We start from the raw sequence: 72,089 nt of genomic DNA on the forward strand, positions 1-72,089 counted from the left end.
CAAAATGATAAGACGTCTTTGACATAAAATGGGAATTTGATAAGCTTTACAAGATGGGCTCATTACAACAGTTGGACAAATGGGGCTCCAACAGAAAGATTGTGCTTACTACTGCACATGGCAGTTCTTTCACACTTGTTGATGCACTTTATGTACATGGGATCAGGAAGAATCTTTTGTCTATATCTACACTTGCAAGACTTGGACTTGTAGTCAAATTTGTGGCTGACAGATGTACAGTTCATGATCTCAGTTTTGGTGATGAAATCATTGCATCTGGGCTTTTGTGCCGTGGGTTGTATAAGATCACTTTGTATGACAAGTGTGGAAAAATTTTTGCAAATGCAGTTGCAGATTCAAGGGCTATTTCAGATGCAAAACTTTGGCATGCACATTTTGGTCAACTAAATTTTGCCAGTTTGTTGCGTTTGTAGAAATCTGATATGGTTGCTTCTTTGCCGCCTCTTGAAGCACTTGTCAAACATGTTTGTGAAGGCTGCATTTTGGGTAAAGTGCAGCGTTCTAAGTTTCCAAAGGATGGTTCAATTAGGGCCACATGCAGGTTGCAGCTTGTGCATAGTGATGTTTATAGGCCCATACAAACTCTGTCCTTGGGAAATTACCTTTATTTCGTGACTTTCATTGATGATTACTCCAGGCATGCATGGGTATTTTTGCTTAAAGCGAAGTCCAAATTTTTTATGTGCTTCAAGGCTACGGATGAAAATGTATCGAGATGTACTATGGGCACCCTCCATTCCGATCGAGGGGGGAGTATATGTCTCATGAATTTAATGCATTTCGGGCTAGTCGTGGGATAAAACACCAAAGTACCGTGCTTTATACACCTCAGCAAAATGGTGTTGCTGAGAGGAAAAACAAGTCACTTACGGAAATGACACAATGTTTGGTCGAAAGTCAAGCTTTGCCGCATTTGTTTTGGCTTGATTCCATCATGTGTGCCACTTATGTACTAAACAGGTGTCCTACAAAAGCTCTACAGTCTATTACTCCATATGAAGCATGGCATGATAAAGCCTTCTATTGAGCACATACGTGTTTTTGGTTGTTTGGCATATGCTTTGGTGCCACAAACACAGTGCAAAAAATTGGATGATAAGACTATTAAATATATTTTTGTTGGTTATAGTGTTGAAAGCAAAGGTTACAAGTTGTATCATCCGCAAACAAAACGTATTCTGGTTTCATAGAGACAATAATGTAAGCTCACAAGACATTTATGACACTTTGCTGCCTCTTTTTAGTGGTGGAAATACAAATGTAAATTCCAATGAGGCAAATGTACAGCCTATGGGGGTTTCTGAAAATGTTATAGATCAGCATATTACGATGTAGATGTACATGGTGTACTTGATGAGGAAAGGGCTAAAAATGAGCAAGCTAGAGGTATGCCAAAATGGTTGGTGCATACATTGCGTGATAGTAAATTGGATGCACCTTTGTCTAGTCGTACTCGTTCAGGCTCTCACCATGCATCTTATGCATTAGATTGTTATGCTTTGGTTGTGTCTAGCTTACATGATGTTGAGGAGCCTCTGTCTTTTGATGAAGCACCGAATTTAGAAAATTGGATGGCTGCCATGCAATCAAAATATGATGCACTTATAGAAAATGACACACGGACTTTATGTGATTTTCCTCCTGGCAAAAAGGCCATTGGTACAAAGTGGGTTTACAAGTTCAAATGCAAGCCGGATGGTGAGATCGGTCGCCATAAGGCTCAACTTGTTGCAAAGGTTTATGCATAGCAAAAAGGCATAGGTTATGAAGAGACTTTTTCTCCCACTTGTCGTATGACTACTGTGCGTTTTCTATGTGCATTGGCAGCTCATTTTGATTGGGATGTACATCAATCAGACATTGTTACTACTTCCTTGAATGGTGACATATTTGAGGAAGTTTATGTAATGCAGCCTCGCGGTTTTGTCATGAAAGGACAACAAGACAAAGTGTATAGATGTAAGAAGGCTTTGTTTGGGTTGAAGCAATCTCCTTGTGCTTGGTATGAGAAAGCTGACACTCACTTGGTAAAATGAGGCTTTATAACAGTCCAACAGAAAGCACATTGTATGTAAAGCGTGAGGGTGATGTACTTCTCATCATTTTATGTAGATGATTTGTTGATCACTGGACCAAATGAGAGACATATTGCTGAATTTAAGGCTGATTTGAATGCTACTTGAAGATGAAAGATTTGGGGATGTTGCATCATTACTTGGGTATATAGTTTAAGCAGTGTGATGGTGATATTGCCTTGTGTCAGAAAAGTTACATAGAGACATTGCTATGTAAGTTTGGACTTGAGGATTACAAACCTATTGCCACTCCCATGGAAACAGGTTTGAAATTGAGTCTTCATGACTTTGGTGATCCTGTTGATGTCACTCTTTACCAAACTGCTATTGGGTGCCTCATTGGGCCGGATGTTCAGTTTGCAGTCTCACAGGTTAGCAGATTTATGCATAGCCCAGGGTCTAAGCATTGGCAGGTTGTCAAGAGGAGTTTTTGCTACCTTAGTGGAACTTTACATCTTGGCTTGTTTTATCCCAAAGGGGGATCGTTTCCTCCAGACTTACATGGTTTTTTGGACTCAGATTGGGCTGGTTGTTTTGACACGCGAGTGCCCACAAGTGGTTTTTGTTTCATGCTTGGCAGATTTCATGTATATCATGGTTGAGCAAGAAGCAACCTACTGTGGCCACTTCGAGTTGTGAGTTTGAGTACAAGACAGTCTTCACAGCTACAGTTGAGTGTGTATGGCTCAGACGCCTTATGGCTAATTTGGGTGTTCGACGGGACACTGCCAACACTATCTACACTGACAGTCAGAGCGCATTGGCAGTTGTGATAAGCCCTGTTTTTCATGCTCGCACAAAGCACATCGAGGTGCATTATCACTATGTCAGGGAGAGGCTCTCAGCATGAGAATCATGTCCTCAGGGCATGGAACTTCCCTTTACTCATGTGTCACCTCTCGTTCACTGCATCACTCCAAGGGGGTTTTGTTACCATATACATGTGGTAGTGATGGGTGTGAACACACTAGGACTGCTGGGGAAGTTTTTCCCTCTTTAGGAGGGTTTTTCCCCCGTGCATTGTATATGCGCCCATCACTCTAGGGCTATCTATCTTTCCATTGCACACTAAGTAACACACTCTCTATTGTGTGCCTTGAGCTTCCTTCGTCTTCTCCAAGGTGTGTGCGTTTCTCTGCAACCCTAATTCCAACAAGCTTCTCAAAGCTGTGTGCATTTCTCTGCAACCCTAATTCCAACAAGTGTGTTCTCGTCTATGGAATAATGATTTTTTGTGCGTTCTGACACATATGTTGGTTGAGTGTATTTGACCACTACTCTACCTTCATTCAGAAGAGGTGGTTGTTTCCCTATCATACATTGCGGTCTTAACTGAGTATTAGATCATGGGGTGGAGTGATCCCCTCCACATATGTCACATCTTCCCGTGGATTGTTGACATTCATTCAGGTCCTACCTATAGCCTTGCTTTATTCTTCTAATCAAATACTCAATCACTTGATCAATGCTCATACCTATAGGAATTTGAACATCTCACTTGGTTGTGGATTTGCTTGTTGTAGAAGCGGCACTACTAGTCACATTGTTTGCATAGTCGTCACCTCTCTATAGGCCTTGCAATTGTCAACTAGATAAAGAGCTTCTCTAATGACTTGCTCAAACTTTTTGTATCCTTTCAATTGTAGCTCCTTTTTTAGAGTCTCATTCCTCAAGGCCTGTAACATTTAATGGCCTAATAACTTATGTGTAGCGGAAATTAGCATGAACATAGTGGGCATTTCATTAGAATAGATTACTAATGAGAATTACAAGAGTGCTTGGGTGGAGAGAGAAACAAAAAATCATAACACCTAGTTAGATAGCATCAACAATACTTTCAAAAGAGAGAGAAATTAAGCTATTGACAACAGTTGAGGACCGGATTTTCATGGAGCCGGTCCCCCCTCCAAAAGACTTTGTATTATGGTTTCTCCCATCAAGAGAGACATTGTACAATACAATTCTTTGTGTTCCTTCAAGACTAGCTAGTGCAATGAAGATGGAAACTTCATGCACTAAGAAAAACACTTAACAAACACAACTTGAATTATCCCCGTTCTCAGACCCAAGACCTTACACACCTTCGAAGATGGTGAGAGCTAGCAGGGTATGAGAGTAGATTGAGTGGAAGAAGGAGTATCTTACGAGAAATATGTACATCTCCTCACATAATCACTCATATTAGCATAGCTTAGCTTAGTAATTATCTTGGTAGAGAAGATGAGCATGCATTGAAGCTTGGCTCTTGGTTGGATTTGCATCCACATGCCAAGAGAGTGTTGATGTAGGCTTCTATCTCACAAGCTTGGAGTAGGTGATGAGCTCTCCATTAAAGGTTGGGAGGAGATAGAGTATTCTTTCTTCACACATGAGCTTGTGTGAGTGTGTGTGTGATAATCCAAGCAAAAATCAGCCCCCTCTCTCTCTTGGGCGAGCCCTTCCTGCTAAATTGGTCTGGCTTTTGCCTCATTGGACCTCCCCAAGTCAAGCCAATGGGTGTTAAGCAGCATAAGTGATAGCCTTCTGACATGTGTCCCCCTTTCCCCTTTTGTGAGAGCTTTAGGTAATTAAATAATTAAACCAAACTCTCATTGGACCCCTTTGCCTCCTGGCCAATAGGAATCAGGCAAGCCATTGGGCTCCTGAATGCTCATTGGACCCCTTGGGAGACTGCCCAATAGTCTTCTAGGAGACTTAATTCTCATTGGTTTCTTTTATTAAATGTTTTTAAATTAATTAAACTAGAATTACTCTAGCTTAATTCTCATTGGTCCACTTCAAGGGTCTTCCAATAGGAATTGGGCACACCTTGTGGGCATCTGGCCTAGGGAGCTGACATGTGTCCCTAATTCCCTTTGTGTAAAGGGAGCCTGTGTGTGTGTTTGTGGATTTCTCTCTCATCCCCTACTAAATGGGCTCGCCCCCTCCTTTGTAGGCTTTGAAGAAGACTTTTGTACACACACTAAGCATCCAATTTTCCCTAGGGTTGACCTTTTGGGCACAACCTTTGAATTTTGGAACCTTAGCATTATGGAAGTCTTAATGGGCTGAACCTTAGGGTCTTTTTAGCCCATTGTTGCACATGGCTCTTTTGCAGATGGCCCCCCCTTTGGATTCCTATTTTCCCTCCTTTGGATCCCTACTGTGGCCGGTCTGCTAGCTTAACCAATATTCTAGCTTTTTCTCCCCTGGCACTTCCCCACATTAAATGATCAGTTTAATATGAGAAAATCATTTAAGAGAATCATTACCTCTCTCTTTAAATCATAGTCGTCCTCGACTATGGTGTAGAGAAGATAAAGCATATTCATGAGTCCTTTTCTTAGTGGGTAGAGGATCCCTATGTTACCCTACGACATCATTCCATAATGGATGACTAGTCCATTTGGCGCTTGAGAGCCTGAGGCTGCCGCAAGCATGTCTGCACATCAGTCCTATCAGTCTTCCGTAGTAGAGTGACAAGCTCTACTTGGTGTTTGGGAGACGTCGTCTCCACAAACTTGATCTAAGCATGCATACTACTTCATTTTTGTGCACAAATAAAAAAAAAGAGAGTCTTATAAGACAAAAACTTTGTTCATTTAAAAAAAAAAAAACATTTTGTACATTTGCTTACTCTTGGGAAGCATTGTAAGCATTGACAAGGTTTAGGTTATCCTTTAATTGTATGCCTTGCATCCATCTAGCATCTTCAAAAGGATAATTCTTAAACTTAATAAGATATCGTCGGATAGTCTTACCGCCTCTTAGTACCTTGTCTTCATGTCGGAGAATGGACTCGGGCTGCAGCACCTCTTCTTGGTCCTCGATCTCCAGTGGGTCTTCAATAGTTGGTTCTTGAGGTGGCTCTCCTTTGTGAGGCTTTAATAGGCTCACATGAAAAGCATTGTGTATGAGCCAATGATTGGGCAACTTAAGTTGATAGGCCATTTCATTGATTGGCCTAAGAATCTGGAAGGGACCATAGTACCTTTTTGCTAGTTTAGCATAGTACTTTTGGTGGCCCATAGGATTCTTGCCCGTCGTGTGCCTTAATCGAGCCTTGGGAAACTTTAACAAGACCCAATCGTTTTCTTTAAAGGCTTGGTCTCTTCTGTGCTTGTCAGCAGCAGCCTTTTGCCTTTGCTGTGAGATAGAGATAGCATCTTTAATCTTTTGAAAAGATTCTTGTAGGTCTCAGCTATACTCATCTGCAGCGAAGATCTTCCCATGTACCTGAAGTAGCAAGGGACTTTTTGATCTTCCCTCAATTACCTCGAAGGGTGCTTTTCCCATGGAAGTATGTACAGCGTTATTGTAAGCATACTCCACTAAGGGTAAGTACTTCTCCCATTGGGATCTTTGATCTACTTCCGTTACATAGGCTTTTAGTAGATCGAGAATTGTTAGGTTAGCTATTTCACTTTGGCCATCCGTTTGTGGATGATAGGCCGAAGAGAAATTTAGCCTTGTCCCTAAATTCTCAAAGAGACCCTTCCAGAAATTACTGGTCATTCTAGGATCTCTATCCGACACTATGGACATTGGCAAGCCATGGTATTTGAAAATTTGTGAAATGAAGAGGGTTGCCATTTGATGGGCTTTGATAGTCTTTTTGACAGGTATAAAATGAGCTTGTTTATTGAACCTGTCTACTATCGTCCATATTCCCGTATTCCCATGGATAGACTTAGGCAATCCAAAGATAAAATCCATGGATATGCTCTCCCATGGTGAATTAGGGATTGGTAAGGGTTGAAGCAATCCAGGTTGCTTCCCTCTATCAAATTTTGTCTTTTGACATACCACACATTTGGAAACATACTCTTGTATGTTCACTTTCATGGTAGGCCAATAGAAATATGTTTCAATTCACTTTAAGGTAGACTGAATCCCTCTATGCCCCGCATACGGGGGAGCATGAGATTCATACATTACTTTCTCACGCAGGGAGTTAGTAACGCATAGTCTATTGCCATAGAGAAGATAACCATCTTGTAAAGTAAATGGTTCTTCTTTCTTCCCTAATGCAAGGGCTGAAATCACATCTCTAAAATCGGGATCAATAGCATACTCATCTATCATTGAAGATATATCATTGTGAGTTGCTATGGAAACCGCATTCACTCTCGGTCGTCTTGAGAGTGCATCGGCTACTTGATTATGCTTGCCAGCAATGTGAGCAATATGAAAATGAAATTGTGAAAGGAAATTTTCCCACCTCATTTGTTTGTCGAAGAGCTTGGTCTGCGTCATGAAGTACTTAAGACTTTGGTGATCCGTTCGCAGAATGAAAGGAGTCCCTAATAAATAGTGCTTCCATGAGTCTAAGGCATGTAGAACTACAAGGAGTTCTTTTTCATATATGCCTAGAGCTTGCTCAATAGGGTCGAGCCTTCGACTCTCATAGCCTATGGCATGCCCTTCTTGGAGCAAAACAGCTCCAAGGCAATCACCACAAGCATCACATTGGACCTCAAATGGTTTTGAGAGATCTGGTAGTGTAAGCACAGATTGAGAGATAAGCTTTTCGAAAGCATTGTTCTCCTTAGCAGACCATGTATACCTAATGCTTTTCTTTGTTAGGTCATGTAATGGTCCCGCAATGTGTGAGAACTTTTCTATGAAGCGTCTATAGTATGCACACATACCTATAAAGCTTCTTAGTTCATGAAGATTCCTTGGTTTAGGCCATCCTTTTATTACCTCTAACTTGGATGGATCCATTTGGATGCCATCTTGAGAGATAATGTGACATAAATACTGAATCTCTTGCAAGAAAAATTCACTTTTCTTTCGATTAACATAAAGTTTATTCTCTCTTAAAACTTGAAATATTACCTGGAGATGTTGCTTGTGTTCCTCCAATGAATTAGAGTAGATGATAATATCATCAAAGAACACTCCAGTGAAGGTTCGATGAGGCCTGAACAGCTTCTCCATCAAGCGGTTGAATGTGGCTGGTGCATTGGTCAGGCCAAAAGGCATGACAATGTATTTGTAAAGACCAAATGTAGTACGAAATGCGGTCTTTACAATGTCTTGATCAACTATCCTTATTTGATGATACCCACTTTTTAGGTCAATCCTACTGAAGTAGGTCGATCCTTGTAGCTTATCAAATAGGTCTTCTACCCGTGGAACGGGAAACCTATTCTTGATAGTGATCCTATTTAGTGCTCTATAGTCGACACACATACGATATGTGCCGTCTTTCTTTTGCACTAATAGCACAGGTGAGCAAAATGGAGATGAGCTAGGCCTAACCATGCCCTTCTCAACTAACTCATGCACTTGCCGCATAATCTCCTCTTGTTGAGCTTGAGAAACTCTATAAGGAGGTTTGTTAGGCGGTGAACTTCCTGGAAGAAGTTCAATTGCATGGTCATCATTACCTCGTTTAGGAGGTAGCTCACAAGGGATGTCGTCAATAAAAACATCATTAAACCCCTTGAGAAAATTGGATAACTCTAATTCCTTTTGGTTGCTTTTATTTTCTTTTGTTAAAGCATTAGGTTCATTTTGAGAATCTTTAACAAAAATCCTATGTCCTATGTGCAGGTTGTGATGCCTAGTCATCAGTGGATTTCATATATATGCTTTGTGAGACACGGACATTGTATAGACATATATGGTTATGGTTATTGTTCAGATAGTTATTGTTTTCCTTATGGTTATGGTTATGGTTATTGTCATTGTCATTGTATAGACATGGTTATTTCTCCTATTCTTGTATAGACATTGGTTATGGTTCTTGTTTTGTTTATGGTTATGTTTAACTTTCTGGTTATGCTTATGGTTATTGTTAATTTTGTTTATGGTTATGGTTATCTGCACTATGGTTTTGATCAAAGTGGTTATGGCCGGTTATGGTTTTAATTTGGTTATGGTTTTGCACAAATTAAGTTCGTTATGGTTATGGTTTTAAGTTGGTACGGTTATGGTTTTGCACAAAGTTCATTTCATTTCTTTCATTGGCCTTAAATCTCATGTGAGATCCTACATGGATAGCATGTAGCAGGCGTATACATGATATGGTTTTTTTTGAAAAGTTTATGTAAAAACGAAGGGAACTCAGTCAAAATTTCTGCGGGAGCACGGTTGATTTTGGTGTCGCTCGCTTTCTTGGGCAGAGGACAGGTAGTCTGGCTGTGGCTGCGTCCATCTTTTCACTGGGCACAAGCCAGGCTGCCTGTCCTTTGTCCAAGAAAAAAAATTTCTGTTATGGTCATCGCTATGTGCGTCGCTAAGCCCGTCGAAATACGCGTCGATAATATTACCTTTCTACACGTATATCGATGCATATAGCGACGATTTTGTAGGGATGCGTATATCGACGGGCTTTTCGACGGGATGAGTCGAAACAGGCATCGAAGGTCCCCTTTTTTGTTGTAGTGTCAAAAGTCAATCCCCATGTTTGTTTTAGTTGTTTTTCACCTTCAACCCTTTTTAGCACTTTTGATGAGTTTTTTGGGCTTTTCTGAAAAATCTTTTTTGGGAAGTTTTGTTAACAATGGTCTCTGTTATACAGGCTGGTACTATTTCTATCTAAAAATTCACATGGGGCTCATAGATTGCGATCCATGTTCCATCACTTCTGGACTTGGGATTTGGTGAGCTGATAGACTATGATGCTTGTAGCTTGATCCCCAAAAAATTTTGAATTTGGATCAATTTTGACCAACCGAAGGTGAAATCTTTAGCCTGTTGTGGCAGTTTTGACAATGTTCTATTTTTTGCTCTTTTGACCACTTTTTACGACTTTTCTGTAAATGCTTCTTTAGGGAAAAGTGCTTGTCTATGTCTTAGCTACCTACTGGTCAAATCATAGCCAAAACTCTAATGGAAGACATGGATTGCGATCCATGTTCCATCAGATCTGGACACCAAATTTGACCTGTTGATTACTTGCAATATAAGTAGTCTAGTCCACCACTATCTTTTGGATCTGGACAACATTTTGTTAGTCACAATACAAGAGGTTCTTCATATTAGCGACGCTAGCAGTGTGATGCTCAAATGAATAAATCCATGGTGTTGCTATGATAGTCACTATAAGCATCGATATACTATTTGTTGCATAGTGACGCTCATAGCAATGATCATAGCGACGTCGCGACAGGGGTAAAAAATAAACCAAGAGTGCCAAAAACTCAGATCTCAGATCTGAGTTTCGGTGCTCTAGCAAAACAAGTTAACCCGCGCCTCTCCCTCTCTCTCTCTTCCCCCCTCCCACACACACACACACACACACACACACACATATGAGGAGAGGAAGGAGATCCAAGTATGCTCCTTCCCTCTCATGTTCTCTTCCCCTCTCTCTCTCTCTCTCTCTCTCTCTCTCTCTCTCTTTGAGAGAGAGAGAGAGAGAGAGAGAGAGAGAGAGAGAAGAGGAGAAAACAAAGAGAAATAGAAAGAGGAAGAGAGATAGAGAGAAAAAAAACAAAGAGAGAGAGGGGGGGAGAAGACGAAAAGAGAGAGGTAAGGGGAGAAAACAAAGAGAGAGAGAGAGAGAGAGAGAGAGATAGAAAAAAAAAGTAGAGAAAATATGAAATGAAATGTTATATTAAGATTTAGGGTTAAGCTAGATTTAAAATTACATTTAATATTAGGTTAGATCAAAGATCTAAGATTACGTTAGATTACATTTAACTTATATTTAAAATTTATGCTAAATTTAAAATTAAGTTAGACTTAAGATTAGGTTAAGATTTAAATTAGACTTAAGATTAGATTAAATTACATTTAAGTTAGATTACATTTAGGTTTAGTTAGATTTAAGATTAGATTAGATTTACATTTATGTTAGATTTAAGATTAGGGAAAGATTTAAGATTAGCTAGGTTAGATTTAAGATTAGATTAGATTTAGATTTAGGTTAGATTTTTGGGCATGTCAATGAAGGGGGAGTTCTAGCTAAGCTCATGGCTTTGCCCAAAGAGAAAACACTAGGTACACAACAATATGTATATTCTCATCAGAATCTGACACCTATTGACTCACCCACTAACCATGTTCAATTAGCTTAGAATCACCATATGTTCAATTAGGTTATATTTAAGATTAGATTTTGGATTTAGTTTTTGTATTAAAGTCTACCTTCGGGATTATGAAAAAAATTAGAGTTAGGCCAAAGGTGATCCCTCTCTTCCTCTCTATGGATGCGACCTTGCACATATTCAAGAATGTGGGTAATCTGTTGTGGGACCATCTAATCGCCAAGAAAGATACTTTGGGAGCCAAAGTTGACCTTAGAAATGTGGATCGTATGGAGAAATATTGGCCGCAGACAGCACCTGATGGATTGATAAAACTCTCAAAAGCACCATGGATTTTGACAGGAGCCCAAGAACGCAAAGTAAAAGAGACCATTCGATCTGTGCAGACCCCCACTGGCGTAATGCATTCGCTCCGAACGTGTTTCACTAAACAAGGAAATCTTACTGGTTTGAAGTCACACGACTGGCATAAAATGTGTCTGATATGTTTGAAGTGGAATATATCATACTGGGAATTGTGTAACAAATTCGTGTGTGGACTTTAATATCATTGCTAAACGTGTTTTGCTGTTTATTTTACCCGTATCCATTGAGGGATATTTGTCTCCTAATGTCCGCAATCTACAAACTTGCAAAGTTGGTGCAATGGATCTCACAAAAGGAGATCCATGTAGAATCCATACCATTCGCCAAACTAAACGCTGCGGAGGTTGTGTGCATGTTTGAGAAACACTTTCCTACTACCATGCTAACCATTCAAGTGCATCTTCTTGTTCACATAGTTGATGAGGTGGAAATAGCTGGCACAGTACATGGATTTGAATATAAAGCCCAAGACACGCTATGGTGAACCATAGATGATGAGTGCATATCTAGGATTGTCGGGTGCAATCTCGGTGTTGAGAAGAAGATGAAGGAAGATCTAGAGGTTAAAATCAATCAATTTTGCATGCTTCACAATCCATTGATGCAAAAGTGGATTTCACAATACGAGGATGCAAAGCAAGAGCATCAAAGAGCACGAATCGAGTGGAGACGGGGAAGAAGACCACCGATGCATTATCCGACGGGTCTAGAAAACCTATCAACATTCATGACCTTAAGATGGTTGCACAACCAATTGAAAAGCACACAAAGCTGCGGTGAAGAAGTGACCAAGGGGGAGTGGGAGTACTCTCGGGGTTGCACGACCAAGATAAGTTTACAATGTATGACTCGCGGCTTTCTAGATGTTTGAACGGCCACTCATAATCTTTGTTGGTTGTAGTATAAGTCATACACAGCAGCATGGTGTAAAGGTCGACATTTTAGGGTGGAACGGATCGATAAAAAGAGTTTTACACAAGATTGTGGAATCATGGAAAAATTTGAACAGTCTAGTTGGGGACGGTCCTCTGATACAGATCCCGTGGTGGTGGGACTCACTTACTAATTTGGCATGCTACAAGAGATTTTTAGGATCGATTACATAGGATTTTTTGTGGACTTGTTCGACATGCAATGGTTCAAGATAAACATGGAGGGTCACAACACTACTGTGCGTAGAGGAGAGTCCGGTTTCCTTGAGGTGGATTCAACTAAAAAATGGACCGACCTAAGAGACACTTTTGTACTACCCGAGTATTGTGAACAAGTAAATTTGTAAATATTTAACATCCAATTTCAGAAGTTATGTGCCTGGAAGCACTCATGCAAGCTATGTGGCTCTGGCAGGTGGTATTTCATCCTACAAAGTCTGCATCAAACTAGTGGTACATCATAGAGGTAGCCCCTCATAGTGCACGGATGTATGAGGGCTACCATGTGCCAATCATAGCGGCATCAGTGGAGGAGATCAGAGAGGATGCTCAGTCAGAAGCCGTTGAAGTGGTGCCAGACAAGCATCAAGCTGCTACTCTCTATGGGGTGCATGCAGAGGATCTACAAAATGAAACGGAGGACATCTGCCTAAATGGAGAACTCTATATAGACATAGGGAGTTATGCTAAGCTATGCGAGGATGAGAGAGAGACCCCTTAAATCCATAAACATTGTATTTGAACAATTTTGCTCCGTTCTATAATATATATTGTATTCACGTGGCTTTTTGTCCATTCTTGTCTATATGCTATACTTGAGAAATTTAAATTATGTTCAATAGTCATTGCTTTCACTGCAAGCTGAAAGAGTCCTCAAAGGGCAGGCAGATCTTGCTCTTCTAACAAAGAAACAGGAAGCGTGCATCGCTACTTGCTAAGGTTTCGTTTGAAACTGGCTTGAACTCCTCATCACAGGAATCGCTCCCCCTTTATAAGCCATCTCTCTCTCTCTCTCTCTCTCTCTCTCTCTCTCTCTCTCTCTCTCTCTCTCTCTCTCTCTCTCTCTCTCTCTCTCTCTCTCTCTCTCTCTCTCTACACAGGAATCCCTCCCCCTATTATATACTGTATAGATTATAACTTGTCCATATTTTCTTCTCCATTCAATATCAAGATTAAATGTGTGTGTTTAATGCAGGTATGGATGATGATGAGTTTCTTTCTTCTTTTTCACCCCAGCAAAGGAGGTGGTATGAGGAGCATCATCGCTATGGAGCATCATAACGTCGTTCCACTCCTTCAACGTCTCCCTCTATTTTGGAGCATTTAGCACCCTCCAAGACTTCGGTGTCGATGAGATGATCTTCACACTCTTCTAGGCACTGACGCTCTAGTGGTGGCGGTGACAGTTGCTATGGGGATGTCGTCGCTGATGCCTCGACATCACCTCGTGTTCGACGAGGCTCCTTATTTTCCCCTTATTTTCCGTCTACACACCATCCACGACATCACTGTCTATGCCAGGTTTGCGCGGCTATCGACCATTCCTAGCTATACACCACTAGCTGAAGGAGTATGAGCGGAAGTGCGACGCGAGAGAGAGTGCAAGAAGAAGAGCACAACGATATGGTGAACTCGCTCTACTGTAATGTGTAGAGCATAGTGAGTTCTTATTAGGTTTTTACAAAAGAATGTGTACATACCTGGAGGTCCACCCACTTACCTGGGCGACCACATTGGGCTTTATACCCCAACAACCTCCCACTTAAAGTCCAATGTGGTACTTTAAGTGTGAGAGAAGCTACTATACAAGCTAATATACAAGAGATGTAGAGAAGTGATGTACTACTCTACACCTAACTGCTTGCGAAAATGCGCAAAGCTCTCTGAGGGAAGTCCTTTTGTAAGTAGATCAGCAGGATTTTCTGTGGTGTGAACTTTGACAAGCTGAATTTGCTTATCCTCGAGCATTTCCCTGATGAAATGATACTTCACATCCACATGCTTTGTCTTTGAGTGATAATTTGGATTGCGAGCCAATTGTATAGCACTCTGACTATCACAATATAACACAGGCATCTCTTCTTTGATTCCCAAATCTGCTACTAGTCGATTAAGACAGATTGATTCCTTGCATGCCTCTGATGCTGCAACATATTCAGCCTCTGTAGTAGACTGAGTAACACAATCTTGTAATCTAGAACGCCATGATACTGCTCCGCCAGCCAATGTAAAGACATACCCTGACGTAGACCTTCGGTTGTTTAAGTCACCTGCATAATTTGAGTGTGTAAAACCCATTACACTTAGCTCGTGACTCCCATAGCATATACGCATACTCTTTGTAGCTTTCAGGTATCTCAATATTCCTTTCACTACCTCCCAATGTTTCTTGCCTGGGTTTGACATGTATCGACTTACTACTCCCATTGCAAATGCAATGTATGGACGAGTAGCAATCATTGCATACATCAAACTACCCACTGCAGAGGCATATGGAATCTTATCCATTTCAGCCTATTCTTCCTCAGACACAGGACAATATTGTTTGCTAAGTTTCACATATGGTGGCAATGGAACACTCAATGCCTTTCCCTTCTCCATATTGAAAAGTTGCAAAACCTTGTCAATATACTCTGTTTGAGATAACCAGATCAACTTCTTTGATCTGTCTCTCTCAATGCGCATACCAAGTATATGACTTGACTCACCCATGTCTTTCATGTCAAACGATTTTTCCATCTTTGACTTCAAAGCTGAAATTTCTTCCAAGTGCTTGCCAGTAATCAACATGTCATCCACATACAAAATAAGGATCAGCCAACTGCCATCCTTAGCCTTTTTTGTATATAAACAGTGATCGAACTCACTACGTTTGTAGCCTTGAGAAAGCATAAACTTGTGGAACTTATGGTACCATGCCCTCGGTGATTTGTTTTAAGCCATAAAGACTCTTTAACAACAACTGGCATACCAAATCTTCCTAGCTTGCCTTTCACAACAAACCCTTCTGACTGCTGCATGTAAATTTTCACATCTAAATCACCATGCAAGAATGCTATCTTGACATCCATTTGGTGCAACACCAAATCTAATATGGCAACCAATGCAAGAAAGCATCTCAATGTAGTCATCTTGACCACCGAAGAGAAGACTTCATCAAAGTCAATGCCTTGTTCTTGCTTAAAGCCCTTGGAAACAAGCCTTGCTTTGTACTTTGGCTGACTATCATGAGTGGTGATCTTATACCTATAAACCCAAGGTAGAGCCTTTTTTCCCTGTGGTAATTTAACTAGCTTCCATGTCTGGTTTTTATGCAGAGCTGTCATCTCTGCCTGCATGGCCAATTGCCAATTCTCGGAGTCCTTCATTTGCATTACTTCCTTGTAACATGAAGGCTCATTGCAATCAGTCAACATGACATAGTTCATAGATGGAACAAACCGATCCGGAGGTCACGAGATACGTCCCGATTTACGCAAAATAGATGGCTGAGGCTCAACCACACTTGTGGTTCCACTCTATCCTGTCCTTGCTCCTCTTGAGCCCTGACATTTTGTCTTGCACGTGCAGGTCCATCTTCTTGGAAGACAACTCTTCTAATCTCCTCAACCCTCTCTGGTTTAGAATGATATTTGGCTTCATTAAAGTGAACATCATTGCTGCGGATAACCTTTCTGGATTCGGGATCCCAAAGTCTGTACCCCATCTCACCAGAATTACCCTAGCCTAGAAAGATGCACTTTCTACTCTTTGGCTCAAGTTTGTTCCTAAATTCCTTTGGAACATGAGTATATGCCTCACAGCCAAAGACTCTGAGATGCTTGTATGAGGGCATTTTGCCTGACCATACTATCTCTGCCATTGAATCCTTCTGCAAAACCTTGCTAGGAGATCTATTTATAAGATGAACAGCTGTTGATACAGCTTCAGTCCAAAACCCATTTGGCAGTTGTGCATTAGACAACATACTTCTGACCTTCTCTTGTATGGTCCTATTCATCCTCTCAGCAACACCATTTTGAGGAGGATTGTAAGGAGTAGTAAGTTCATGTTTTATACCTTTTGACTCACAAAAGTCCTGAAAGGCCTTTGAAACATACTCTCCACCATTGTCAGTGCGTAAGCATTTAAGCTTCTTGCCACTTTGATTCTCCACAATTGTCACAAACATTTTGAAAACACTAAACGCTTCATCCTTGTGCTTGAGAAAGTAAACCCATACTTTCCTCGAGTAATCATCTATAAATGTCATAAAGTAAGAAGCTCCCCCTAGAGATAGGTTAGGCATAGGTCCACACAAATCACTATGAACAAGTGCCAACTGTGTATCTCTTCTACTGCTTCTATGCTTATGTGGCTGCTGTGTTTGCTTACCATACAGACAATGTTCATAGAATTCAAAATCATTAAATGAAAAGCCAGGCAAATAACCAGAACGAGACAAGATTTACATTCCCTTATTGGACATATGTCCTAACCGGCTATGCCACAAAGAAACGTTCGGCTGCTCGGTTACATTGATTACATTTTTAGAGACATTTGATACATAAATCATGTAAAGTCCTCCAGACTTACCTTTGGATATCTTCCACATGTTCTGTCCAAAAGTGGTGACATATCTAGTATCATCAAGTAAACATGTGCTGATCAAGCTCTTTGTAATTGCGAGAACATGTCTCACATTCTTCAGCGTGAAAGAAGAGCCATTCTGAAACTTCCATTGAACATGTCCAACACCTAAGATCTCACATGTCTGCCAATTTCCTAGCCGAACATGATCTTTGGTGGTCACATAAGAGGTAAACCAATCCTTGTTTGGAGACACATGAAGTGATGCCCCTGAGTCTATAATCCAATCACTCAGTGCATGTCAGATGCTATAAGAAGAGCTGAGTCCATTGTATTCTTCAAGAAGTAGATGTCTCCTGACACTAGACTGTCATCCTCTGAAACAGTGTTTGTCACATTTATTTCTTGAATCTTCACTGAGGACTTGTTCTTCTCACCATGGTCTTCAGCTTTCTCTTTGCCTTTTTCTGCTTTCCATTCTCTGCAGTCTCTTTTCATGTGACCCTTCTTGCCACAATGGTAGCATTCTATGTCACTCTTGCCTTTAGCACTGCGGGACTTGCTACGAGACTGATTCCTCTTTCCACCTTTGTACTTTTCTTTGGTCCTTCCCCTGACAACTAAGGCTGTTCCTTTGCCTTTGTCCATTGTCTTTCTGTTGGTTTCTTCAGTAAGCAGACTGCCTTTTACACCTGCTATGGTCAAACCATCTGGAGGTGCAGAATTACTCAAAGCTGTGCGAAAATTGTCCCAACTTTCCGGCAATGTGATCAACAGGAACATAGCTCTAACAGGTTCATCAAACTTGACACCTTGAGCTGACAACTGACTGTAGATGGTGTTGAATTCATTCAGATGATTGGACATAGGTGTCCCTTCTTTCATCTTCAAGTCAACAAGCTTCTTAAGCCAGTATACCTATGAAACTGCACTCTTCTTCTCATAAAGATCACTCAGCTTTGTCCATGTTTCATAAGCCGACATCTCGTTTGCTACATTGAAGTAAACGCTTTCTGCCAAAGTCAGCATAATGGTAGAAAGTGCCAATTCATCCATTTCGCTCCATTCATCTTCGTCCATATCTTCTTGTTTTATTCCCTTGAGCTTTATAGGTTTTATCTGCTTCTTTTGTACCAACACGTGCCAAATCTGCTCCTTCCACAATGGGAAATTGGTTCCATCCAACTTCTTGATATTGTAAAGAGCAGTGTTCTGTGATCCAGCCATAGCTATGCTTCACAGTAGTTTACTTTCCTGGAAAAATTCGCCAGATTTTCCCCTGTAAACTGACCTTTGAACCAATATCAACCTGTCAAATGAACCAAGAAAGCTTCAGAATCTGCAGAAATTTCAGCGGAGTCTCCTTTGTAAAATGGCTGTGGTGTACTCAAAAACAGACCAAAAACATCTCAAAAAATCACTGTCTCTCTAACACTGTAAGCTGTGGGTAATAAACCTGTCCTGCACCTGTATTGTCTCTCATTGTCCTATCACTGTCCTGTAAGCATAGACTGCGACAATGCCTCAACGGTAGTAAAGCAAAGATGCAATCCCAACTGTCTAACTCACAGTCAATACATCCTAGCTGCCTATCTAAGGGTGCTCGAGGGATTGCTCCAAGACCTGTATCACCGAAAGGATCTCAACATTCGAGAATCCCCCAGCTCAATAAAACCTCACTCGACCCTCAACAAAGGCTGCAGTAAATCTAACAATACATAGACTTCCCACAAAGTCATACATCCACAAATTTCCCACTATATGATGTAACCGATGCGGCGGTTGTTTGCTGCGTGACTCACAGCCAGCAAACCCTCAACAGACATACATCATCTCTGACAATACATCCTATGTGGAAGTACCTGCAATGTCAGGATGAAATCTGGAATATCAAGCAGCAAACACAAGCTACCTGATGAACTAGTGGATGTCGCCTACAGTCTGTATGTAGATGCGCCCGTGTTGTATGTGACACGCCTCCAAGAACTATGAGCCGTCCTTCGATGTGTAGACAACCACAAATCAGCACTCTGGAAGTGCAGATATCCTCAGCACTTGCAGTTGTAGGCCGAAACCCCAAATTTGCAGAGTCGGATCTGCACCCGCCAAGACCACGTAGTTGAAAATGGCCTGCGCAGAGCTTTGTCGAAGCCGAACGGTGGCAGAGATGACCTTAGAATGAAATTCTGAGAACACCAGGTCCTACGGGTTCTCCCATAGAATTTGGGGCTGTGTCTTCGCCTGTCGAATCTCACTCCAATCTGAGCAGATGACTCTGGCTTCCTGCAATGCTGCCCCGAGCCTTGATCTGAGCTCTGATACCAGTTGAAGGAGTACGAGCGGAAGTGCGACGCGAGAAAGAGTGCGAGAAGAAGAGCACGACGATATGGTGAACTCGCTCTACTGTAATGTGTAGAGCATAGTGAGTTCTTATTAGGTTTTTACAAAATAATATATGTACATACCTGGCGGCCCGCCCACTTACCTGGGCGATCACATTGGGCTTTATACCCCAATACTAGCTATTCCTCCGAGAGTCACCCCGGTTGACACTCCTCGCTTCGGGGCCTACACTCCAATGGAGACACCTGGCGTTCGTACCCCCATCAATACGCCACTAGAGACACCACTCAAGACCCCTGCTGAGACACCCAGGTTCACACGTCACAAGCGAGAGGACTTACCGTACTCGATCGACATCAGCAGGGGCATCATCTTGGATGACGAAGGCAAGAAGGTGATCTTGCGCATGCGCGGTCTTTGCTCTCAGGTGTTTTGACACTACATACTAAACACCTGGAGTAAAGTGCCAAATGAATTAAAAGACAGAGTCATTAGCATGTTGCATGACGAGTTTCCCGTGTCAAGTTTGGATGATGAGCGCTTCAATAAAGACCTGATGAAGGTTCGAATGCGCGAATACTGCAAGCACAAGCGTTCTGAATTACAAAAAGCAATAAATCATGGGTGGAACAGACCAGATTGGCTTGCCAAAGAAGATTGAAAGAATGCGAAGCGAGTAGCACGCGAAAAGTGAGCAGCATGTGAGAATCCTGACAAGTGGAAGCAACAAAAGGAGGCAACCAAAGCGTGACTAGAGGCAGGGAGCTTGCACCACTTGGGGAGCAACGGGTGGGCATCATTTGAGACTGATTTTGTAAATGTTCTTGCATTTTCCTTTAGGTTTGGTAGTTATGTCTATTTGTACTTTTAAATCCTAACATTATGTATTCTTTGTATGTTTTGAATAGTGGTTGATGACAGGACGTGACCCCACACCGTACAAGCCCGAGTATGCGAGCAAAAAGGAATAAAACGCTGTGATGGATATTCTCAATTCTCGTGGTGGCATGGTTAGTATTTCACTTTACTCTTTTACATTTGTTCTATTTTAATGATAAACTAAGAAAATAGATTGTTTTGTAATTATATGTTTATACTTACAGAAAGTCTTATTTGTTTTTTTTGCACAATCCGACAGATACGTCGCTTGGATGCGATGAGACGTCTGATTAGACGACGTCAGTTTAGCCGTAGCCAGATAGCACTAGTTTTCTTTTTTCATAGCATGTATAATGAGGTGATGTATGTACGTCTTTTTGTAACTTTCAAAAAACGATGTATTTTCTTAATAATGACAATTGTGTTGTAACTATTACATTTGCAAAGCTTAACAATCAAGTGATTTTGCCTATGATGTGTATAATTTTGTCATTAATTTACTTTCATCGATTCACTTTCGCCCAATTACTTTTGTCAGTTTTGTACCTTTATTCTGCAAATTAACAATACTATGCATGATGGAGTTAATGGTTATATTGTTCTTGTGGGTGACTACTTTGGGTCTATACCTTGCACTTTCTTTCAAAGGTGAATTTGTGCTTATCTTAGATACATTTAGGTATACTTTATTTCAGAAACATTCAATATGGTTTATGGGTGGTAGGGCATTCACCCAAGAAATTTTACTCTCGGGCATTGCTATAAGCATCTCTATATAAGGTTTTGCAACATCGCTATAAGCGTCACTACAAAATGACTGCAATCGTCGCTATATGTTGAAGTTCCTGTAGCGACGGTGGTAGCGACGCCGGGGAGTAAAAAACCCAATGTATTTTTGTCACTAAAAGCGTCACAAGTGCACATAACCTCTTGTAGTGTCAAAAGCCAGTTTTTTTGCCTACTCTTTGTTTTTGACTAGTTTTTGTGTTTGACACTTTTTACCAACTTTTTATAATTTTTTGTTATGGTGCCTTTTGGGAAAGTTGTTCCAAATGGTATCAGCTATCTACTAGTCAAATCTTAGCCCCAGATGGTCAAGGGGGATATGGAATGCGATCCATGTTTGACCACATCTGAACATGAAATTTGGTCGGTTATATACCTGCACTCTGTGGATGTCAGATTTTCACTTATTTTTTGCTTTGGATCTCAAAAAATTGAAAAGCCCCAAGTTTTGGTCAATGTTTAAGGTTTTTGCGTCTTTTACCCAATTTCTTGAGTTGAATGAGATTTTAGTGTCAATTTCTCATCAAAAGTGCGGTACTAGTTTCTGCTTAAAAAGTCACAAGGGGACATGGATCGCGATCCATGTTATTGCATCAAACAACATGAAAGTTTCTAGATTCACTCTCTGTGGTTTGGTTATGTCCTTTTTGCACTTATTTTAAATTTAGATTAGCTTTTTAGTTCTGACCATCAAATTAGTTTTTTGGAGTTTATGGCCATTCCGGCTAAAATATGATATTCACCCTTTTCTTCTCTGATCTTTCAATCCAAATTTGATGGTGGTAGTTTCTACTTACCCTACTCCTAAGTACTGAAATACAACATGAAACTAAAACAACAAAATAGTTCAAAATAAAGTCGAAATGGAAAATGTTACAACACTCCGAAAATAACGAATTCGAGAATGAAATGTATTTGTCTATCTCACTCACAAATCTTTTTATGTCACGAGAATAGTCCTTGCAAGTCTTCGACTTCTAAACTCTATCAAGCACTAAACCCCGTGTCTAGTTGCTTCATTGCTAAGGTGTAAATGGAATGGAAAGGCAAACCTTTGAAAGAGAACACTCTAAATTAATTCACACTAGGTCACTCACCACCTACGAATCATTTCCCGACAATGGCACCAATGTTAGCGGGTCGTTGCAACGAACATCTGTAGCATAGTTATCTTGCACTAACATAATGTCAATACTCAGGGAAGTAACTCGAATGGGGCACGAAGACTCTGTGAGGTTGTTAGTCTTCAAGAAGTGAACCTAAAAATAAAATACATCAACTCAACAAGCAAATCAATCACTCAATGATCAGAAAATCTGCCTATGTCCTTTCTCAACGCTCTAGGTTATCACGTCATTTAGACACTTGAACGGACTCAAAATGCAACAAAACTTTAGGAGGAGGTCTAAGACACCTAGGGGCACTATCCTACCAAGTCTGGTCGCAATCCAACAAGGTATCAAAATCATGATCCATCATGAAAAATATCCTTAAAATTGTAACAAAATTATCCAGAAAGGTTGCCCAATGGTCTAGGAACACTCTCCTATGGTCAAAACGTCAAAAAATAGTGATTTAAGCACTCAAATCTGAAGATTAGGCTCACTAACATATAATCGCGAACCTCAACAAAACTGACAGTGCTTACACTTGAATTAAAAAGAGGAGCACAATGCAAGTTTCAAAACTGGAAACGGATGACCCAATCATTAGTTGCGATGATTACAAATCGAATCTTTGTAGTTGCTTGAGCGTACATATAATAGAGCTTATTTCTCTTCAAAAGATAAGCCTCCCTTTTTATGTTAGGTTATTGACTTTTATACATAGGGCTTTCTAAAATGGCGTGGCTAGTGGTCGGCTCACATGGGCCTTTACAATCATTACGAAAGAATTACATTTCACGGAATCAATCTGCTACTCTAGAATCAGGATTTACACACAGTGTAGCTACAGTAGCTCGAAAAAATAATAAAATACAAATGTGATATCCGACTAGGTGTTCGGTCAAGTGGGTGACCTTTCGGTCAATCCGTTAACAATTTATGTGATTTGTTGCTCCTCAACCTATGTCATTCTGTATCACTTGTTGATGTCATATCTAGAACTTGTTTATTCAATTTCTATAGTTTGGAGACATTTGTTGATCTCGTATTTGCGGTTTCCATCATTTGTTGATCTTAAATGATCATGTTTTGTAGGTTTTGGAGGCATGGATCTTAGACAACCTTTGAGAGCAATGATTCCATCGATAAATGCTCTAATGTGTACATTGCTTCAGGAGCGAGAGCTTATGCATGGTCTATTTCCTCGTGCAAAGTACATTGACGAGGAGTCAATGGAGTTCAAGGAACACATTGCCCCATATTTGCCTCTTATGTAGGTAGCAAGATGTAGGCAACGCACCCCTAGGTATCAAGGTTCATTCAATGACATGCTGGGTTGATGGTATATAATTAAGCGACGCTCGTTAATAGATTGGCGGACCCATTAATTTCTGTGATATGCTTGTGTATATCAAGAGTGATCGAGAGAGATTTCCAAGCTTCTCGTTGACCCCTTCACAAGCTTGATTGTCCACATTCGCAAAGATGTGCAACAAGGATAGATACCCACCTGATTTTGTAACATGGTAGGATATTCACTATGAAGAAGAAGGTGGAAAATTTTGTAACGGTACTTCCTCTAGCAACATGCATTACCATGTGGAAAATTCTTTTCGGAAGCCTAAAAAATAGCATAAAAACCTTTAAAAAAGCCTAAAAGATGTGTACACAATTTGATAGGCACAACGCCTATATCACTACTTGCAAGCAGGCAATGCCAACAAAGCAAAACTTCACCGAAACCACAATGGGAAAAGTGCAAGCGTGAAATCAATATTTAAGATATATTCAATCACCTACTTTGAGGCCTTTTTTGTAGGGAGCATGGGACCTAAAGTCCTGAACGCTGATGGCCACAAATGTGAACATTTGGGCTACGTGGAAACACGCCCTATGAGTTATGTCTTCCAGTGCTAGTCTAGACTTTGAACCCAGACATAGGATGAAGGCTCTAGCTTTGAGTGCTAACCTTTCACGATGGGGCTGGCCCACCGGATCCATTGTCTTAGTTTTTTCTGCGCTTTTAAGGGCGCGTCCGCACGGCGAGAGTAGAACCCCAGCCAGTCGTCATCATTTTGTCTTCATTCGGAACTGCAGCTAGCATAATTTTGCGTAGGTTCCTCAACGCAGCAGGGGTAGAAGAGCGATTTTCCAACTCTGCCGAGAACTTTGGGCGTAGTTTGCTGACGAAAGCAGGCTGGGGTTCTACCCCAGCCCGTGCGGATCCGCTCTAATTTAAATTTCCACTTTTCTCAAAAAATTAAGAATATCCAGGGCCAAGGCGCGACTCGGCATAGTTTTGCAACTTGCAAATGGTTACCTAGGAGGACTTCAATGCTACAATCAATGCTCCAATCAATGCTACATTTCTGGTCCTCAATCCGAGAGTTCTGATTCCTGAACTTTGAAGGTCTTGCGTCCCGACTCGCCGCTCGCGCCACACCAGCCATCTCTGATCTCATTCTCTCTCTAAGCTCAAATGGTTATTTGCTGCAGTCACCACAACCACAAGAACGGTGAACTTAGGACCATGCTCTTAAAATGCTGCTTTTGAAGTACATCAGCAGCTAGCATTGCGCAACTCACTCCAACACACAAATTGCCAATGCAGATGGAGATTTTGAAGGTGGAGCGTCTGCCCATGCGCATAGTGACACCGTCCACTCAGACCAGCAGGCATACCGCCATTTCTAATGAGAAGCAGGTTTCGCTCACAGCACCAGCTGCCCACGTCGTCCTCAGCTTGGCAGACATGGCCCTCCCTCCCTTCTTCTACGTCAGCATGCTGTTTGCCTTCCAGGCGGCCGCTGCCGTAGCCGTCTGCCGTTTGGAAGACGCGCTCCGTCAGGTCTTGCTGGACTATGGCGAGTTTGCCGGTGCCTATGGTCAGGACCCTTCCGGCCAGCCCTGCCTCCACCTCACTTCCCAGGGTGTCGCCTTCTTTGAGGCCCGCGCCCCCACCCACTCTCTGAACGACGGCTGGCACTTCCAGCCTGATGTCTCCATGGTATCCCTCCTTCCGCCCTACGCAGAGCAGCTTCTTGGCATTCAGGCACTCTCTCTCACTCTCTCTCTCTCTCTGTGTGTGTGTGTGTGTGTGTTAGTGTGTAAGTGTGCGTGCAGCGTACTGCGCGCTCGCGTTTTCTACGATTTTTCGACTTTCCTTTTCATTTCTTGTTGCAACCAGTAAGAATTTCTCTCTTTTTTCTTGATATCGACATATTTTTCACTTCTCTTTTTATTTCTTGTTGCAACTATCAAGAATTTCTCTTCTTTTTTCTTGGTCTTCTACATATTTAATTTGGATCTGCAGGTGACAACATTTGCTTGCGGAGGAATCTCCCTAGGGGTAGTTTGCAACCATCAAGTAGCAGATGGAGAGGGGCTGTGTCAGCTCATGGAAGCATGGGCTGCAACCGTCCGAGGAGAGGCCATCCCGTGCGCGCCATGTCACGTCCGATCAGCACTAATAGGACCCAGGACATGGGAGCCCATCCGAACGGCGACACCGCCTGTGTGGAAAGTCACAGGTGCCCTAAATTATGAAGATCCAGTGATCAGGAAGAGGCTCTGCATAGATGGTAATAGAGTGAAGGAAATCAAAGCTCAAGTTGAAGCAGGGCCTTATAAGTACTCCACATTTGTGAGTGTGCTCTCCCGTGTGTGGAAGTGCATCATGGTAGCGCAGGGATTAGATAAAGAGGATAAAGAGGGCGAGTCGAACTTGACATTCGCCGTGAGCTTGAGGAAGAGAATGGTACCGGAGTTGCCGAAGGGATATTTTGGTAATGCGGTATGCCATGTCTACCCAAAGATCAAAATTAAGGACTTAGTGAGCAAGCCTCTGGCATTTACAGCTAGGATAGTGCACGATGCAATAGAAGAAGTGAACAGAAAGGCTGCTACATTGCCACCTTCGGATGTGGTACACCCTATACCGCCCAAGGAGCGGCCAAAGGTGACTACGAGTCCAAGACGTGACTTCTTCGTTGCGACCTGGTCATGGCTCCCATTCTATGATGTGGATTTTGGAGGAGGGCCTCCTCTGTTTGCCGGTAATCCATTCGAGGGCTTCCCAGGTATTGTGTACTTCACACCGTCGCTCAAGAGGGATGGAGGCATTGTTGTGGAACTGGCTCTTCTTCCTCCTTGGATGCAGAAGTTTGAGTCTCTTTTCTGATAAATTCTTGGTAATTCAATTCTACTTCGTTGCTGTGGAACTCGCTCTTCTTCCTCCTTGGATGCAAAAATTTTGAGTCCCTTTTCTCATGATTGTTGGTTATTCAATTCTACTTTATAATACTTTAGACGTGATAAGATTTTGAGGCCTGCCGTCAGATTTATGCATGGAACTAAAAAGATTCGAAAAAGAAGATCAACTATAAGTGCCTCTGTTAAGAGCAAAAAAAAGTGAGGAATGCTTATATCAAGCTATAATACTACATTACATGTCATTAATATTTATGTACAAGTTTGAATAAAACAAGACAGACTTTTTCTAACAAGTCTTTCAAAAAAATGATATGAGTTAATATTGCAACTCTAAGATAAGTGGACTTGTAGACCAGAAAGGTGTGATTAGGGTAGGGGAGCCAGTTTATTTACAATTAGGTGTGAAAACAAATAGTTCATATTGTTGAAAGGGTAATTAATTAGCCAAGGTCGGACTTTGTTGACTCGGAACGTATATGCCAAGAATATTTAGTTAGACAGTTACAACTCTCTTTAAGAGTAGAAGTCATGGGTAGGAAACAGACACACACACGAGATGTATTCAAGCTCTATCAATGAAGTTATCTTGTTGTGTCTGAACTTGCTCTTGTGCTCTAATTTTGCTATGTTTGAAGTTATCTACTTGTGTTCTCTACTAAGTCTGATTATGGAGTGAGTGTTTCTTCTCTATTGAGAGCATCTGTGTTGAGAGAGATTCTTGTGTTGATGAACCCCAACACATTTGGCGATCTTAATGTGTTTACAACTTAGTTTGGCTTGGTCTTATTCTCCTCGGTGTCAGCATTTTCTGTTGATTTCTATGTTTCATTAACTAATGATGTATGTCAGAGAGACCTAGAAGAGTATCTAGGGTCTATTACACAAGGGCTCATGCCCAAGAGGGGAACATTGATCCTTTCCACTATGAAGAAACAATAGAAGAATAAGTAGAAGAGAATGTCTCTGAACTGCAACGCACCACTAGGAAGGCAGGTGGGGCAATTTGTCGGGGCTCTACTCTTGACAGCAGATCTACAAGAAGTAGGAGAAGACTCCACTTTGTCGACCCACTACAGGTATCTACTAGGCGAAGACCTAGGAGAGTACCTCAGCCTCCCCCTATGACTCAACCACCACCTAACCCTAAGGTTAAAGCATCTAAATTCAAAGGCAAGTTAGGTGAATATGCAGATTGTCATGTGGTCAATTTGAGACCAAGTGGCAAGCTAGTGGACATCAATCTGTATATGGTGATTAAAAAGAAAGAGGAGAGAAGAGAGAGACCTTCTCCCAAGCTACACACAGACACACACAGAGAAGAAGATACACACGATAGAGGGCTGAACTTTCTTCTTCATCTACTTCACAAAATGAATGTGTATTTACATAATGAAAAACTGACTACATAAGTAGTACATCCAAAAGAGAGATGCGGTCCATAATGTGAACCCGCTAAGTAGCAATGCTGGCTAGATAGATATGCCAGCTGTAGAATCTCTGCGGAGGATATGCCATCTCGGTCACCAACCGTGTCAGTGATGTAAATGTGGCCAACGGTCACCAAGGCCTACCAAGAGTGCCGGCTCATGGAGAGCTCGACATCTCAACACTCCCCGTCGAGATCGATGCCAACTGAAGGACTCCAAGCATAGTCCGAAAATGATGGAGCTTCTCAGCTCCCAGGGCATTGGTGAAGATGTCCGCTACCAGCTCCGCTGTGCTGACGTAAACCAAGTCGATGTTGCCCGCCAGATCTTGATCTTGAACAAAATGGTAATGGACCTCTATGTGCTTGGTCTGCGCATGAAATACTGGGTTCCTGGCCAACTGAATACTGTTAAGGTTGTCACAATAAATGACAACCTCTCTGTCCACGTGCAGCCTCAAATCCATCAGTAGCTTGCATAACCAAGCTACCTCACATGCTGCAATTGCAGCACCTCTATACTCAACCTCTGTACTTCTTGCTGCTCCAAGTGATGGCAGCACTCCAAAGTGTCAACATAAACTGTAGACCGTCGATCAGTGGTGCTACCATCCCAATCTGCATCTGTGTAACCATGCAACTCCACATGAACATTTGCAGCATAAAATAGTGCATGGTCCAATATAGCCCTCACATAGCGTAATGTACGGCGCACTGCATCCAAGTACGGCTTCCGTGGAAGTTGCATAAACTGACTTTGAAGTCCCACGTATAGCTCAAATCTGGCCGCGTGATAGTCAAGTAAGTGAGACTGCCCACAACTACGATTCATAGTGAGATCCTCGAGTACATCACCATCATGTGCACTCAGCTTTGTATTGACATCCAAGGGCATAGAAATAGGCTTGTAGTCAGAGCCATACCAAATTTGGATAACATATCCAATGCATAATGTCTCTGAGATAGCCATATGCCCTCTGTCGTACGAATCACCTCAAGTCCAAGAAAGTAGCGCAACTCTCCCAAATCCTTCATCTCAAACTCCTTCTTGAGAAGACCCTTAACATGCTCAATCTCTGTATCACTGTCACCCACAATAATCAAGTCATCTATATAGATGGTAATAAGCACAAATCCAGCATCACTCTGACGTACATAGAGTGAGGGGTCAGCATGTGACATACGAAATCCAATGCGCAAAAGAAATTATGTAATTATGTCATGCCACGCTCTAGGTGCTTGCTTCATCCCATACAAGGCCTTACAAAGACGACAAACATAATCTCGATGCTTACCATCTTCATAACCAGGTGGCTGCTCCACATACACTTCTTCTTGTAGCTCCCCCTGCAAGAAGGCATTCTTGCCATCCATTTGATGCATAAACCACCCTTTTGCTGCATCCACCGCAATGACAGTGCGTACTATAGCCATCTTTGCTACTGGAGAAAAGGTTTCCTCATAATCTATACCATAAGTCTATGCATACCCTTTTGCGACTAGCCTTGCCTTATATCTTTCAATTGTACCATCAGCCTTATGCTTTACTTTATACACCCATTTGCACCCAATGGCTTTCTTGCCCTCTGGTAATGGCACCAACTCCCAAGTTTGATTTACATCAAGTGCAGCCATTTCTTCATCCATGGCATTTTCCCAATTCTCATTGCCAATTGCATCCTCAAAACATGTGGGTTCTACATCTTGAACAACCTTTGCCATGTAAGCATAATGATGAGTAACATACCCATCATAAATCAACCTATCCACAGGAAATCTGACCCTATTAGACCTGTGTGGTCCTGAATCACTACCAGGTGTCCTTGCAATCTATTTTCTAACACCTGGGGTCCTGACTGTTGGTATACCAAGCTCCTCATCAAGACTCCGATATGAACCATCAGAATCTGCATCAATGTGTGAGGAACCTGAAGACACACTAGTCATAATGGGGGCTTGCCTTCCTCTCTTTTCCTTTGCAAGAGACCTGTGGTGCACTTTGTGGTGTAACCTGTGTGCATAATCTGCCACTCCATGGCCTGTCAATAGAACCACTAGAAGAGGACTCTCTTGCTCCACTTAAATTATGTGACTCTTGCTTCCCACTTGAAGCATCCACAGGCTCTTTTACATCAGCCCCAATATTGCCCTTTACATCACTATACCAGCCCGCCATCTCATCAAAGACAACATCCCTGCTTACACGCAATTCACGAGTACCAGGATTGTAACATCTATACCCTTTTTTCTCATTTGAGTAACCCACAAAAATACATTTTTCAGCCTTGGGATATAGCTTTGTGCGCAACTCATCTGGAATGTGCACATACTCAATGCACCCAAACACTTTTAAATGTGACAAATCTGGTTTCTTGCCACTGTATTTTTCCTCAGGAGTGACTCCGTGCACAACAACAGTAGGAGTCCTGTTCATAATGTAAACACCTTTATTTACTGCCTCAACCCAAAAATGACGAGGCATATCCTTTTAGCCATCAAGGCTCTTGCCACCTCCACAATGTGTCTGTTCTTCCGCTCAGCAACTCCATTTTGTTGTGGAGTGTATCGCCATGAGAACTGCCTGCGTATACTATTTTTCTGCAAAAAATTAGAAAACTCTTTGGAAAAGTATTCTCCCCCTCCATCTGATCTTAGTGTCTTTACTTGTTCACCTGCTTCCTTTTCAACAGAAGCTTTGAAGCTTTTGAAATGATCAAATACTTCGCTCTTCTGCTTCATAAAATAGACCCACACTTTTCTAGTATGGTCATCAATGAACGACACATAATACCTGCTTCCATGAATGCTGGCAGTCTTTGTTGGGCCCCATACATCCGTATGTACCACCTCAAGTAGCCTCTTACATACATTACGTTCTTGTGGAAAGGAAGTACGTGACTGCTTACCAAATTCACATGCCTCACATACTTTATGCATGCCATCAACCTTAAACTTTGGCAAACTTGCAACAATCTGTTTTGATTGCATAGAGCGCAATCACTGCTCATTTACATGACCAATGCGTTTATGCCATATATCTACATCGGCCACAACACCTGCACCTTGTGCAAACATAGCAGCTTTTACTGCAGGCATATTCACATCCAAAGTAAACATCCTGCCAACATGTCTTCCTTCTGTAATCAACTTGCAATCATTCTTGTAGTCTTCCTCATAGCAACCATCTGGATTAAACCCGACCTGCAATCCCTATTGTATCATTTGCCCAATTGAAATAAGATTCTTTGTAATATTTGGAACATGAAGCACATCATCCAAGTACTTCATTTTACCATCTTGCATTTGCAAGGGAACTTAATTTTCCAACATGTGTAATAGAATGAGCTGAATGATCACCTGCTTCTACATAACGTGGTCCATCTAGTTGCTTCATCTCTTTGAACCACTCACCATGGGATGTCATGTGGTTAGAAGCACTTGAATCCACATACCATACACTATCACTGGCATGTACATCTGCAGCCATAGCACTTACCATATGCTGCATAACAAATAACTGCTCAAACCGATCATCATCATTGATGTTCCTGTTTGTTGCAGCATAATTGTTTTGCTGCCTTCTCCCTCTACCTCAGTTATTTGGCCTCCTTCTTGTTGTTGGACGCTCACCACATGTCCAACATTCAACATCAGATGCATTATTTTGATCTCTGTTTGCATTCTGATTTTCATCTCTCCCCCTGCCTCTATAATTGTCTTCCTCTTCCACGACCTTGACTCTGATTTTGATGCCAATTTTGATATTGACCGCCGTGACCACCACCTGTGCCACGACGTCTGCCTGTGCCTCTATTTGAATAGAGGGCTTTTTGATCAGAACTGATATTGCTCTGAGAAGAGGATGCACCAAGACCAAGACTCTTCTCTTCACGAATTAACATGGTTGTCAATTCTGTAAAGTCAGGAACATCTGCTCTAGTATTCATAGAGGACTTGACGTTTTTGTATTTTGTACCAAGCCCTTCTAATTTCGTAGCAACAACATCATCGTCATCAACTGTGACACTAATAGATCCAAGAGAATTTGTTATTCTCTTGATCTTTGAGGCATAGTCATTGATAGACATGTTGCCTCGCTTCACTGTATTTAGCTCTATTTTGAGCTACAACTTCCTGACTCTGGTATGGTCTTCATTGAGATTTTCTAAGCTCTTCCATGCTATGGCAGGAGAGGGTGCACTCTCTAAGTAACCCATCATACTATCTGAGACACTCATAGATAGCCAATACATGACTTTGCTTTTGCCTTGCTTCCAATCTTTCAAGGCTTTCTTCTCTTTTGGAGTAGCGTTCTCTTCGGGACACCATGGAGCTTCATCATTTTCACCTTCAATGTAATCCCAATAGCCCTTTCCTTGTAAGAAGTTTGTCATCCGAAACCTCCATGTAGGGAAATTATTATTGTCCAACTTCTCACTAACGATTTGGTTGAACTTGTCTTCCATATTGCTACACAGCTCCAAAAATCTGCAACTTGCAACCTTGCTGTACTGGTACCTGTGATCTACTGAACACTCAACAAGAGTGACCACAGCTCATATACATGTATCCACAATGAGGCATACATGTACAAACTCTGTTTGCACACAATTTTGCATGCAAATCTGCAACCTTCACAAAAACCAAAAAACTGCAAATCTGGTCATCCCTGTTTGATTACCTATACCAGAACTCTATCTCTCAGATAGAGCCTAAATTGAGCCTAGTACCAAACTTTGTGAGAATTAGCAAAGAGATCATCGTGTCAGTACAGTGTGTCAGTAGCTCTAACTTGGCTCTGATACCATGAAAAGAAAGAGGAGAGAAGAGAGAGACCTTCTCCCAAGCTACACACAGACACACACAGAGAAGAAGATACACACGGTAGAGGGCTGAACTTTCTTCCTCATCTACTTCACAAAATGAGTGTGTATTTATATAATGAAAAACTGACTACATAAGTAGTACAACCAACAGAGAGATGTGGCCCATAATGTGAACCCACTAAGTAGCTATGTTGGTTAGATAGATATGCCAGCTATAGAATCCCTGCCGAGGATACACCATGTCGGTGTTGTAAATGTGGCCAACGGTCACCAAGGCCTACCAAGAGTGCCAACTCATGGAGAGCTCAACATCTCAACAGTGATGATATCAAATTGCAGCAACACTGGAGGGCAAGGTCATGAGTTGGTTTAGCCAATATGGAATTGTACATTTTGCAACATATGTTGCACTCAAAGGAAGAATTTTTGCAAAGATTCAGAAAAGAGAAAACTCTGACTCATATTCTAAAGAAAATCAAGGACAGTAGACAAGGAAGTATGTTGGTGGAAGATTATGCTCAGAAATCCAGAATTTTGGTGGAGAGATTACAGAGTAATGAGACCCATAGATGAGAGGTTGGAATGTTGTGGCCAGCATAGACATTGCAGGTGGCTTCAACAACTTAGTCACAACTGCATCAAGAGTTGAAAAAAGACTTGGTATATATGACCAAGAAAAAAACTAGAAGCAAGCATAGCTCTGAATTAGAGTCAGAGGCTGAATCTGGAACTGATAAAGATAGTGTTTCAGAGGTGTCCTTTGATAGTAAGGTTGAAAGTAGCAAAGGAAAACATGAGAAGAAGAAGAACGGTGGTAAGAAGAAAAAGGATAAGAAGGAATCTAAAGAAGAGGATTTGAAATTAGTCAGTTGAAGAAAATTGGTTACTCTGTTGTAGCTCCAAAGGAAAAGCAATATTGTCAGATTTGTGAAAGGGAAGTCCATAACACAGCCCAACGTTAGTACAACCCTAATGATAGAAGTAGATCAACTCCACATGCAGAAAGAGGGAGAAATGATGCTGAGACTAATCAAATAGCTCCATTTAGAGGGAGGCCACCATTTCAGAGACCTCCTAGACCTCCATGACCACCTTGGAGAAATCATGATAATAATGAGAGAAGACCACCATGCATAATGCCATGTGTGTATTGTGGTGCACTAGATCATTGGTTTGGTCTAAATTGTGCTTTGTGGGTCAAGCATAGAGAGGAGAGAGGAATACAAGTTGTACCCTTCAATCAAGATAATAGCAAGCAAACCCACAATAGTAACAACAACATGAACCACCAGCTCAAGCAAATGTTATTGTAAGGCCACCGGCATGGCCGGACAGTGTGTATGTTAGGGGGAGGCTATAAGATAGCACGGTTGTGGGTGGAGACTAGCACACGCATTACCACTACCCTTTCACTGGTATTAGACCTGAAGAAGGTTCTACATGGGAGAATGTCTCCGCACTTAAGAAACGTTTTCCTACATTCGCTTTCGAGGACGAAAACAATTCTCCAAGGGGGGGGGGGGGGGGGGGGGGGGGGGTAAATGTAAGGACATGGGTCCTATGGGCAAGTCAACCGGCATGGCCGGACAATGTGTACGCTAGGGGGAGGCTATAAGATAGCACGGTTGGGTGGAGACTAGCACACGCATTACCACTGCCCTTTCAGTCATCATAATTGACATTGATGAGAACACAACATTAGAGGAGTTACTTGGTGAAAATCGGGAGCTTCAATCTCAAGAGCATTGTGATGATTGAGCATGTGATTGTAGTCAATGTGGGGAGAAACATGAGATAGATATAATGGTTATTACTAGGTCTAAGGTTAAAGGTCCTATTGATTGGAAGAAGCAAAAACGAATCAAAGACCAAGTTCAGAAACATGTACAAAAGGACCAGAAGAATCAGAATGTGGATGACATTACTTTAGATATTCAGAGAGATCAATTGCAACAACACTATGAAGACTCTTAATGAAAAAGGATGATGAGGATTGGTTTGAAGTATTAATAAACTCTCCATTGCATATGTCTTTGATCAGTTATTATGTATGGTTCCTGCCTTCAAAGACAAGTGGTTGAATAGGTTATTATCAAGGGAGTATCCAATTCAGACAAATAGCATACTTGAGCCAGTAGTGAACAATTTTGATCCAGCAGATGTCGACTTTGTAGTTTCAATTATAAAGGTGGTATTTCACAGCACTTTTTTTGATAAAGTATTGTTGGATGGAGGATCTGGAGTCAACATTCTGGCGGTGTCTTTGTATTAAATGAAGTTGGGCAAATTGCAGCCAGCGCCATTTTAGGTGAAGATGGCAGATCAGAGGAGAGTTCAACCATCAAGAATATTAAGGTAGCAATCTATTTATATTGCAGGTATTCAATTCCAGGTGAATTTTGTTGTGTTGAAAATGGAGAGAGGTGATACCTCCTATGATATGTTGTTGGGGAGGACATGGTTCAGATTAAAACTCAAGCAAGATTGGGGTGAGAATGAAGTTATAAAGAAAGGGAAGGAGGAAATTGCAATTCCTATGCTTGGGAGAAAGAACATTCCTTTTAAGGAAAGACCATTGTATGCTCAAACAATTAATTTGGCAGAGCAAGTGGAGGATGATGAAGAAGAAGCATTTTTAAAATCAAATCCAACTATTGTACCAATATTTGAAGTGGATGTTGAAGGTATCTTGCAGAAGGATGAAGAGGTTGAACAAGAAGATTTCGACTTAGTACCTGGACAAATAATACAAGGATCAGAGTTGGTGCAAATCGTGGATCGAAATTCGATTCCTAATTCAAAGGAAGCTTTATAGCTGGAGGAAAAGGAAGCAAGAGATTTGGCTGAAAAGATTTACAATAGAAGATTTGGAGGATCAGCTAGAGTTAAGCAAGATGAGCTAAAAGATCTCAAGTTGGGTAGTACTGAAGAGGATCCCAAGATTGTCAAGGTCAGTATTCATATAGATGGACAGTTTTTGCATGAGTTCTTTCATTTATTGAAGGAGTACAAAGATTTTTTTGCATGGGAATATTCTGAAGTGAAAGGTATAGATCCTGATTTGCATCAGCATCATATTAATCTGAAGGAGGATGCAGTTCGAATTTTGCAACAGAGGTACATAATGAATCCAAACATTGCAGAACAAGTTAAGCAGGAGATTGATAAGCTATTAGTTATTGGGTTTATCAAACCAATTCATGAGGTTACATGGTTGTCACCAATCATTGTGGTGCCCAAGAAAAATGGAAAAATCAGAGTTTGTGTTGATTACAAAAAGTTGAATGCTACCACTATTACAAATCCTGCCATTTTGTGATGCCATATTGGATGATGTAGCACGAAAAGAAATGTATAGTTTTTTGGATGGTTTTTCAAGGTATAATCAAATTCAGGTGGCTAAAAAGGATCAACACAAAAGAACTTTTATTACAGAGTGGGGTGCTTTTGCATCAACAGTTATGAATTTTGGATTAACAAATGGACCACCATCATTCAATTTTACAGCATACAAGACATTTGAACCTTATTTGCAGGATTTCATGAGAGTCTTTGTGGATGATTATTCAGCATTTGGGAAGAAGGAACTACATCTACATCATTTAAAGTTGTGTTTTGATAGGTGTAGACAATTCAAAATGTGCATTAATCCTTTTAAGAGTGTCACTGTTGTAGAAGTGGAGTACTTTTAGGTCATGTGGTTTCTCATGAAGGGATGTCCATTGATGAAAAGAAGATTGAAGTTATCAAAGCAACAAAAGCTCTAGAGAATGTAAAGAAAGTCAGCAGGTTTGTTGGCCAGGTGAAATGGCATGCTAGATATGTAAGATATTTAGCAAATGTTTGTTTGCCTCTTACTCACCTAACAAAGAAGAATGTACCTTTTATATGGCCTGAGCCTCAAGAGAGCTCATGTTAAAAAAAATGTTTTCAGTAGCACCAATATTACAACCTCCGGATTGGTCATTACCTTTCCATGTATTTGTTGATTCATCAGATATGGCTATTGGTGTTTTCCTTATGCAGGAAAAAGTTAGGGGATGGTTCAAACGTGCTTACTATGCTAGTAGGGTCTTAACATCTGATAAAAGGAATTATGTTGTGACAAAAAGAGAAGCTCTTGGCATGGTATATGCTTTAAACAAATTTAGGCATTATTTGTTGAGCAACAAAGTCATTTTTCATGTGGACCATCAAGCATTTCTATACCTGATTAAGAAGCCATTACTAACAGGAGATTAGCTAGATGGATGTTGTTGTTGCAGGAGTTTGACTTTGTAATTGTTTATAATCCTGGCAAAGAGCATATCATAGCTGATTATTTACGTGGAATTCATGTTGGTGAAGAACCAACAGGTGTTCAAGATTATCTACTTGATGCTGATTTGTTTGAAGTTTAGAATACAGTCTCTGAATCATGGTATGACTAGATGTTAATAGTTTTGATAGATGGTACAATGCCAATGGTATTTTCAGGTGATCAGAGAAGGAAGTTTTCTTTAAAAATTAGACCATTTTTTGTGATAGTATCAAGAGCATTATACATGAAAGGGATGAATCAAGTCATTAGAAGGTGTGTTCCAAATTTTGAACAAAAGGCTGTTTTGCAAGAAGCTCATTCAGGAACAACAGGAGGACATTTCTCAAGAGATATAAGAGGCAAGAAAGTGTTGCAATCTAGATTGTGGTGGCCCACTGTATTGAAGGATGCCCATGAGCATGCCAGATGCTGTGTTATTTGTCAGAAGTTGGGTCAGCCGGATCCTGGAGATAGAATGTTTGATCATCTTATATTACCTCTGGAACCTTTTCAGAAGTGGGGAATGGACTTTGTGGGACCTGTAAACCCCACTACTAGTAAAGGATGTAAGTATATTATGGTTGCTACAGATTATTGTACTATGTGGGTTGAAGATGTAGCTCTCAAAGACAATAAAACTCAAAGTGTAGCTAGATTTCTCTATAATAATATCATGACTAGGTTTGGATGTCCTATGGAGTTGGTGCGTGATAGAGGAAGTCATTTTCTCAATGAGGTGATTGCTAAGCTAGCAAAAACTCATATGATTATGCACAAAAAATCCACAGCTTATCATCCCTAAGCTAATGAAAAAGGTGAAAGCACAAATAAAACCTTGGTGAAGACATTGACAAAACCTTGGTGAAGACATTGACAAAACTTGTTCAGGACAACAAGAAAGATTGGGATCAGAAGTTTGATTCAACATTATGGTCTTTTAGGAAAGCTTTCAAGGTCACCACAGGTATGACTCCATTCGAATTGGTTTATGGTCTAGAAGTTGTGGTCCTCCCTGTGGAATTTGTGGTTCCAAGCCTTAGAGTTACTGCAAAAAAATGAGTCCCAAGTTATCAATCATGTATAGGAGCAGATATTCAATGCAATTAGAAGAGGACATGTTGATTAGCTCCTATATTATTTGAAATGATTAAGAGAAGGAGGAAAGCAGTGGGTGAGTATGAATGTTAAATTTAAAATTTTCCAGGTTGGAGATTGGGTAATGTTGTATAACTCCAGATTAGGGCCACATCCAGGAAAGTTGACTTTGAGATATATTGGTCCCTATAAGATTGTCTAGGATTTGGGACAGGGAACATTCATAGTTGCTGATGTATTTGGTACCAGAGTTGAGAAACCTATTAATGGTTTCAGATTGAAAAACTTCCAAGGAAAACTACCCCATTTGGAATGGCCTTTAGCAAGATTGATTCAACCAGAACAGTCTGCAAAAAGCAGTCTGGGTAGAAGGTTTGGATCTCATCAATTTCAAAAGGATATGATCAACAATAGTGTTGAATCTAATTGTGCAATGCACATCAGGTAAATAGCAGGTCAGAGAAATCAAAGTTCAAAGTTGCCAAGTTGGATTTTTGGAGTACCTGAAGTCGGATGAAAGTATCTGAAGTCGAATTTCTCAGATCGGATTTTTCACTAAGGGAGATTTTGAAATAAACTTTTAAATACGGGATGATTCCCCATGGAATGCAAGAGGCATGGAAAGCAATGAAATACAAGTTGACTATTGTGTTTCAAAGCACCCATATGAAATAGTGCGAACTGGTTTTGTGAGTACCCATGAGGCTGATTTGATGATGAAAGTAGATCAGCTCAAGAAGGAAAGAGAGCATTGGATTAAGTAGGTCCAAGAACTTAAAGAAAAATAGAAGGAGAAGCTGGTGATTGAAGAGGAGCCACAATATGCAAAGTAAGCTGAGTGTTCAGAAAATCCATTGCAAGAGATGGAGAAGCAAGAGTTAGAACAAAAGGTGAGTGCTGAGCCAAAAATGGAGATAGATGGAGATGTGTTAGTAGGCTTTACAATACCAGCTGTAGACAATTCTGAGCAAGTGGAGTTTCTTTTGATGAAATTGAAGGTGGTGGTGTTTCTGAAGTTATTGAAAAGTGACGTTATACTTTAGTATTTTCAGATTGAGTAGCATATGTATATTTTTGAACGTGTTTTGTGGGAACATTTTGTTTTGGATCAAGGGATATATAAATTCGGGTCTAATTTCTATGAAATCCACCACCGAGGCGTGCCATGTGTTGAAAGGGTAATTAATTAGCCAAAATAGTGCTTAGTCAAATTTTGCTCAGTTGGATTCTGCTGAGTCGGAATTACATTTAGTCGAAATGTTGTTAGGTCGGACTTTGCTGACTCGGATGCATATGCCAAGAATATTTAGTTAGACAGATGCAACTCTTTGTAAGAGTAGAAGTTGTGGGTAGGAAACACACGAGATGTATTCAAGATCTATCAATGAACTTATCTTGCTAGGTTTGAACTTGCTCTTGTGCTCTGATTTTTCTCTGTCTAAAGTTATTTGACTGTGTTCTCTACTAATCTGATTATGGAGTGAGTGTTTCTTCTCTGTTGAGAGCATGTGTTGAGAGATATTCTTGTGTTGATGAACCCCAACACATATTAGTGGGTCTTTTAGACTCATGGAGCTCAATTCCTTGCAATCACCTGCTCTCAACAACCAAGGCCAATATGGTAATTAGAGATGCTTGATGACCTTGATTTGTATGAAAAGGCTCCATATTCAAAGGATTTAAAGTGGTGACTGCCTACTATGCTGGAAGGAAGTGACCCTGCGTGAGGGCTCAAATTGAAATACGTTTGATGCATTCACCAAGCAAGAGAGTAAATTGTGGTAGATGTTATTCAGTATTGTACTCACCATGTAGAGAAGAGAAAAGGTGTGTTTGCTTGAAGGTTTTAGGACCAGGCATCTTTGGGCACCCACAAGCAACGGCCTTAACACAAAACCATTGCAATTTGGTTGAGTAGAACCAACCCAATGGGCTTGTTAATGTCATTTGTCAGTGAAAGTATGCATAAGTAGGAAGTACGAGTAGTAGGTGAACCAAAGTGTGCTCGCACTATGGTTGGAACTTGCCTCTTACTCTCATTCACATTCATATCATGCCCTACATGCAACCCCATCTTCTATTTATATAGAAAGCATCCTTCTCATCTTCCTGCATGGAAAGTTTCCTACTATGGTAGTACTATGTTCTTTCTTGAGCCTACAACTTGCAGCTACAATGGAAACACCACCTTCCACAAGCCAACCAAACGGATCTTCCACATCATATATATCATACTATGAGTAAAGGTATTCAATTATGGCTAGATAGCATTGGTGTTATTCTAGCATCATCATCAATTGTAGGCCAGCATCAAAATAGTAACAAAGACAGTTACGAGGATCAATTTAAACGGAAGGATTTTACTTTCATTTTAGTGGACACATTCTATGTGCCGTTGGTTGAGTTCTTGTTACTGCCCTAGGCGGATGGGTTGAGGTATTCATCACTACAGTTGATGTGAATAAACTAGAACAACGAGTCCAAGGACAAAAGCCAAGAGCTAGGAAACATGGGTATCTATTATGCCAAGAGTGCAGGGTACTATGTCAATGCACATGGATTTGGAGAGGGCTTCTACAAAAAAGCTACTATCCTGACACTGCTTTTATGGTTTAAAATTTATATTATAAAATGATCAATCATTTGAAAGTGTTTAATCCAAGAGGAGAGTTCATGTATCCTTGCAACTTATGAGCCATCCAAGTTATTCACACATGCATTGAAGTCATGAGTAAATAAAGAAACTTTTCCGAAGTCATTGCTTTAACGAGCACAACTTTAAAAAGTATAAATCTTGTACATGTATCTTTGCTATTACTTGATGAATCGTAGTGGCTACTAATGACTATGAGGATAGAAGTGATTCTGAGAGTTGTCAACACCATGGCAAGTCATTGGCCTCTTTCAGTAGACTTGGAAGAGCCCTTTGCCACTACAAGTCATCGACCTTTTTTAGACTTGGAAGAGGCTGATTGCTCATAGTGGCATTGATGACTATGAGGATAAGAAGTGAGGCAAAAATAGCTCAGTAGAGTGTTAACACTCTTGGTTTGAAAAAGTCCATATTAGCATACATAAACTAGACCATGCACACTTCATTTTGAAAGGTATCATGTGTGCAAGCCTTCTTTTCTTTCCCTATGCTATATGAGCCACATTTGTACACAAGCTAGGGCTACATTTTCCCTTGGTTTAGTCTCATTTCTGCTCCATCTACCGTCTTGAGTCCTAAAGCCTATAGTCTCATTTTAGTACTATCTATTTCCTCTTCTATGAAACATGATGCAAATTGCAATTAAAGCAGATATGTCATCCTTTATAGTATTTGATTGAGACTTGAAAGAGATTATACCACTTAAAATCAAGAGGAGCCTTAGTTTTGGCCAGTGGCTAAGAAGATGGGCCACAAGTAGAGCCTCTCAATCCATCACAACTTTAACTTGCAATGTGTTTCCATAGAACCTGCACAATACCTGTAATCCATTGTTAAGTTACAACATCATGACACCCTACGATAACACAAAAATTAGGCACAAAAGTGATCTTCTCTTACGTGAGATACATGTTTTCATGAATCTAATGATTAAAATAAACACTATATAAAAAAATTCAAGGTCTTCCAACAAGCATCATGCGCATCACAACCATGAGCTTGTGAGACCCATATATCTGCATCCATCAAATATTGCATTGCGTTGTGTATATCAAACTTCCATGTACATGGAAACTTGATTACTAGAAAACTTGCACATGAAATACCATGTTAAAATGTAAAAAAAACATGCACAGGAAAAGCCTTCATACAGCCATCAACAAAGGCTTGGATTTAACATTTCTTCAAGTATCCACCACAAAAACACTAGAACAATATCTTTCTCTGTTTCTTAACACATGGTATGGGCCATGTGCTAACAATGATTTAAATATGAATTTTTTTTCTTGATTGTACAAGAATGAAGTATGTGTCCTCCAATGTAAGCCTCACATAAAGGAAAAAGGCCAAGCTAATCAAGGATAGAGAACTAGCGCAATTACAATTGTCCTATCTCTATATGAATCTCCTTTGTGATTAATTTATGGGAGACAACTATCAATGGATGGATACAAGTATTTTAATCATCAAGCATTGTTACTAATGCATGTACCTATCAACCATTGGCAAGTGTGTGAATAGGGTAAGCGTGTTTTGTTTTGTACTATATTGATATCCAAAGTGGCATTTTGTACAGCTAGTACTCATGACCTGTGCCAGATGCATTTTTGACAAAGACAATATCACAAACAATAAAAACTAGAGAGCCAGACAGAGCAAGGTTCTTCCCAATTGCAAGGCCAAGCCATCATCGAGAGGAACTCCAACCCAAACCACTAACCCCCGAGTGACGCCCACATACTAGTAGAAAACATAAGAACCCCAAAAGGGCCTTGTAAGGATCCCTAATTTTAAGGGATTAAGACTAAAAACATGTGTGATTTAGGAGACAAGACCATTGAATGAGGGTATTCTCATAGGCTTTTTTTAGGCTGTCATAGGCTTTTTGTAGGTTGAAATAGAGGCTAGGGAGGGAGGATAGGTACATTCTCTCTAACCCAACAGAGTGGTGGTCCTTATGACAATAACTACCCTCCCCCCTTTTTTCCACATCATCAAGGGCATCCATAGCCTCAGCTCTTTTTTCAAAAAAACCTCACTTTTACTCAAAACTTCTCCCCAACCTATATGTATACTCAAAAATCAATTTTCTCTCTGAGTCTCACTACTAGACCTGCTAAATAGCAAACTTCCCACCTTTTTTATTTCCCTTCAAAATCACTCCCCTCTCTCTCACTCCTCTCCCTCTCTTCTCTCTCTTACTTTTCAGCACACACTCTTCCAATTTCCCTCTCCTTGTTGCTTGCAGGTCCACTCCATAGCTTTTTGCTGCAGCTCTCCCCCCCATCGCTCTCCACTCCATAGCCCTCTTCTTCACTCCATAGCTCTCCTGCAACTCTCCATCCCAAAGATCTCCTTTTTATAGCTCTCCTCTCCACTCCATAGCTCTCTTGCATCTCTCCACTCCAGAGCTCTCCTCTCCACTTTGTAGCTCTCCTATCACTAGATCTCCACTCCATAGATCTCCTACAACTCTCCATCCCATAGCTCTCCACTTCATATCTCTCCTGCAGTTATCCATCCCAAAGCTCTCCAATCTATAGGTCTTCTGCAGCTCTCCATCCCATAGCTCTTCACTCCATAGCTCTCCTCTCCCCTCCGTGGGTTTGCTGCAACTCTTGACTATTTCTTGAGGCCAGCTTTATTCGCCTTTCCATGGAGCTAGGTGTGACATTACAAACCTCCCATCCACATCAAGATTGTCCAAAAGATCATGTGTAAATATCTAGTTGTCAAAAGATCTTGCACCCTCCAAGAGTTATGAATTACATACAACACAACAATTCCACAATGCAGGTCATGCAGATGAGGACATTTGGGTGGATGGTTGCCTCTACCCCAATGACCCTTTGGTTAATGTGTATCCAACATTCAATACTCTCCCTACCTTCTTGCAATATGTAGGTAGAGGGGAGCCAGGTCTACTTGGCTACTGCACGCGATTTTCCACTTCTATCAGAGCTCATAGTGTGCAATGGTGGATGCATTAACACCAATTTATCATTCATAACAATTCTAGTCTGCAAAAGAGGATTATTCATATGGAGAAAGAAGCATAAACTCTTTAGCAAAATGTGGAAGAGAAGGATGGTAAGATTGCAAAGCTTGAGGGTACCATATTGAGTTTGAAAGAGACACCTTTAAGTTCAAGGGAGCATAAGAGGATCTTCTCATCCATAGAGACACTTGCTCCCAAAGGTGGTGCTTGGATGCAAAGAGTTATAGCTACAAGGTGCATTTTTAATACCCTATCACATTTCCTACATTTATGAAGTCGCTTCTGTGGTGATTGTTTTGTTGTTTATTCTTCTTGCAGGAATTTCATCCAAGGGACATGTGGTATCCAAAGCCAAGATGATCCCATTTACTTGCTTACTAGTTTCCTTAAGAAGTCAGATGTCATAGCACTCCTGCACACACCAAAAGGAAAACATATCTATTTTGTTGTAACCAAGGAGCTGATGTGTAAGTTCTCTAATCTCATGATTGATGTTGATTTGCAGAAAGAATGTGATGAAGTTGGAATTAGTACAAAGGGTTACAACGCACTACATGGCCTCTTTGAGATAATGAGGAGTTACTCAGAACGTATTCCCTGTGCCACGCAAGGTGAAACTTGCTAGAGGGGCCTCCAATGAAGATGTTTTCTCACTTCTAGGTCATTATTTTCACATCCATTTGACAATGCCCTCATCTTTCTTTGTAAAATTGTCATAAAAACTAATATCTAACCAACCCAAATGAATTTCTCATATTAAATTGATCACTTAACACTACAAGAGGCTATTCATATTAGCGACGCTCACACAGCGACGCTCAAAAAAAAAATTCCCGGCGTCGCTATGAGCGTCGCAAATTTACAAAGAAATTTGCGACGCTCATAGCGACGCCGACTGGGCTAAAAAAATAACAGAGCGCGCCCAAAAACTCAGATCTCAGATCTGAGTTTTTCGGCGCCCTCAAGCAAGGAGCAGGTAACGCTCTCCCTCTCTCTATCTCTCTCTCTCTCTCTCTCTCTCTCTCTCTCTCTCTCTCTTTTTCGTCTCCACACACACACACACACACACACAAACACACACACACGAGGAGAGGAAGGAGATCCAGGTATGCTCCTTCCCTCTCCTCACTCTCATGTTCCCTTCCCCTCTTTCTCTCTCCCTCTCTCTCTCTCACACACACACATACACACACACATAGTGTTTTTGAGAGAGAGAGAGAGAGAGAGAGAGAGAGAGAGAGTACAAACATAAACAAAAACGCACACACACATACATAAACAAAGAATGCACACACACATTGAGAGAGGAAAAGAGAGAGAGAGCATGCATAAACAAAAAACGCACGCATTGAGAGAGGAAAAGAGAGAGAGAACATGCATAAACAAAAAACGCACACATTGAGAGAGGAAAAGAGAGAGAAAACATGCATACAATCCAAAAAAACGCACACACATTGAGAGAGAAAGAGAGAGAAACTAATTTAACGTCGTAGGAAACTAATTAAAATTAAAAGACCTAAAGATCTAGCAGACGAGGAGTTGAACTCAAGACCTATTATTCAAGAGGGAAATGGCATAACCAATCTATCATACTTGGCATGGGTGATAGAAAGGTTATACCATTTATCTCTTTTTATTGGCACACACATCCACACACGCGCACAAACACAAGAAGAAGAGAGTTATAACGTCGTAGGAAACTATCCTAAAAGACGTTAAAGATTAGGTTAGATGTAGACTTACGTTAAATTAGATTTAGGTTTATTTAAGTTAAATTAGATTAGATTTAGGTTTATTTTTAATTATATTTATGTTTATTTACGCTAGATTTAGATTTACGTTATATTAGATTAGATTTAGGTCTCCATAGACTGCGATGCCTGCATGAAGTGGGTGAAGAAAGCCCTCAATGGAATATAGGGTATTGCTGCCTTCACTCATGGTGGGCTCCGTCGATCCAAAAGTACTGGTGAAATGTCTTCAGAAGATAGGGAAGAAGGTGGATCTTCAGGGCGGCAAGAGTCACTACATCCCCGACACAATGACCATCTAGACAACCTCTAGTCATTCAACAGCAACTTCAAAGTTAGTAACAAGAGCAAGAACGGTCTAAAGGGCCAATTGCTGTCGTCAGATGTGGATGGAGATGAGGCAGCGTCACCGCCGGAAGTTAACTCTCACATCTTTAGTGATGAGAATGCCAACTCTTGCCGAGTTATGTGAAAAATTATGTGTTAAATCAGTTTTAAGGTTCTTATAATCCCTGTTAGTTTAGTTCTTTGTTTTTAATATAACATAATTTACGTTAGATTTAGATTTATGTTATATTAGATTAGACTTAGGTTTATTTAGGTTTACCCACACACACACACACACACACACACACACAAGAAGAAGAGAGTTTTAACGTCGTAGGAAACTATCCCAAAAGACGTTAAAGATTAGGTTAGATGTAGACTTACGTTAAATTAGATTTAGGTTTATTTTTAGTTAGATTTACGTTTATTTAGATTTACGCTTATTTACGTTAGATCGAGTCCACGCAAGAATTACTTACGGTTTAGGGTTTAGAGTTAGACGAACAGTGAAAAGATCTACTGTGAAAAGATGTTAAGATGCTGTGAAGTGCTACAGCTAGAGAAGAGGCAAAGGGGTTTTGTCCACTACATGCAGTATCATGTAGACGTGGGTCTGTAGATTTCTTGTACCCACAAATATAGGTATTGACCAATAAAGACGAGATTATAACCCGGTGGTTCTGATCTCCGTGCACCTCTAGACCGAGGTGTGCGGGGATTGGACATGACTAGAGAATGTGAGGTAAAGAGAGAGAGAGAGAGAGAGAGAGAGATAAGACGAAGAATGCCAATAGAATATTAAATTTGTTGTCCAAGTTATAAGATTTTTATCCTCGTTATGAGTAGTGACGAGGATGTGGGACCGTCCAACCGAAACACCTATCTCTCAACGAGGGTCTTATGTCCTTGTAATCAATGCAAGCATGCTGTGCGACGGACAAGACGTGTTTCTTTGCAGCACGTTCGCGAATTTGGCGAGTTCGATCCATCTATTATAGATCGAGTTGTTGCCAATTATAACTCGTCGGACTCTGACGCTGGCCAACAAGCAGCAATCTTGCAACCCAATAGATGTGTATCTTCGTCCACTATTGGAAGAGCTACAACAATTGTGGATTGGCATAGAGGTGGTGGATATGAGCCGACACACAGGACGACGGAATGCTTTGATCAGAGGCATTCTAATGTGGACCATGCATGACTATCCCGGGCTAACAGAATGCTCAGGTGATCTATTGACACTCCTCACTCAGACACCGTAAATCTTGTTTTTTCCCATAGTTGATCTATTATCATGTGTATACATGCAGGGCTTCAAACAAGCGGATACAGAGCATGTGTCACATGTGGACCTAAACTGAATGCACGTAGGGTGCCCTCACTGAAGAAGCAAATCTACGAAGGTCATCATGCGTATCTTCCAGAGAATCATGTGTTACGCAACGGCTTTTTGGGAAGAGAGCCACCAAGGATATCTGCACAAGCATGGTTAGAGCACAAGGAGATGTGCGATGACGGATTGCCTCCAGGGATGAAGAGACTATCTCTATGGTACGAGTTACCATACTGGCCCCGACTCATGATCAATCACTTGCTCGATCCAATGCACATATTCAAGAATGTGGGTAATCTACTATGGGACCATCTGACCGGCAAGAAAGATACTTTGGGAGCCAGGGTTGACCTTAGAAATGTGGATCGTATGGAGCAATATTGGCCGCAAACAGCGTCTGATGGATCGATAAAACTCCCTAAAGCACCATGGATTTTCACAGGAGCCCAAGAACGCAAAGTAAAAGAGACCATTCGATCTTTGCGAACCCCCACTGGCGTAATGCACTCGCTCCGAACGTGTTTTACTAAAGACGGAAAGCTTACCGGTTTGAAGTCACACGACTGGCATAAAATGTGTCAGGTACGTTCATAGTGGACTTTAATATCATTGCATAAAATGTGGACTTTAATATCATCGCTGCACATACTTTACAGTTTATTTTACCGGTTGCCATTGAGGGATGTTTGTCTCTCGACATCCGTAACACAATCTACAAACTTGCAAAGCTAGTGCAATGGATCTCACAAAAGGAGATCAAAGTAGACTCCATACCATTCGCCAAACTAAATGCTGCGGAGCTTGTGTGCATGTTTGAGAAACATTTCCTACTACCATGCTAACCATTCAGGTGCATCTTCTTGTTCACATAGTTGATGAGGTGGAAATAGCTGGCACAGTTCATTCCAGATGGATGTTCTTCTTAGAACGTTCCATGAAAACGCTTAAGGGATATGTGCGCCAAAAGGCACGTCCGGAGGGTAGCATGGCAGAAGGTTGGTTGGTATCAGAGTCCCTAGTGTACATTGGAGAGTGGCTAGACGGATTTGATAAAGCCCGGGACACGCTATGGCGAACCATAGATGATGAGCGCATATCTAGGATTGTCATGTGCAATCTCGGTGTTGAGAAGAAGATGACGGAAGATCTAGAGGCTAAAAGCAACCGATTTTGCATGCTTCACAATCCAGTGATGCAAAAGTGGATTTCACAATATGAGGATGCAAAGCAAGAGCGACAAAGGGCACGAATCGAGTGGAGACGGGAAAGACGACCACCGATGCACTATCCGACGGGTCTGGAGAGCCTACCAACCTTCATGAGCTTAAGATGGTTGCACAACCAATTGAAAAGCGCACAACAATGCGGTGATGAAGTGACTGAGGAAGAGTGGGAGTACTCTCGGGGTTGCGCGACCAAGGTAAGTTTGCAATGTACGACATGCTAGTGACTTTATTTCTAAACGTTTGAACGGCCACTCATAATCTTTGTTCGTTGTAGTATAAGTCATACACAGCAGCATGGTGTAAAGGTCGACATTTTAGGGTGGAACTGATCGACAAAAAGTGTTTTACTCAAGATTGTGGAATCATGGCAAAATTTGAAGTCTAGTCGGCGACGTTCCTCTGATGCAGATCCTGTGGTGGCGGAACTCACTTACTTCGGCACGCTGCAAGAGATTTTGAGGATCGATTACAGAGGATTTTTTGTCGACTTGTTCGACGTGCAATGGTTCAAGATAATCATGGAGGGTCACAACGCTACTGTGCGTAGAGGAGAGTCTAGTTTTCTTGAGATGGATTCTACTAAGAAATGGACTGACCTAAGAGACACTTTCGTACTACCATAGCATTGTGAACAAGTAAGTATGTAAATAGTTAACATCCCCCTTTTACAAGTTATGTGCTTGAAAGCTCTCATGTAAGTTATGTGGCTTTGGCAGGTAATATTTCATCCTACAAAGTCTACATCAAACTCGTAGTACGTCATAGAGGTAGCCCCTCGTAGTGCAAGGACGTATGAAGGCTACCATGTGCCAATCACAACGGCATCAATGGAGGAGATCAGAGAAGATGCTCAATCAGAAGCCGCTGCGATGGTGCCAGACGAGCATCAAGATGCTACTACTCTATATGGGGTGCATGCAGAGGAGCTACAAAATGAAACAGAGGATATGTGTTTAAACGGAGAGCTCTATATAGATATAGGAAGTTATGCTGAGTTATGCGAGGATGAGAGAGAGATCTCTTAAAGCCACAAATATTGTATTTGAACAATTTTGCTCCGTGTTGTAAAAGCTCTGGCTCTCTAAGTACCTTCCATGGTGTATAACGCTCTTTTCTACTCGCGCTCACATATTTTGATTGAAAATTCTAAGTTTTCGACTTGCCTCTTCTATCACTCAATTCATTGCGTCATTGTATTTATATGCGTCATTACGTCATTGTATTTAATGGTCTTTGCGTCATTGTCTACTCTATTCATTCAATATTAAGTTTAAATATTCGTGTGTTTAATGCAGGTATGGATGATGAGGAGTTTCTTTCTTCTTTGTCACCGCAGCAGAGACAGTGGTACGTGGAGCGTCATCGCTCTGACACATCATCGCGCGTTCCTACTCCATCCGCATCTCCCTCTCTTTTGGAGCATTCGGCGCGCTCCGAAGCTTCGGCGTCAACGAGACGATCTTCACACTCGTCTAGACACCGGCGCTCTAGTGGTGGCGGTGGCGGTTGTTGTGGGGATTCCGCCGCCGATGCCTCCACACCGCCTCGTGTTCGACGAGGCTCTTTACCCTCCCCTTCTTTGCCCGCCCCCACACCAGCCACAGCATCGCCATCTACGCCAGGTTTTGCGCGGCTGACTATTCCTAGCAGCTACACACCTCTACCTACTCCGCCAGGAGCCACCCCACTCGACACTCCTAGCTTCGGGGCCCAAACACCGGTGGAGACACCTGACGTCCGTACCCCCATCGACACGCCGCTAGAGACCCCTGCCGGGACACCCAGGTTCACGCGTCACCGGCCAGAGGGCTTGCCTTACTCCGTCGACTTCAGCGGCGACATCATCATGGATGATGACGGCAAGAAGGTGATCTCGCGCATGCGTGGTCTTTGCTCTCAGCTGTTTAGACACTACATACTAAACAAATGGAGTGAAGTACCAAGTGATTTAAAAAACAGAGTCATCAACATACTTCATGATGAGTTTCCCGTTCCAACACGGGATCAGCGCTTCAATGAAGACCTGATGAAGATTCGAATGCGCGAATACTGCAAACACAAGCGTTCCGAAGTGCAAAAAGCAATCAAGAATGGGTGGAACAGGCCAGATTGGCTGGCCAAAGAAGATTGGAAGAATACGAAGAAAGCAGCGTGCGAGAATCCCGACAAGTGGAAGCAACAAAAGGATGCAGCCAGAGCGCGAGTAGAGGCAGGGAGCTCGCACCACTTGGGGAGCGGTGGATGGGCATCATTGGAGGCCGATTTTGTAAGTGTTTTCGCATTGCTCTTTATGTTCGATAGTTTAGGGTTTATGAGTTTTTTAATTCTAACATACTGAAATCTTTGTATGTTTTGACAGTGGTCGATGACAGGACGTGATCCCACACCGTACGAGCGCGAGTACGCAGGCAGGAAAGGCTTAAACGCCCTGATGGACATTCTCAGTTCTCGCGGCGGCATGGTTAGAATTAGGGTTTGCTCTTTTCTATTTTTTGTATTGTTTTATAAATGTCGTTATATGTTTATACTTACTGAAAGCTGTCTTATTGTCTTTTTTTGCAGAATCCGACAGATACGCCGCTTGGACGCGATGAGACGTCTGACTAGACGACGTCAGTTTAGCCGTAGCTAGATAACATTAGTTTAGGGTTTCTCATAGCTTATGTATCATGAGACGGATTTTATACGTCTTTTTGAACCATGTATATTATTACATTTGTCACCGCAGTTCCTTTTGCCAATCAATTCTTTATGCCTATAATGTTGTACAATTGTCATTATTACATTTGCCAATCAATTCATTTTGCCTATGATGTGTACAATTGTCAATTTTACGTTTGTCAATTTTGCAAACAATGCGTCTTGTGGGTGACTATTTTGGGTCTATTATCTACCCTTGCACTTTTTTTAAAAAGTGAATCAAGTACAATATGGTTGATGGGTGGCAGGGCATTCAATGCCCTGTCACCAAAAAAAAATTATCTCGGGCGTCGCTATTTATGGCTCTGTAGCGTCGCTATGAGCGTCGCTATAGTCTTCTGTGTAAACGTCGCTATAACCGTCGCTATGAGCGTCTCTATATAGTGACGCTTATAGCGACGCATATAGCGACGCCTATAGCGTCGCATATAGCGACGCTCTCATAGCGACGCTATTAGCGACGGTTTTAGCGACGTCGGGGGTTATAAAAACCCAGTGTATTTCCGTCGCTAACAGCGTCACAAGAGCACACAACCTCTTGTAGTGTAATGTGGGAGAATAAACGGGAGCAAGGGTTAAGATATTGAGATGTGCTTATAGATCTATCTCAACATGGAGCCAATAGAAAACGGGCCAAAATGAGAGATGTTCTATCAAAGAGCAAGTCTAACCAATGGAGCATAAGACCTTAGGGTTATCTTCATTGAATACCTCCAATAATGTGTGTAAAAGTCCTTTGACCCTAGGTAAGCTAGGGCTGAGCTTGAGGCGGGAACCCAACCCAGCTTGAGGTGCTTCTCCTACTTGTCATGCTTGATGACTAAGGTGCTTGATATGCTTGATGTGCTTGATGATTGAGATGCTTGAGGTGCTTGAAATGCTTGAGATGCTAGGGCTATACTTGAGGTGAGAACCCAGCCAAAGCTTAAAGTGCTTAAAAGCCAAGATTGTGGTGGGAACTGGGCCTATGCATGAGGGGCTTGAGGTGTCAAAAACTCAAATATTCGATCCCTACAAGGAGTGGGAGAGCCCTACATGAGGGGGGTGAGAGAGAACACCCACACACTCACACAAGGCATGCATGGTACAAAGAAAGCAAAAGGGACACTTGTCAAGTTCCTCCTCATGTTGCCCTCATGGTGTGCCTGAAGCCTACTGGTTGGCCACCCAAGGGGTCCAATGATAATTTAGGAGATTTAATTAATTGATTTTTTTGTTTATCATTGGACCCCTTGGCCACCCAAGGGGTCCAATGATAATTTAGGAGATTTCATTAATTGATTTTTTAATTTATCAAGTCCTGTCTCTCAAACGGGAAAGGGGGACACTTGTCCCAAGGCTACCCTTGCTGCTTGTAATGCCTCCTACTTGTGATTGGCTAGGCCTGGAGGGGTCCAATGAGCTTCAAGCATGAGCTACAAGGGGGGGTTGACCCAAGCAAGCTAGGGGGTTTCTTAGGGGGTATACTCACCCACACACATTCACAAACACTCTCATGGTGTGCTATGCAAGGTGCAAGAGCTCCATCTCCTTCTCTATGCTCCTTGAGAAGTTGAGAGACTACACCAACACTCTTGGCTATGGAATGCAAATCCAACCAAGAGCTATGCTTCAATGCTTAAGATTTCCATCTTCTCCATATTTATTATTGTGCTATTATGGATGCTAAGCAAAAAGAGTGATGATAAGTGAGGAACTATTTCTTTCTCCTATGGAATACTTCTTCTTCCTCTTCACTACCCTCATTCCCTGCTAGCTCTCTCCACCTTCGAAGGTGTTTGAGGTCTTGGGACTGAGGCTTGGGATATTCAATGCTTTCCACAAGTTTATGTTCTACTTATTGCAAGAAGTCTAATGGTTTATTGCAAGTAGATTATACTTCATGCAAGTAGATTAATTGTTTCTTTAAACACAAGTTGATGCATAAAAGTTTACATCTTCATGCACCCAAATGATTTAGGGAACACAAGGATTGATTATGCTCACAAGTTCTTGATTGTTTTCAAGCTAAGATTGATTGTTGCTATTAAGCAAAAGCTTGGTGTATTAAGCTTCCATCTTCATACCGCCAAAGAGGTCTCAAGGAACACAAAGATTGTATTGTACCAAGTCTTTCTTAATGAAAATCTATAATACAAATTCCTTTTGGAGGGGGGAGCGTCTCCACATAAATCCGATCCTCAACTGTTGTCATATTCTCTAAACTCTCTCTCTTGCAAAAGTATTGCTCATGCTTAGTTAATTAAGTGTTATGATTAAGTTGCTATTAACAATTAAGTTCACCCTCTATGCTCTCAAAGTAATCTCACAAAGTTGCTCACTCTAATTCTCTTAATTCCACTATTCTACAAGTTATTAGGCTATTTACGTTACATTGGTATCAGAGCATTTTTTTCTCTTTTCTTGCTTAAGAAGAAAGGTCCTTAAGTAGCCTATAAATGGTTGATGTTGTTAATTATATTAGGGTAAGTGGAACTGAGATCTATTATCGGTGTTGAGCCCACTATGTGGAATATGGTGCACACCTCGGGAGCTTTGGAATTAATAATAGAGTCTTTTTTGACTTGCCTACGACTTTACCATTATTGAGCCATAAGAAGTCCGCAAGGAGCTAGCCCTTGGCAGCTCTACTATGCTAGACCTACTCCTCTACTCCCTATAATTAACCACTTTGAGCCGTGGGTGTAGATACTTAAGAGCCAATTTTCAAAGGCTAAGAAGAGTGGCAACTAAGGTTTTGAATTTCCAAAGCATGCACTAAGTACATACATAAATTTTGTTAACATGGCTGACAATAACCAAGAGAGTAGAATGAACATTAATAACTTTGATTTTGCACATGAAGGTGCTAATGATGATGCTCCCATGTTTATCAATTGTCTTGTTTCTAAGGTGCAACAAGCTATGGGAAACCCAACCCTACAAGGTGAAGTTTTCCAGCAACTTTATACTTATGGGATTCTCCAAACTGCCCCAAAAGAGAGAGCACCTAAGAATTCTCTTCGAGATATTTCCAAGAGAGGACTCTCTACGGTGAGAGAAGAGGAGAACCCATATGAAGCGCTTAAACGTTTACTAGCGGGCTTACCTCCATCCAAGAAGAGAGGTGAAGTCTCTACTATAGAGCCTTCACCAAGGGAAGGAGAAAGAAGTGAGTCTCCCAATACTTCCGAAGATGTGGCTCCAAGAAGATGGCAGCCTTAACAATCTGAAACTCCCCCCAAGAGGGAAAGATCACCGCAAAGTCCTCCTCCTCGTTATCACAAAAGGGAAGAGAGGTACCAAAAGAAGGAAAAGGAGAGAAAGAGGTCACCCTCTTCTCCATCTTCATCACCTTCCTCATATTCCAATGAAGGTAGAGGCTCTTCTCTCAAAGAGCCCAAGAGGAAAGGCCATCGCCAGTCCTATCCGTTATCGATAAGGTCCAAGAAGCTGAAGAAGTTCAAGGAGGGAGGAAAGAACACCACCTTCCTTACCTATGATGGCACCTTTGGTGCTACAGACAAGATCTTGGCCTTCATCCAACAGTTTAATGCGGCCTTTGGTGATGAGGGCTTCACGGATTCCTCTAAATTGCATCAGGTATCTATGCATTTCCAGAGCTCCGCTCGTCAATGGTGGGCTAGCCTACGAGCCCAAAGAAAAGCTCCAAGGACATGGAAGGCTTTAAGAGCCTCCATCATGAAACAGTTTGTGACAAGCAACACTAAAGACAATGTCCTCATGGAATGGAAAAGCTTGAAACTCTCTCCCTATGAGTCTATCCAGAAGTATGTAGATAAGTTTTGGGATTTATTTCTCAAAGCCACTGTCTACAAAAAGATAGACTTTGGGGAGCAAAAGCAACATTTCTATGCGGGTCTTTCTGAAGAGATGGCTGAGTATGTTAACCCTCAAAGGCCTAGTACCATAATAGCGGTCATACACCATACTATGGTGGCCTCTCAAATCAATTTCCAACTAGTGGTTAAGAGAAACTCTAAGCCCATAGAAGTGAAGGATCAAAATGAGCCTAGAGGGAGGAATAATGCTCAAACTTCCTCCAAAGGCAACTCTAGCAACAACGATAACAAAGCTAAGGAGAAAGGAGTCTACAAAGGTAATAATAGACTCTCTCCAATAGAGCTAGAGTATTATTGTAAGTATAACAAATGCTACAAGTGTGGACAGCAAGGGCATGTCTATCGTGCTTGTCCCCAAAGAAATGCACGCAACGAGTCGCCTTGAGTTTCTATGCTGGAAACTCCAAAAGAGGATGCTCATAGCAAAAGGCTTTCAATTTTCCTATGATAGGAGATATGTACATACATGTTTATGAGTTGGGTAGCATCCTATCCCTTGTAAATATGCATGCTTTCACAAGTTAATGAAAATCTCTATTTTCATATACATGATTTCTGTTAGAAAGTCTGTAAATGAATTTAATGTTTCAACCAGTAACAATAAAAAAAGACGGGAATCAAGAGGAATTAGAGCTGTCTAAATTCCTAAATGGATTCCAAAATGTTTTATTGATAATACCCCCGTGATCTATCTCCACAACGAGGGGACAATGGCCATGCAATGGAGCTTCTACCACAAAGCTCACTGCCTAATAAGCCTCCTTATTGAGATTTACAAGCTCCACAAGAGGATTTCAAAAGGCAATAGCATGAACTGGTATGTTTTGAGAGAGATTAGGCTTTCTTCTAACCAAAAGAAAAGTGAAATTTTCAAGAGATTCAATGATTAGGTCACATTATCTCTAAAGGTGGTATCTGTATGGATCCACAAAAGGTAGAGGTAATAAAAAGATGGCCTAATCCAAGGAGTCTACATGAGTTGCAAAGCACTAAAGGTAGGAGTGCATACTAGGGATTCCTCATAGGAAAAATTCATGCTTATAGCAGGTCCAATACATGACTTAACAAAAAAGAACGTTAAGTATACATGGACTGCAAAGAGAGCAAAATACTTTTGAAAAGTATAAAGAGAAACTTATCTCTAAACTTATGCCTACACTATGGGATCTCTCAAAGCTATTTGAGGTCCAATGTCTAGATGATTGCCTTCGAGCAAAACTTTGCTTCAAGAAGGGAATGCCATAGCATACGATATTCAAAGACTCAACTCCAATGAGCGACTATTGGACAAGTACAAAAGGACCTACGAGCTGTTTTATATGCCCTAGACACATGGAAGTACTTCTTGTGGACTCCATCCATGATGCAAACCAAGATCTCCGACAATCAAATGAGGTGGGTAAATTTCTTTTTGCAATTTTATTTTTACATTGCTCACATTGCTGGCAAGCACAATCATGTAGTCAATGCACTTTCACGATGGCCAAGGTTAGTGCACCGTTTTAGCAGAGCCTTTGCTGATATTCAACATTATTAAAAGTGTGTGGAACTTCTCATCCGAAGGGATTCTTTTTCACGGACATGCAAGGAGATTGTGCAAAGCTACAACACTGAGTTACGCATGCAGCCCATCAGCCTCGAAGGACTCAAGGAGCCATAGAGTCATCCTTGGTGGGTTTATTTGAGGATACCAACTTGTGTGCCATCCATGCCAAGCATGTAACAGCTATAAAGCAAAAAGATTTGGCACTAGCCCGTCAGATACAACAAACTTGTAGCTAGTAATATGTACAGCAACACCTTTTTGCAAGGGATATGTAATGACTTCAAATTTGGAAATATAATGATGCTTACTCATTTTGGAATGTGTCGCTTCTTAAGTCATTTAAGCTCTTTTTATTTAATTTGTGTTCAATATATTTTTATAAGTCTAACGTACATTGTCGGGTGGTTCTTGCACACCATGCCATTGAACACGGAAGGGGAGACGGGGAGTTGTGGATGAGTATTTTTTTGGCTACTGCTACAAAACCTTCACAATAGGCTTCAACTGCCATTAATTGAATGCACACATAATATCTATTTTGGCCAAAATTGATGTCTTGTGGACAAGGGTTTTTAATAGTGTTTGGAACAAAACAAGCATATCTAGTGCCTTCCAAATGTCAAGCAAAGGCATTTTGGTTGTCTCTCAATCTTTCACAGGTACAAAATGTTGGGAAGGCACTTGTAGAAAAAAACACGTCAGTGATTACTTTGTTGGGTCTTATTTGCCAGTTGAAATACACACATATTATTTGTTTTGGCTATGGTGGTGCAAAAGGCCCCTATTCACAAGGCAGCAAGTTTGGGCCTTATGTGTATTTCAACTGGCAAATAAGATCCAACAAAGTAATCACTGACGGTTTTTTTGCTACTAGTGCCTTCCCAACCTTTTGTACATGTGGAAGACTGAGAGACAACCAAAATGCCTTTGATTGACATCTAGAAGGCACCAGATATGCTTGCTTTGGCCCAAACAGTGTTAAAAACCCCTGTCCACAAGACATCAATTTTGGGCAAAATAAGTTCAAAATTGGTGCCTTGTGGATAGGGGCTTTTTGCAGTTTTTGGGACAAATCCAGTACAACATTAGCATTAAGAATAGCATTTGACAGCTAATGACACATCTTGTGGCAATTACTTGCCTTTACATTGACCCCTCCATATGGCAAGTTGGGACCCTTGACATCGTCACATAGATAGAGATTGACCCACAAAGCACTTGCACAATCATAGTTTTTAGATTTATCTAATGAACACCAAGTCTTTATACCAAATAAAGATTCAAGGTAGCTAATAAAACTCACAATAAACTTGCCCATTCAGAACTAGAAAATTAAATCTCATTGAAATGAATGTATTTACACCAAATTGTAAGTTAAGAGAGGAAAGTAAAACTGATATTATATTGATATATGAAATTACAAAAGGGGCTCATTACATAGGAGGCACTGAGAAACTTCCCTACGTCTTGCTTCAACATTAGGTAAAATGGAAGTTAGGACTGAGACCACGCCACAAAAACCTATGCCAAAAGTGGCCATTGCAAGGGATTTGTCTACAAGAAAAGCTACTTGCATAGTAGACAAGCACAAGATCTTGTTGAGAGCCTTCAATACCCACAAAGAAACATTTCCATCAAGGGAGAAATCTTTGTGGATAATGCAGATGTCGCCCATGGGTACTTTGCTGATGTATTTTGCAAGTGCTACTTCTGGGCCAAAAACATTGCTCTCTCCAGCCTTGCAAGCTACCCGCTCCTCCATGTCCAAAATATCCTACAAACATTTGTGTTAGGAAAATACATTGGGATGGCCAATTACACAAGGAAGACAATTACCACTTGCTTGTTGTCGTCGTCGTCGTCCATAGTTGGTGTAAGGTAAAGGTTGAGGGACGATCTCCTCTCATCAACAATGTTTGTGGCATCAGAGTCAAGTGAGTCAACATGAAGAGGTTGTTGATTTTCCACAAGCTTGGCTTGGGTTGCCAAGAACTCCTCCTATATGACAATTGCCTGCTCTGCAACTGCAATATTTGAAGTGACGAAGGCAATTATGTCAAAACGACTATGATCACTAACTTGCATAGTTTTAGAGACATCATTTTGCATTGTAATATGAATGCCAAATGCCACAAGATTACCTTCAAGGCTTTGTAGAGGTATCCATTTCCCAGTCTTACACATCCACCACTTGTAGTGGAAGCGTATATACAAAGTTGTGCAAACTTTAAAGTACCATATCCAAAGCCCCTAGCTTGTGAGATCACTAACTTGCACAATTTCAGAGACATCATTTGGTATTGTAATATGAATGTCAAATGTCACAAGATTTCCTTCAAGGCTTTGTAAGGTATCCATTTCCCTGTCTTACACAAGATTTCCTTCAAGGCTTTGTAAGGTATACATTTCCTTGTCTTACACATCCACAGCCACAGGTGGAAGTGTATTAAAAAATGATATTACCATAACAACACTATGAGGTGGGTGTGGGTGTGTTGAAGAAGATTTTTCTTTGTAGTAGCATTGATGGTTGCACATTGAGAAGCATCATGACATCAATGTCAACATAAAAATCTTGAAAGAAAATTCTTATTGCTCGCCAAGTTTGATGGAAATATATTTACATAGACATCAAATGGCCCAAAATAAACATACTAGCATACTTGAACACATAGGTCAACTCAATGTATATGTCTATTGCAACAACAAAGAGAAGCAACTTACAGTTAGGTGGAAAAATTTGGATTAGTGTGCCCCAAATGCATATTAGGCATTGAATACACATGTTGAATAACAACCACCATCCCATTGATCATATGGTCTTTGAACCCAAGAAACCTCCCTTTCCAATCTTGAACACGATGAGTCCCAATGGCTGCAGGTTGCATGAATACCCAAGCGCCTTTACAGAACACTTGAGGCACCCACTCCCCATTAGATTCTCTGGTGTTGTACAAGACAACCCTTTCTACCTCATCTTTTGGTTTTCTGTGAGTAGTAGAGTTTGGCATTTCTATAGAGAGGAAGGGGCTACAATAAGAGGGTTTGATAGTGGTTTTGAATGAGCTAGAGAGGAAGGAAGAAGTAAATGTTTTTGGAGAGACGGAGATACAAAGGATTAAACCTTCAATGGAGAACCTTCGAGTGCAATACTACAGCCATGGCAAGGAGATAAGAGGTGGTTGATACAGTTTTTCTAGGTGCTCCAGCCATGGGAAGCCTGTAGATGATGATCTAAGAAGGTGTACTTGAAAGGGTAAAAAAGGGCTAGAGAAGTTTACCCCAATGTTGCAGCCATATCCATGGATAGCTTGTAGATGACGAGCTATGAAGCGGTAGAAGAAAGGTTAGAAGAGGTGTTTGGTAAAGTCTCCACAAGTGTTGCAGCCATGGAGACCTTGGGGAGAGAGGACAGTGGAGGTGTAGACGAAAATTGGAAAGCACATAGAGAGAGAGAGAGAGAGAGAGAGAGAGAGAGAGAGAGTTTAGATTGTGAGCAGCTATGGAAGCTTCCATATGAGTTGCAGCTATGGAAAGCTTCCATATTTGCTGCAACCATAGCCATGGATATCTTGTAGATGATGGGCTATGAAGTGGTAGAAGAAAAGGTAAACGAGCTGCTTGGTAAAGTTTCAACGAGTGTTGTAGCCATGGAGATCTTGGGGAGAGAGGACAGTGGATGTGTATATGAAAATGGGAAAGAACGTAGAGAGAGTGTGTGTTTATATCGTGAGCAGCTATGTAAAGCTTCCATATGTGTTGCAGCTATGGAAAGCTTCCATATCTGTTGTAGCTATGGAAAGCTTGGGGGGGGGGGGGGAGAGAGAGAGAGAGAGAGAGAGAGAGAGAGAGAGAGAGAGAGAGAGAGAGAGAGAGAGAGAGAGAGAGAGGAGGAGGAGGAGGAGGAGGAGAAGGTAGAATGGAGGGTAATGGCTGAAAAACGCAAATTTTGGTGAAAGAAAATAGATTTTTGACCATGTATTTGGTTAGGGGATCTTTTGGGGAGTGAAAAGTGCGATTTAGAGATTTCTATTTTTTTTTGAAATTTTAGGGTTACTTTATGGCCGCCCATGAAAATGGAGGGAACCCCCCCCCCCCCCCCCCCCCCCCCCCCCCCCCTTTTTCTCTCTCTTTCTAGGGGACAAAGCTATAATGAGGGGAACAAATAGGCCCCCATGCCCCCTCCTACCCTACTTTTTTGAGGCTATAGATGTGGCCACCACCCTCTTCCTATTGGTCCATGCTTAATCACCCCTTAAGCTAAAGGGCCCTTTTCGGCTTCATATTTTTCCTAATGACACTAGAAAGGTAGAGCCCAAGCATGAAATGGTAGAACTCCAATCCATTTTTCAAATGAGCAGAACAAGAGAAAATAAAGGCGCCGATTTGTAACGATGTAAATTCAAAAGGGCTTTTACTTGGTAAGTCTAATGTGCTTCCTTCGTTTCTTGGCAGCCACTTGGCATGGTCTAGGTCATTACTTTGGACCCAAATCAACAGTTGAGAGCCTCACATAAAGAATCTCATGTGCTATGTTGAAACATTATCTTGCATTGTTTATTAGCATGTCACATAGTAAAAATAAAGCTTGTGCTTTTTGTTAAACATGCATGTATTGAAAAGGCACTTTGTCTACGGTCGTGAAAAGCTTCCTGAGGACTTCGTCTAAAGGTTGTGCACCTATAGGATTCATGTTATTCTCAAATTGTATGGGCTTTCTGCCCAATCTATACACGGTGAGGACCAAGAAGGGGGTCACAATTCAACAATTCAGGATTGAACCATTGGGATGGCAATACTTAGGAAGAGAATACATGTAACATTTAATACACTAGTAACTTGTGTGTAGCGGAAAATGATAACATAGTGAGCATTTCATAAAGAACAAGTTCCTAATGAGCATAGAGAGAGTACTTGGTTGGAGAAAGCAACATAACAATTACACCTAGCTAGTTTGGCTAAGACAATACTTGAAGAGAGAGAGAAATAGAACAATTGACAACAGTTGAGGACCGGGTTTACATGGAGCCGGTTTGCCCTCCAAAAAGGCTTTTTATTATAGCTTCTCCCATCAAGGGAGAATTTTATACAATACAATCTTTATGTTCCTTGACAAACTCGTTGGTGCATGAAGATGGAAGCTTCATGCACCAAATTATGCTTGAAAAACACACCTAGTGGGCCTAGCCTCAGTCCCAAGACCTCACACACCTTCAAAGATGGTGAGAGCTAGCAAGGAGTGAGAAAAAATGAAGAGGAAGTAGATGTATATTACAATAAATAAGTATTCTCCTCACATAATCACTCTTACAGCATAGCTTAGCTTAGTAATTAGCATGGTAGAGGAGATGAGCATGCCATTGAAGCTTGGCTCTTGGTTGGACTTGCATTCCATAGCCAACTGGTCTAGGCCTCTACTTCTCAATGCTTGGAGAAGGAGATGGAGTTCTTGATCAACATATGAGTCATATGTGTGTGTAGAAATATTAGTTAGCACCAAAATACCAACTCTCTCTCTTCTTGATCGACCCCTCTTCCCATTTTCTCTTTTTGGCTTCCCATTGGCTCCTGTAGAGCTTAGCCAGTAGCAATTAAGAAGCATAGTTGATAGACTTGTGACAAGTGTCTCCCTTTCCCCTTTTGTGAGAGCTTTAGGTAATTAAAATAATTTATTTAAACTCTCATTGGACCTTTTTGTCTTCTGGCCCCAATAGGAATCAAGCAAGCCATTGGGCTGCTAAATGCTCATTATACCCCTTGGTAGACTGTCCAATAGTCTTCTAAGGAGCTTAATTTCTATTGGTTCTTTTATCAAGAACTTTTAAGTTGATTATATTAATTTTACTCTAGTCTAATTCTCATTGGTCCACCTCTATGGCCATCCAATAGGATTTGAGGGGAGATTGGGGGCATCTGGGCTAGGAGCCTGCCATGTGTCCATTATTCCCTTTGTGTAAAGGGAGAGCTTGGGAGTGTGTGTGTGTGTGTGTGTGTGTGTGTTTCTCTCTCTTCTCCTACCTTTAGGGATCATCCCCTCCTTCCTAGGGATGTGGGTAGACTTTTTAGTCTTCCCCATAACCATCCAATTTTCCCACTTTTGGCCATTGGACTTTTTAATTAATTTTTGGAACCTTAGCCTATCGTAGTCTTAATGGAGCTGAACCTTAGGTCTTTTAAGCTCCATTGATGCACATTGCTCTTTTGGAGACTGTTCCCCTTTGGATCTCTATTTTCCCTCCTTTGGATCCCTATTATGACCGGTTTGGCAACCTTACCGATATTGTAGCTTTTACTCCCCTAGTACCTCCCCATATTAAATGATCAATTTAACATGAGAAATCATTTGGGAGAATTAGATTTTAGTTTTTATGACGTTACCTCTCTCTTGAAATCATAGGTCCTCTACTATGAGATAGAGAAGATAAAGCCTAGTCATTAGTTCGTTTGCTATGGGTAGAGGATCTCTATTTGACCCTACGACACCATTCAAGAATGGCTGAGTAGTCCATTTGGTGCATGAGAGCCTTAGCTGCCACAAGCATGTTTGCACATTAGTCCGTATCAATCTTCCATAGAAGAGTGAGAAGCTCTACTTGGTGTTTCAGCGACGTCGTCTCCACAAACATGATCCTAAGCATGCATACTTATTAACATTTGTGCACAATAAAGAAAAAGAGAGTTTGTTCATTTATACATATTCACATTTTCTTACTCTAGGAAATCATTGTTGTAAGCATTGACAAGGTTTATGTTATCTTTTAATTGTATGCCTTGCATCCATCTAGCATCTTCAAACGAATAATTTTTAAACTTGATAAGATATCGTCGGATATTCTTACCACCTCTTAATACCTTATCTTCGTGTTGGAGAATGGACTTGGGCTGCAACACCTCTTCTTGGTCCTTGATCTCTGGTAGGTCTTCAATGGTTGCTTCTTGAGGTGTCTCTCCTTTGTAAGGCTTTAGTAGGCTCATGTGGAAAGAATTGTGTATGAGCCAATGGTTGGGCAACTTGAGTTGATAGGCCATCTGATTGATCAACCTAAGAATCTGAAAGGGACCATAGTACCTTTCTGCTAACTTAGCATAGTACTTTTGGTGTCCCGTAGGATTCTTTCCCATCATGTGCCTTAATCAAGCCTTGGGAAACTTAATCAAGACCCAATCATTTTGTTTAAAGGCTACAGACCTTATGTGCTTATCAGCAGCAGTCTTTTGCCTTTGCTGAGAGATGGATATAGCATCCTTAATATTTTGGAAAGATTCTTGCAGGTTTCAACTATATTCATCTGCAATGAAGATCTTCCCATGTACTTTGAGTAGCAGGGGACTTTTTGATCTTCCCTCCATAACCTCAAGGGGTGTTTTTTCCATGGAAGTACGTTTCACTGTAGTTGTGAAAAAGGGCACCACTCATCAAAGAGCAGATCATTTGTCAAGGATTATTTCAGGAGAACCACCTAAGGGAGTAGACAATGATCTACCAGATGCATATCTATTCTCCGTGGAATGATAACTCGATGGTCGGAAAATATGGTATCATTGATGACCATAGCTCAAGTGGGTTCGCAAATACCACTTCCTATTACAACTGGATTAATTGAGTAATCGACTATGTATCAATTACTAGTTGGAAGGCTTTACAAAATAAATCAAGATGGAATACTGCTTTTATGAATTAATCCTAAGAAAAAAAACTAATAAATAAGTCAAGCACATATAACCATAGTAGGACTTCACTTTGTGGAAGACCAAACTATGCAATGGATCTTGAGACTTGGAGTATTTTGGCCAACTATGAGGAGGGGTGCTCACTCATTTGTAGAAAAATTTTCTCAATGTAAAAAACAAGCACCCATACCTCATGTGACATTGTTCCAAATATCACTTCTTCCTAAGTGGAGTAACTATCTAGTTACTTACTTATCAAGCCGAACATTTCCTGAGGATATGAGCAAATGCTGCCAAAGAGAAATTGAAATTGAAGCAAGAGACTATGCTCTTATTGGAAACCAATTGTATTGGAGAGTTAAGGATCAACATTTGCGTCTTTGTGCAAATGAAGACGAATATATTCCCATTTTAGAACAAGCACATGCTAGATTAGCTGGAGGTCACTTCTCCAGTGAGACCACCACAAGAGCAATCTTAATGGTAGGCATATGGTGGTCAACACTTTTTGTAGATGCCAAAGAATATGTTTGAAGATGCGATGCATGTCAACGAGGTAAAATGCCAACCCGTGTAGATAGCATGCCCTTAAAACCAATGATGGGGGCTAGAGCTTTTTCAAAATGGGGTATAAACTTTGTTGGGCCAATACAGCCACCTTTTTATAGAACCCAAGCTCAACATATCATTGTAGTTAAGGACTATTTGACTAGGTGGGCAGAAGCTAAAGCAACTCAAAGGAATGATGCCAGAACCACAGCCGCATTCTTATATGAGTACGTGCTCACAAGATATGGACTGCCAATAGAAAATTTCTATGATAGGAAAACTCATTTCCTCAATGAGGTAATTGAGTATCTGCTTAATGAATTTATGGTCATCTATAACAAACCAGCTCCCTATCACCCACAATCAAATGGACCAGTTGAGCATACAAATAAAATTCTTAGCTCGGTATTAAATAAAGTGGTTAGTTCAGGACGGACATATTGGGAAATGAATCTCCATGCCACTCTATGAACTTATCGAGTTTCATTCAAGACAGCTTTAAATACTACACCCTTTAATATTGTTTATGGTCTTGATGCCATACTGCCAGTAGAATTTCTATTGCCAACACTAAGGGTAGCTAAGGATCTTGAGTGGATTGGACATGAATTGTTAGAGAGACTTGAAGATTTAGAAAAGCTTGATTGAGCAAAGGCTAATATCTATAGCTCACATCTATGCACAAAAGCGGAAACTAAAACAATTTTTTGATTCCTATCTAGTTACAAAAATCTTCAAAAAAGGGTACTTAGTCTTAATCTATTCCCTTAAGAAACACATTCCCAAGTTTAAGAAAAAGGGAAACTGACCGTTTATCATTGAAGATGTATCTCCAAGTGGAGCAGTTAAGTTGTCCACCCTCGATGGTGAACCAATGGCTAATTGGATTAGTGGATGTTGTTTAAAGAAGTACAATTTTCCACTAAACAATGAATTGCTAGAAAAGATGCATGCAACAAAGCAAAGAAAGATAAAACGACAACAAGTCATTGATGGAGCCTAAGAGGAAGCTCAACTTTGAGTACTCAAAGGAAAGCTGCTCTTAAAAATCAACAAATACCTATTCCCATCAACACTCTGGAACTAGATGACCGACTATGGGAATTACAAAAAGATGTAGTGTCAACTAATGATGAATGCTTGGATGGAATGGACCTTCGCATCAAAGTACGGCTGGACAATCATAGCACAAATGCATTGATTGATACAAGAGCTTGAGTAAATGCACTCAGTTATTCCACGTACAAGAAAGCAACGAGTCAGTCTTTGACAGCAGGAATATCGACTATTAAAGGATGCGACAAGAACCCAACACCGACATTGGGAGTAGTCAACTTAAATGTGATAGTACATGGATGTTCATGCCCTCATCAATTTATATGCTTACCAAATGAGCACATGAATGAGACAATGATTCTGGGAATCTCATGGATACGAACTTACAAGGCAGTACCAGATTGGGATACCAACCAGCTCAAGCTAACACCTAAAGGCAGACAACTCATTATTCCAATTGCAGCAAGCAAGGAGGAATGGAAAGGAGGTTACCAGGCAGAGAAAACCACAAAGCAATCAATCTTCTCCATCCGACAAGAAAATGCTACAAGTAGCATGCAAGGAGTCATGAAAATTTGGGTATCAAAAGCACAGCTTAAGGACAAGCCGATTCAAATTTGGGTGCCCAAAACATCACCTACTGTACCAAAGATGATTCCAAGGTTCAAAACACAAAGAGAAGCATCTTCAAGTAGGAAACCTAAAACAAAATGGATTTGGAAGATAAAGGAGCACTTATCTTCTCCGCAAAACTGTAAAACCGATGGATCAATGGAGAGTTAAGTCTCAAAAGACTCAACCACAACATTCTGACCAAAGCAAACCAAGATATCAATGGCGGGTAAAAGCTCGACAACCATCATTATTAATACCAAAAGCTCAGGAGATCAGTGTGCCAAAGCATCCTGATGGTACAATCAAGCAACGAGCACACATGTTACAAGAATTGCTCTTTGGAAGACAACAAAAGAAAACCTCGACATCAGAAATCCTTGAGTTAATTAATCAAGACCCACCTCATGCACAATATCATGGTTTAAATTGCATTGATCTTCAAAGCATGGTAGAGTTAGCCAAGGCTATGCATAGACACGATTGTCCAACCCATGCACACAGTCGTCCCGGAGTACGCCATCTAGGAGGGGTGGAAGGGATCTAAGTAATTAAGGGCAATGTTTGAAGAGGGAGGAAAAATTTTGATGCTAACATGTGATTTTTTGCAAAATTACCTAATAATGACCTTACCAAGTCATCAACACGGGAATTTAACTGATAAAATCTTCTCGATGAGTGTAAATAGTGTATATACTATTAGAAAATCATCAAAAAATGGTTTTTTGGTTTTTTTTAAATCATTTTTCTTGATATTGGGACTTAAAAATGGAGAAATCCACTAAAAACAATAAAGTTGTGTTTCTCAATGGATTTTCTTAAATATCAAATTTTCATTTTGTTTTTTAGCGCATGCATTTTGTTATTTTCTTTGATTTTTTCAATAAATAGGTCAAACATTAATAATAAATAGCAAATGAGCTCATATGGAAAAACTGAAGATACATGGTGATCAAAAGTACAAGGCAAACAGGCACAAAAATTTCAATCAAATCGGTAGATGAAATCAGGAAGCCTAAATTAGGGGGCCAAGGCCTACTTTTGCAAATTCTTGCAGAATGAGCTACCGGGATCCGATTGAAGAAATTTTTGATTCTAACATAGATCTCATGGCCCAGTAGGACTAACAGGGGAATCTGGGAAAAATTAGTTTGGGAAGTCCGAGAATAGATATCCAAGGTAGACCAAAATCACCTCATTTCCACTAGTCGCCCTTGGAGAAGAGAGCTCTCGACCTTCTTCGCGTGCGATTTTCGGAGTCCATAGTTACCCGTTTATTGCACCATCTCACACGAGACATGAGGGGCAAGTTCTAAGCTTATCAATAATCAATCCTATATGGCCGATAGCAAGTCTAAGCTTAAGGAAAAAAACCTAGAAATCGAGCAGTGCACAAAGTCCTACGACCAAAAATTGACCATAGGGGCTTGTCAGCTCAATCAAATCGGACGAGTCTTGAATTGTAGCATGCCCCTATATAATAGAACACTTATTTATAACCAGATGACCATTCGGCAGGGGTCGAGGGGGGTCCCAAGTAGAAAAGCTAGGTTTTTGCCAGATGCCAAAATTGCATTATGACTCCAAAAACACCTTATAGACTGGGTCTATACACAATGTACATGGATGGTTTCATAGAAACTATCAAGGCAAGCTCTCAAAAAGAAGAAAACAACTCGAAGGCTACAAAGCATCAAATTTGACATATGAAGTCAAACTGACTTCAAATGGGCCAAAACTAGATAGGTAGCTTCAGGACTATGTAGCGGACAAGTCCTTAGCTTCAAAAGTGACTAACCTACTCCACAGGCCATTTAGTCACAAAAGTCGGTGATTTCAAAGTCAACAAAGCACAAAGTGATAGCGACATGACAAAACTTTAACAAATTCAATTTAGGACTTGTTTTAGGTGCATTGAATATGTTTAGGTCAAAAAATTATCAAGTTTAGCAAAAAAGTTGATTGTTGTAAATAATCACGATTATTTACTTTTGTCCTTTTTGGGTTTGAAAATGGTATCTTCACTTCACCTATCACTTGTACACACCTATTACATGCCACATTTCAAGTATGAGCCAAAGTGATCAAGGAAAACTTGGAAAATTATCAAAAAATGCAAAGAAGTCTTTCTAATCTGATATTTGAGTTATTTGTCACATGTTTTGATCCAAATCACCCCATATCTCATACACAGAGTCTACATCATGCCTAGAACCAAGTTGCAAAAAAAAAGTGCATTTTGATAAAAAAAAAGCTAATAATCGTGATTATTTACTTTCTTGCCAAAATGGGGGAAAATCGCAACTTTGACCTCATAGGACCAAAGCACATGATGTCCCAAGCCCACTGACCAAATTTGAGCTAATTTGGATCTCAAAAACTCAAAATCCCTTTATATCTATTGTTTCAGAGATTGAAAGCCTAAATCTGGCACCATTCCCACCCCTTGCACTCAATTGAGCCCACACTTCACTCAAAAATGCCACATAGTTCAAGCCTATAATGTCAAAAATTCAAAAAGTTGGAAAAAATCTCCAACTGTAAATAATCGCAATTATTTACTTTTGTTGCAATTTTTTGGCTGAACTGTATGATTTTGATCTTTACATGTTTTTATGCATCTATGCATATTTAAATTGATTTGAAGTAAATCGGACCCAATTTGTCAGCAATTCAGACTCAAGGGCATTTCAGAGCGGAATTTGCAAAAAAAACTAACTTTGGCACTGTATTCCCCTAACAGGAGCAATGCAAGCTATGGAGAAGGCTAAGAAAAGGGTGTCTCAGAAGGAAAAGTTGCAAAAGCTACCACCCTACCAATTGGACCCAAGTTCAGTAAAGACGGCCAAGGAGACACACTTGTCAAGAGAACAGCTTGAAGAGAACAACACCACGGTTTTCACAGGCAGGTTCAACAGCGAAGAAGGACACCAAGTAGAGGTGCAGATGCTACCAAAAGAAATATATAATGTAGCTGCCAAGCCAAACACAAAAGAAGCAAAAGGCTGGGCCTCAGAGAATTCTACAACCAGGAACCATGCGGCGTAGATTTCCAGAAAGCCTATGAGTTATTTTCTACAATCAAAGAGGATGGGTCATCTCAAATCACTGACCAGCAAGGGCAGAAAGTAGAAGTGGTAATCACAAAGGAAATTGTGGCCAAGACACTGAAGTTGCCAGGGCCCGAGACAGAAAGACGGCAGGCACATTCACCAAAGAAACTGTTGTTGCAACTTTTGCCATCCTCATCCAAAGGCAAGTGGAAGAATCAACATGTCTATACCATCAACACTTACACTTTTTAGCAAAGAGACTTCCATGGCACACCACCCCAAATCATGTTGTTGCGACCACCTTCACCCAAGTGTTGAAGTCGACAACCAGGCAGCCAATTGATCATGCACAGTATGTGCTAACAACGCTGAAGGGCACCACGAAAGAAGGTAAAATCACCTATCTGGGAGCGCTTGAAGTACTGAAAAGAATAGCATATCATGCTATTGGCATGGCCGACAATTTTCCACCATCCCTAGATCAGAACACATGGATTGTGTCTACACAACCTTCTCCCAACAACCTTCACTCAGAACCACCCATTCATTAAAGAGAGTTTATAAATCAAATGAAGAATCAGCAAAAAGCTCTCATGAAGCTCATAGCAGTGAGAGCTCAGACAATGAGGAGATAAGGGAAAGAATGGAAGAGATGAAGAAGAAAGCTATAGCTGCACAGCAAGAGGAACCTCAGCAAAATAAGGCGAGGTTTGAAAGTGAAAAAAAAACTTACAAAAGAAGCCACCAAGCTGCAGGTGAGGACCCAAAAAGGTGGGTTTCAAGAGAGATAAGGGGACCCAAAATCAAAAACCCTACAAGAAAAGAAGCAGAGGACCCCACAAACGTCCTTGAATGCATGTACGCATAGGCAGAAGCTCTTAAGTTGAAAGAAGATCAAGAGGCTGAAAAGAAAACAAAATCAGATGCAGTGGAGCAACAAAGACAAGCAGAGGTTACATAACAAAGTGCGACAAAACATTACCAGGAGGAGATGTCTCTGAATCCAACCTCACCCACTACGGAATAGGAATATCATCCAATGCCAAGCCCTCACCCTTCACCAACAATTAGACCCAAAGAGGGCAAGGAAGCCAAAGAAAAGGAGCTTGAAAAGCAAGCAACAGCCAATTTTGATCAGCCCAAAGCAACAGAAACAAAGGCCACACCATCTACAACCACCCAACAAGAAGTGGCCAAGGGATCCACGAAGCCTCAAGAAGAAAAAAAATTTGAGGCAATCACAATGCCTCAAGGAGAGGTAGAACCCTCGCCACAACCACAAGCAGCCACCACAGAATCACCTAAGGAGCCACACACTGAAACTGTTGAGACATCTAGGCAACCTACAGAGTCTAAAGAATGGGAGGCAAATGACAAAGTCATTATGCAAGTAAAAAAATATATGCCAAGTAGATGCAGCCGATGCCTGAAAAAATGTGAAAAGCAGCACTTGGCCGCAATGCTAAGGCTAGACAGCTGGAATTGGTCATCATTCTCTACAAGGAGAGTTAGATGACAAGATGAATGTCATTACAGAATTGTAGAGACAAGTCAAAGTGCTAAAAGATGAATCCAAACAACACCATAGCTGGCCAAAGAGAAGCAGCAGAAAGAAATGGAGGAGCTGGGCAAACTTCTGAGCAAGATTAGCTGCTGCAAGAGGGACAACCGAGACACAAGAAGAAGTAGGTCCCTCAGAGCAACCAATTATCAAAATTCCCTCAGTCTCTTTTGTTGAGATGGAAACACAGCCGACAGAAGGGCTAGGAGGAGAAGAAGACTTTCAAGTACCACTCACAGATGTTGAAGAAGTTCCGATGGTCCAGCTTTTTAAAGCTGAGGAAGATGCACTAAAGGAATAGGTTGCCCAGGAGACAGATGCCGAATGGAAAGCAGTGATGGATTGGGAGTTGAGAATTCTTCACTCAATCAATGTAACTCAACTCATTCCCAACCAAATCAATGCACAATAGCATCAACAATCCTTGCCATACCCTTTGATCAAGGTAGATCTATTATAGGTCAAAGAAATATTATACAAAGATATGTAGGCAGAAGGCACAAAGGATGTCCACCCCAAGTGGAGAAAGAGCTGGTTGAATAAGAATCCAAGTTATCTGATTTTGTTCACAAGAGCACCTGTCGCACTACAAAAAGACCCAACCTTTTGTCATGTACCAAGGGTAAGGACATAGCAATCATTTGAAGCACTAAAAAAGAAGCGGCCTACATGGCTAAACTATCCACAAATGCCAGCTCCAGAGCAAGGACCAACAACAGAGGAATACATGGTGAAAACCCTAACGGGATCAATGACTTTCTTCAAGAGCCTTCCCGACCTCTCATGTGCTATGCTATATAAGATCCACAAAATGTTTCTCACATGTATTCAAGCCTTTCATGAGCCAGAGCAAGGAGGATCTCCATGGATGTCGTTCCTCAAAGGCAATAATGGCCTCTGCTATGACTTAAGTGGCCATCCTTTCAAAGAAGTTCTCTATGGCTTCTATGCCCAATGCATGTTTTTGCCCTCAAGCAATATGTTGGCATTTGAGGAAGCATTTTATACAGGTTTCTTCACTTGGCGAACGAAGATATTTGGACCAGTGATAAGAAAACTCATATCCAAAATTGTTGGCTATTCAGCCATTGAGCTTAAAAATAGTCACCATGCAGTTCTTGCAGGATCCTGACAAAGAGGGAAGACTCAAATATGAGAAAGCACTCCATGCGCTTAAAGACCGTCTCGCCAGCCGTCAATCCTAAGACTACTTTAGCCCATGAAGCTGTGTCAAGGGACAACACAGTCAAGGAGGGGGGAACGTTAGCAGCAGGGTAACTCGGATAACATTTTT

The 72,089-nt window shown here is 41.1% G+C and overlaps 1 protein-coding gene across 1 annotated transcript; it reads left to right on the top strand.

The window, feature by feature from the left end:
- The first annotated feature begins 24,572 nt into the window (after positions 1-24,572).
- Positions 24,573-26,365, top strand: LOC147443854 (agmatine coumaroyltransferase-1-like). The gene is made up of 2 exons (XM_086527741.1): positions 24,573-25,110; positions 25,372-26,365. The coding sequence occupies exons 1-2, from the start codon at positions 24,664-24,666 to the stop codon at positions 26,236-26,238; spliced, it is 1,314 nt and encodes a 437-aa protein (XP_086383867.1). The 5' UTR covers positions 24,573-24,663; the 3' UTR covers positions 26,239-26,365.
- Positions 26,366-72,089: the final 45,724 nt, after the last annotated feature.

Source organism: Adiantum capillus-veneris, chromosome 13 (assembly GCF_014529385.1).
Source record: "Adiantum capillus-veneris isolate H3 chromosome 13, ASM1452938v2, whole genome shotgun sequence".
Taxonomy (NCBI): Eukaryota; Viridiplantae; Streptophyta; class Polypodiopsida; order Polypodiales; family Pteridaceae; genus Adiantum; species Adiantum capillus-veneris.

What these genes read in the sequence shown, in the direction of transcription:
- LOC147443854 (XM_086527741.1), top strand. Translation starts at nt 24,664, where the DNA reads ATGCAGATGGAGATTTTGAAGGTGGAGCGTCTGCCCATGCGCATAGTG. An exon ending in AGCAGCTTCTTGGCATTCAG is followed by an intron (nt 25,111 to 25,371) that starts GCACTCTCTCTC and finishes TTGGATCTGCAG; the next exon opens with GTGACAACATTTGCTTGCGG.